The following is a 72089-nucleotide window of genomic DNA, read 5'->3' on the forward strand; positions in this document are numbered from 1 at the left end:
AGCAAACAGGGAGCTGCTAAGACAAACAGCCACACAAAGTCTCAGAACCAACAGTGGGAAGTTTAAGTGCCTCCCCGTGTTTGTACTGGAAGCCATTACCTCGATTTCGTGGTGGGCTTCTGTTGGCTTTTACCTGATCCTCTTCAGAGAGGGGCACAGCTGTGGATACAGGAGCCTGCTACTTACTGACTGGGAGGTTAAGGCCCTTTACCTCCCTAGTCCTCAGTTTCCCCACCTGTAGCAAGGTGCTAGAACCAAATTCTTTTTCACTTGTTAAAATCAGGAGCCCACCCTGATTCCAGGCCAAGCAGCCAGAGCTGAGTGCTTCCAAAGCTAAGAGAAATCTCCAGGAAATGGGGTGGGGAGCGGGATCCACTGGGTGTCCTCTGGCACCAACTCATGGGAAGACTGAACAAGGGGTTCCTGCCTGTCGCTGAGGACACTCAGCCCTCCCATCTTAGTGCCGCCTGTCCCACCCCAATCTGCGCACAGCCCTCCATATCCTTGGATTGCCTTCGAGGCTCCAGGGAAGTTCTTCAACTTTGATGCTTTCTGTTCCTGTGGGCATGTGGCATGTGGCATGTGGCTCCAGGCTCTCAGGCTCCGGCAGTCTGGTCCTTGGCTGCCCTGAGAACTCTGTGCAGAGAGGGGAAGTGGAAGGGGGTGCTTTAGCCCCCAGACTCACGTAGGAGATGCCCACAGCAGGAGTCCCTTTGATCTTTATTCTCCGGCTCCCAAATCTGTGCCCTGGGCACTCACCCCTGAAAATAACCTCTCTAAGCACCCCCTGAGGACTTCCTGATCACAAAAGGAGGGGCAGCCAAGGGAAGGTACATCGTCCCACGCCCTGCCCTCCACCTCAGGACAATGGGCCTGCTGGAAGAACTGCCAAGTCAGAGCTGTCAGAGCTGGACTGGGGACACCGGAAGCTGTGTGTGGCAGCCAGGACAGCGGTCTGGAATGCCCTTTTCTGTGACTCCCTTCAGATCAAGCACCTCCAAGCACCTCACAGGAAAGCCCACCACTCATCACTCTAGCCCCTGCGGCTTCCAGAAGGAAAAAAGAATTGAATGGATCTGAATGGAGTTGGCTGTGATAGGGAGTGTGTGGAGAAGCCTCTGGGAAAGGACTTAGAAAGAATGCTGGATCTGAGAGGATGCTGTCTGCAGAGAAGCAACAGGTCCTGCCTGTGGTCCTTCATCTACTGTGCTGGCTGCCAAAGAAAGGAAGGTGTGAAAGCCGACCTCTGTACTCACAGAACTCAGGCAAATTGAAGAATTAGCCACCGCCAGCCTAAAGGAAACCTTTGCAGCCAGGTGTGGTGACACACGACTTTAATCCCAGCCTACTCTACTAAAAAAGTTCCAGGACAGCCGGGCTGTTACACAGGAAAACCCTGTCTTGAAAATCCAACCAACCCACCTTTAGTCCCAGCACTCGGGAGGCAGAAGCAGGTGGATCTTTGTGAGGTGGAGGCCAGCCTGGCCTACAAAGCCAGTCCGGGACAGCCAAGGCTACACAGAGAAACCCTGTCTCGAAAGACATAAATAAATCATCTCATTGTTTAAAGGAGATTTGAAGTAACACCAGATTCTAGGTTTAGGTCTCTAGGGATGCTCGTGCCTATGCATATGCGTGTGGCTGTGTGTGCACACATGTATGTGCGTGTGCGTGTGTGTGTGTGTGTGTGTGTGTGTGTGTGTGTGTGTGTGTGTGTGTATTGTCAGCCTTCTTTCTCTCATTAGACTGGAACTCTCTAAGCAGCCATTTCCCTCCCATTCAGCCCAGGGATTCTGTCTCTGCCTCCCCATTGCTGCGCTTAGAAGTGTGCACTCTGCTGTGTGGGTCTCAGGAACTAAACTCAGGTCCTTATTGCTGCAATGCCATCACTTTCCCAACTGAGTCATCTCCCCAGGCCCCAGCTGCTTTCTTTAGCTGGTCATAGCAGCTGAGAGCACCCAGAAGCCCAGAAGCTAGGTCTCCCAGTAGCACTTCATGCCCACCGCAAGCCTAAGCCTGCATCTATTCCTTCCATACGGCCCTGCTCAGAATTGCCCTTTACAATACACATATGCACATACAGATACACACATGAGGGCAAACATACATGCATACCCACAAATCAACACATGTACACATAGCAACACGTAAAAGCAGGTTCCTCCATACACAGCTACACCCTTACAAGGGCCTCATGTTTATGCACACATGCATGCACACAAAGCATCATACATATATACACAATGTCCACATACTTGTACATAAACACTCCTGGGCATAAATTATAAGATATATATATATATATATCATACAGGCAAACCCACTGAGGTGCATAGGCACACACAGATAGAACACATGCAGAGAATGCATGCACACAGAAGCCTTGTGTACGCACACATGGGGCTCTATGATAGCCTCTGATTTATAAATATCACTTCACTGGGAGAAAAGTCTCTTCCCGACTTCCTAAGTGTAGTTAGAAATTCTTCTCCACAGAAGGCGATGGTCACACTGATTAAGAGGAAATTAGACTGAAATATTTGGGGAGACATATTGTCCATCATCAGTTAAAATCTTTAAATTAATTCATTTACTGGTTTCAGAAAAGACAGATTGGGAGTCACCAGGGAAAACTCTGTTACACATGAAGATTCCTTAAAAGACCTGTCTTGCTTCCCTCCCCCCTCAGCTCCCTCATCCTCCCGTCAGCCTGCACTACACATGTATCTGTCACATGCACACAAGCTGACTGGCCCGATGTCACCAGACAGACCTTTTTCCACACTAGATAGGGAAGCCTCTGGGTTTGTTGCCTACGGGGCTGATGAAGGCTTGCAGGTGAGCAGCCGCCGAACCCCTGCTCTCGCCCTTCTGAGGAGCAAGAGACACTGTTTTGCATTCTTTCTCCCGGCTTCCTCCCTCCTTCCTCTCCTCTCACCACACAATATGAAAATATCCTGAGACCAAGAATTGCCTGTTTATTATGCTGTCTCACAGATACATATCCCATTATATGGGAATGGATGAAAAGAGAACCTGCACGGGTCTATTTTTAGCAGATGGCTTGAATGCTATAAATTTTAGGGTGCTTCGAGTCCCTCCCCCTCCTCCGCCCCTTCAAGCCTGTCAGCTGTAAAATGGGTCTCTCTTTAACCCCTAATGGGTCTAGAAGATGAAAGGTGAACTCCTGAATTAGTGGTGCTGACAGCCCAGCCAAGCCCGGCAGCGGGGGGTCTCTTTTGTCCCGGCCATTCTGACCTCCCTCGCCCTGTCTGTCGGTGGGAACCGGACCAGAAGAATGCAGGGCGGAGTTAGAAAGCACCAGTGGCCGCCCTGCACTGGGCCACCCGCCGGCCCAGCCCGAGGGAGAGTTGACGTTCTTCAGCTGTGGAGATTGTGACATCACCGCACACCTCCAGCCGCTCGGGCCTTCCACGCTTAGCAAACGAGGACAAAGGGTCCAGGGGCAGAGCCACCCCTAGCAGAGAATGGGGGCGCTTGCTTATGTTTATTTGAGCAGCAAGTGTTTCTCGGTGTTAAAGCTTGCCTTAGGAAAGCTTAGCTGAGCTGGCCAAAAAGGAAAATTCTCTTCATACGCAGTCGGCTGTACTCAGATCTGCTTGGCATTAAGGTGGGGTGGCTCGGAAGGGCTTGTGTCTCACAATATGGCGTACACGCTGTCCAGCGGAGGCCCCTGTAGATCCCACAGATTTTTTTGATTTGTAGTAAAATTTTCTTCTGAGAGAATATGAAACTCCATCTATGAAAGACCCACCCGGCTTTAGAGGGTGCTGCCACAGCTAGGCAATACAGGCGTTCCTTCAAGAGCTGGCTATGCAAGGTGTGAGCAGGCAGAGTCCCTGCGCTGACCCCTGGACCGGCCCCGTACCAGCTCTCAGGAAGTTCAGGGCAGTCAGGCAGCCTAGGTTCTGAAACCGGAGGAACCCAGCACCTGTTTGCACAGACTTCAGGGAAGCAGAGCAGCCAGCCACGAGGCATATCTTTGCTTGGTGTAGCTCCTGCTTTCAGGGATATGTATTTGGACTTCAGCTAGCAATCTGTGTGTTTGTATTTGTATATTTGGGAGAGTAATTTAAAAAAAAATTTTTTTTGGTCTGGGAAGAGCCATGAGAATCTCTGAATTAATTAACTAATTAATTAATGCAGCTCTTTTCGTGATCGTCAGCAACATGTCCTTTTTACCCTGAAAACACAAAAACTATACTATGTTTTATTGTAAACGGTGAGAAGCCAGCCAAGCCTGGTCCAGGGCTCCCGGGAGCAGGGTAATCGGGGCCCAGAGCCGGCCGGGAAGAGAGTGGGAGATTAGTATTCAACTCTGCCCTGGAACCGTCAGACCCCAGCCCCTCACAGAGAGTCGCTGCACTTCAAGGGCCGACCAGCTCTGCGAGGGACGCTTTTGTGTTGCTAATAAACAGCACAATACCAGCCTGCTTTCGGGTACAATTTGGACAGAAATTGAGTTACCAAAAGCAAGGTGTTTTCTTCCAGATGTGTGCCAGGAGCTCCGGGATTCGGGCCGATCTCCAATCCACAGTTTTAATTTGTATATAAAAAGAAAGGAAGATTTTTTAACTTCTTTTAACTAAAAACATTATTCTGATTGATACTGCGTTCTTTTCCAAGAACCCTTCTTCTACAGTGACAATATTTAAGGTTTTGTTGCGTCACTTCTAATTTGTCACAAAAGGAGAAGGGCAATTATCAACTGAATTTTCTGGAGAATGATCTTTAAAACTTCATTCAGTATTTTGGAGAATCCAAAAGGTAAAATACCGGCTGTGTTCTTCTGCGACAGAACTCAGTTTTGGAAGGTTTTACAAACAAAACAGGTTGTTTACATTTCTCCTTTTGAAAAAATACATTAATCTACATTATTTCTAAACGTCAGAGATAATTTCTTACACTGACCTCTAAAAAGGTCGAGAAAATAAACCCCCCTCCTGCGCCCTGCCCACTTGAGGTTGGAACTGCCAAAGCTGCTTAGGGTGTTTGTGCTGGATTTTCGTGGACCCGTTAGAATTTCACTGCTCAGGGATGTTCACTCAGTAGGAGGGGACTGCTTTAAAAGGCAGAGAAAGGAAAATAGGGAGATAAAGGTAGGTAAGCGGCAAGATTCACCATGCTTGATGAGTCTTTTTATTAATCACACATGTTTTCCTCCTTTTCAGATGCAAATTCTGGCATTGGCTGATTTGTTGCTGGCACCTTCCTGCCTCCAAGAGAAAAGCACCCAGCTTTCCCCTGCTCCCTGGGTCGGGTCTGAGCTTTGAGATTTTCACTAATGTTGAAAGCTGGTTTTCCCGTCCTGCAGAGAAAGAGAAGAAACTCACCTACGGGCCCAGATCCCACCCACAGGCCAACGGTTGTGAAGCTAGGAGCTTTTCTGCTGAAGCCTCCTGGGTGGGGTGGGGTTGGGGGAGGCACAGCTTAATCTCGTGCCAGCTTAGGGTATGCCCACCAATAAACTAGCGCTACAGTTGGGTACAGCATTGCATCTCAGGGACTTCAGACACCACTGGACAGACCGTCTCTCCCATGTTCAGATAGATAACAAAGTTTAGGGGTTACAACAGCTTTTGAAATCTGTATTTTATTCTTATCCATGTGGACAGAGCTACTAACACTGCAGTGTTTGCCCTGGAAGGTAGCCCAGGATGAAAACATTGTGGACCGTGGAAAGAGTCGGGGGAATGGCCCTGACCAAGGTAGCCAGACTAGAGAGAGAACACGCTATAGCCCAGATCAACAGGGCTGTGCCTTGACCAGGACTGCTTAATTATGCATAGCTCCCGCCCCCTGCTGTAGTTCCTCTATTCAAGCCTAGAGCTCCCCGAGGAAGCATGTGAGATCCCTGGAATAATGTGGCCACTTTGAATAATTGCCTTCATTCCTGGTGGGGTGGGAGACCCAGACTAGTCTGTGTGGGCTTCTGGTGAAGTCAGAGAATTGGGAATTAGGTAAAGGAGTAAACTGAAGAAACAACATGAAAAGTGTCCGTGGGGTGGGACTGGAAGCCGTCTCTGCCTGGCTTCGTGGGGCAAAAGGAGCATGCTCAGGTAGGCTTTCAAAGGCGACTGGGAGCCTTTCCCCATCTGGGCTTCATGCAACGAAGATGATGTCCATAATAAAAGGATGGCTGTGCTCATGGCAACTCTTTTAATAAACTATCTCTTTTCCTGTAACTACCCAACGTCTCTGGTACAGTTCATTGTGTGGGGGCCACAAGGACCTGGGAACCCCAGTCCCTCCCTGCCTCTCCACATTCAGACCCACCCAGGCCTGTTACAGAGTGATTGCAAATGAACAGGACGTATCTTAACATAGTCCAAGGAAAAGCATGGTTAAATTAGCTTGGCTAAGCAGGTCACACTTGTAGAGGAGAGAGTATTCGTGTGTAGTCTCGAGACTCAGCTATGACCTGGGACCAGTCATGTCTCCGGGAAAGGAAGCCTGCATTACACTACAAAATGCGTCCATCTTCCATCCCCACCTCTTCCCCAAGGCAGCTCAGGACGTGGCTGCACTGTGAACAGCATTTGGCCGGTGTGGCTGGTTAAGAGGAGGATCATAGTGGAGCTCAGGGCTCTGACCCGGACCCTGTGTGACTGGGATTCTTCTAGAAAGAGAACTGGAAAGACCCAGGTGATGATGGAGGTAGAGATGAAACTGACGTGCCTGCAAGCCACAGAGGACCAAGGACGGAAGGGCCATACCCAGGAAGCTGGGGGCAGGGGCTTGGAACAGCCTCCCTCAGAGCCTTCCCTGGGAGCCAGCCCTGGTAACACCTTGACCTTGGTTGGACAGTTAAGTGACATACTAAGAGTGGCTTCAGTAACAAAAAGGTTTTGCCTCAGGCCTGAGAGAACTCATGCATACACATGGAGTAAAGACCGGTCACACAGGAGAGCAGCACGCTGGTGCACGCTATCATGACGTCATGCTTCTTCATACACAGCAGATCAAACACCTCTCTGTGAAGACTGACTGATATTGTGATGAGCAAAGCTTACTCTAAGTTACCTGAAAAGGGCAAGTCAGAATGACCAGTGTGGCTTGGTTCCTTGCGAGTTACTATCAGGAAGAGCCCTATCTGAAGCAAAAAGCCAACATTAGAGGCAAACTTACCCTCATTTGACAGGCAATAGGTCTTTTTTCTTTAGGCTTTAATGATTGTACTAAGCCCTGCCTTGCAGCCTTCTGCCAACAACTCACCCCTCCCTGCTCCAAACCCTCTGTCTGAGTCACTGTTCTATTGCAGTGGCGGCGAAGGGACACCATGACCAAGAAAACATAACAGAAAGCATTGAGTTGGGCCTTGTTTACAGTGTCAGAGGCTTGGTCTAGGACCATCCATGGCAGGAAGCATGGCAGCAGGTGGGCAGGCATGGCGCTGGAGCAATATCTGAGAGTTCATGACGGCTCGCATCTGAGCAGCAACGTGAAGGCAGAGAGGGGAGGGTTGGACCTGTTGTGAGCTTTTGAAACCTCAAAGCCCACCCCCAGTGGCATAATTCTTCCAACAAGGCCACGCCCCCTAATCCTTCCCAAACAGTTCTACTAACTGGGACCCGGTATTTACACATATAAGCCCATGGGGCATTCTCATTTGAACCATTACGTCCTCTTCTTCCTTGATTATTTTGGAAATTCTTGTGCTCTGAGTCTAAAATGTCCCCCATCCTACCTTTACATACCTGTGGCATTCTGGGTCTCCTTTGCAAGTGGTGAGGTGTTGTTCATGCCCCAGTAGGGACTGCACTGTTCAGCTGTCTGGCACATCTGATATGTGAATAAATCTAGCTTACCCACCTGTCCCCATGATGGGGGCAAAGGTAGCTTAGCCATTTCACTTTTACTCTGATTGATGTTTTTCACTGTGCCAGTCATACAGAGGGCCACCCATGACTGCACCACTCGCGTCTCCACAGCGTGGCTATGTGCACACTCAGTGAGATGCTGGTCCCTTGGTCTCGTCCACTTCGCTTCCCCTCTTGGCACATTTCTAGAGACATCTGATGATGAGGATGTTTTATGATTTAGCAAATATTTATCTAACAGATATGCACGTTCAACACTTGGCCAGAGTCTGACAGCCATACCTCAGGTCAGGCTGTGGACAGTCCGCTCTGCATGCACCCATCGCCCTGTAGTCCCCTCTCAATCATGATGTGGCCAAGACAGCTCCTGCCGGCTGCGAACTCTGACACACCTGCTTAGCACCTTTGGCAGGGTCTAAAAACCACTCCCTGTGCCATGTGCTGCCGTTTGAGTAGCCTGGGCAGCAGAGGAAGCTGTCATTCTTTTCAAATGGGTTCTGGAGAACTTTGACAACTAAGCTTTGGACTGGACAAGCGCCCAATGCTTAGAGAGTGATTTCCTCCTTGGATATAATTCAGAAGGTCAGAAGTAGTAATGACGTCATTGGCATTGGCACCGTGGTTGTGTAATCTGTCCTCTTCCTAGTCCCGCTCCCACAGGCACATGATGTCCAGCCCTGCTTACAGTGTGAGTAGGCAGGGTGAACTGAACAGAGGGTGGTCCAGGAGCAGGGCCTACAACCAGATAGCTAATGCTGAAGTCTCTGGCTCAGTGAGTCATACTCTGTGTGTAAATGGTCCTGAGCTCGGTTTGGGAATGGGGAGACGCTCCTCACCATCAGCCCCTTTCTTGCAGCACAAAGCTGTGTGGATGTGGCTCGGAGGCCCAGAAAAGCTTTGATTCTGATGCCTGAAAAGGGTGACATTTCCCCACCAATAATTAGCCCTCGTCACAGGCGCAGCTCATAAAGGTGCAGACACCTTCCTCAATGGCAGTCGGGGTGTGTGTAAATAGCATTGATTGGAGCCCAATTTCCGATGAATGACATGATCAGATGCCCCACAAAGCGCCCAGGTGTAGGGCGCATCATCCTGCATGGCCTTGTTCCCTTGGACCTGTTTGGCTTGTGCAACCCACACCGCTCGGGTGAGAACGGCTTCTGCAGACAGGCTCTCCATTATGGCTCCCTCCCCCGCGGTATAGACGGTCTGAGCTCCTCTCCCCTCAGCAGCCCCTGCCCCAAGAAGGAAAGAGATGATGCCACCAGCCTGCAGGGGTAGACTGGGGATCCCCAGGCTCCTCAGAGGCCTGCATCACCCAGGCAGGGATGAGATGCAAGACCCATTTTAGGGCTGGAGGTCCTCACAGTTGCCTGCCCCACACCCATCTTGTGGCTTTAGTTAACCGAACATACAGCCTGCACCTGCTTGGGATCGTGGATGAGAAGATCTAAGCACATACACATTGGACTATAAACACACAGATCTAGGCATGTGCTGAATAGTGTTTAAATTGGGTGCATTGTATTTTCTGAGCGTTAAATGGCTGTCCATGCTCAAGGGTCAAGGGCCCTTCTACACTCCATAAGCTCTGTCCTGGATTCTTCTTCCTTAGCTGTCTAGGACGGGTGGGGTGGAGGGGAGCAATCCTGCCTCCTGTTGGAGGTTTTCTAGATAAGGCCAGAGGAAGAGGCCATTGTGGGACCACATCTATACTACCCAGAGAGGAGTGGCATGTACTCACTTTACAGACCAGAATACTGAGGCCCCAGATCCATTTTCTGAGTGGCAGGGCCAGGCTGAGCTTAGACACCTGAGCTCTGTCCCTCACTTCTACGTGTGCCCAAACCCTCATCCTCAGATGTCACCAAGATCAACCTGCAGCTCACAGCAATGGAGCAACTCCCTGGAGAGGGCAGGTTTCCTTGGTGCACTGAGGATAGACCAGCATCCACAGAGCTGGGCTGTGCAGTGGGCAGGCCTCAGGAGAGGACCAGTTCTCCAAAAGAGGAAGCCACGTTGGCCTTTTAAAACTCACACAGCAAAATCAACAAGTAAGGCCTTTGAAATGGAGCCTCCCAGGGCGGCCACCAGCGGGGGCCACCAGACCCTGGGGGCAGCAGGGATGGTTGCTAGCAAAAGGCTGCAGTCAAGTCCCGGCTTTCTCTTTTCCTCAGGAGAGGAGGGATGGGAGAAGTACATCCAGGTGGAAAGGGCATTTAAAGTGAGGAGGCGTGGATCTGAGCAGGTGTGTGGCTATCAGCAGGGCCCTTCCGCTGGGGGAAACATGGAGTAGACATTAAGCAGTCTTCAAGGATGAGGGCAGCCAAGACTCCCTGACCAGCAGGGCGGTGGAGCACAAGTGAACTTGTGGCCCTGGTTTCTAAAGACTCCCACAGCCCAGGCTGGCTTTAACTTCTCTATCTAACTGAATTTTGGATCCCCTGCCTCCGTCCACCTTGTGCAGGGATTACAGGTGTGCGGGTGTGGGCTACCACACCCAGGTGATGCAGCTGGAGGGACACTAAACCCAGGGCTTTGTGCACACACGGGCAGGAAGAAACTGCACCAACAGAGCTGCGTCCTCAGCCTTGTCAGGATACTTTAAATTAAAACTCCTGGAAGCTAAAAGATGCCCTTTTAAAAATATTTGGGAAAATACCCAAGTGTGTGTGTGTGTGTTGCAAAAACCATGACACTTTGGAAGCCTCACAGTTGACTAGGCATTATGAGAAAGGGAAAAGGAGAGGGAGCCGGGCAGTGGTGGCACACGCCTTTAATCCCAGCACTTGGGAGGCAGAGGCAGGCGGATCGCTGTGAGTTCGAGGCCAGCCTGGTCTACAAAGTTAGTCCAGGACAGCCAAGGCTACACAGAGAAACCCTGTTTCGAAAAACCAAAAAAACAAACAAACAAAAACAAAAACAAAAACAAAGAAGAGAGAGGAAACAGGAAACACAGGCAGCTCACCGGATACACCCCCTGACAACGCTGGGAAAGTCTCCACGAAGTCAGAGAAGGTTACATGTTAACAGCAAATAAAACATCCCCAGAAATAACAGAGTACCCCCAAATCCTTCACCTGCTTAGAAGCAAATCCAGGCAGCTCTCCCACTCAAACTCAGGGAGACAGGGGGGATCCAGAGTGGGCTGAGGCAAAGGGAACGCTTGTTTAACAAAGAACAACGGAGGAATCAGAGCTGGTTTTGTCTATATGTGGGTGCCCTGTGCTTAGCCAGAGAGAGGGCGGCCCCTGACAGATCGCCACCATGTCCATCAACAACAGACTTGCCTGAGAGCATCATCCATGAGGTGAACTGTGAGGGCTTGTCTCTGTTAGAGTTTCCACTCCTTGCAAAAGAATTGTATTATTCAAAAGCCTGCTGCCAACTAACTGCCCATTCACCTCAGGCAGCCAGCTGTGCCCAATAGGAGTCACAGAGGCTCTGAGGGTGTGAGCCCTGTGTGTACCTGTGCTTGTGGGTTTGTGCTTGTACCTGGGGTGATTTGGGTGTGGTATATCCCCATAGGCTCATGTGTCTGGATAATTGGTTTCCAGCTATAGGCACTGCTCTGAGGAGCTGTGGAAGCTTCCGGTCTGTAGTCCAGCAAACTAAAGCAGGCCACTTGGGTTGGGCCTTGACAAGGATAGTCCCCTCTTCGCATCCTATCCACCAGTGAATAAGCCACACCGAGCTGTTTGGTTGTGGTCCCCTTCCCACCATGAAACCCCCTCCCTCTTCCTTAAGTGGCTTCTGTCAGGTGTTCTGTCATGGTGACAAGGAAGGAGCAGCCTGTGCTTATGTGTATGCAGACATTATGTGTGCAAGTGTTTGTGTGTGTACATGACTGTGTGTACATGTGTATGTGTGGGTGTGTACATGACTGTGTGCACATGTGTATGTGTGGGTGTGTACATGTTTGTGCAAACCTGTGTGTATGTGTGTGTGTGTCCAAACAGTACAAGTAAAACGGGTGGATGATCATTCCTGACCTACGGTAACATTGAATTTGAAGACAGCTCTATGTGGTGGATGCTTTCTGCTCCAACCTCGGGGCCAGAGCTTGTCCAGTGGGATGATGTTCATATAGACCCAGCAACACTACAAATGTCCAGCCACTCAACTGCCTGGGTCACAATCTGAGACAAAAGTTCGGGTCTGGCTACAATATATAAAACTTAATAATAGATAATATTAAAACATAGTCCCCTTGAGAGCAAAGCTGCAGACCTGACAGTGACCTCAGCAGGGCGGGGGACCTGGGCTCCCCATGAGAGCAGAGCTGCAGGCCTCGCATTGGTGGGGTACTTAGAGACATGCCTTCTCTCCTTGTTACCCTCCAGTTTGTCAGCCTTTTAGATGAAGTTACAAGAAACCTCTTCCCTCCTCCCTTCCCTGAGGGGCTCCCCCCCCCACTCCCCTCCCGTTTGTCCAGCATCCTTCTTGTTCCTAATTTATAAGAAAACAGGAGCTCAGAGGGGATCTTGCCTGTATGGATTGGATTTTTTTTTTTAATATTTGTTACAGTGAAATCTTATTAGACTTTCTGAGTCCGAACAAGATCTACTCCCAGAGAAGTGAATGCAGCGTCGGTGAGTGTTAATGCTCATAATCTTCACCAGTAATTGTTATAACAGTTCCTAACGATTACCATTGGGAAAGGCTCCATTCATTTAACTAAACAGTCTAGAGTTTTCATTTAACAAAACTGTCCAAGCATGAGCAGAAATGAAAAACAGAGAATACTAAATACACCCTTAAATATAGACGCGATTCTATGACAAAGTTATTTCTTGGCTCAAATCAAAATTTTAAGCAGTTTACCTCCTTTGTGCCTTCCCAAGAGTTTTATATAACAAACTTTCAGTGTCATGACTAATAGCCTCTCTTGCCAAGGATTGCTCTCGTAAAACTGCTACTCAACCTTTGTGATCGCGGTACACTCCTTATTATGGGATGCATTATGCAGCAGCTCTGGCTCGGTGATGGGACGCGGCAACCTGCTGTGAGACTGCCTATCAGAGCTTCTCTTAAGGCCTTTTCTCAATTGTCAGCAAAGTATTTTTTAAGGTTAAAAGGTGTAAAATTATTCTGAAATGCTTTTCTGACCTGTCGCCTATCACTGCAAAAAGCTATAGTTCATTTTTTTTCAAAAATTGTATTTTTTGAAATGCAGTAATATTATAAGAATAAGCTTTATATGAGGAAAATAGTCTCCTGAACTGCTCGTGGTATTTTTGCACCCTTCTTCCCCAAGGACTGAAATATTAATCATTTCTTGGAATGTTAATTTCAGATTCAATTTTCCTTATCTCAACTGTCCATTTCTGTGGTGGAATTAATATGAATGACCAATGCTCACCTTTGTGCCTCTCTCTCTCTCTCTCTCTCTCTCTCTCTCTCTCTCTCTCACATTGCTTCATATTCCATAATGTCAAAGTCAAATTCACCACCATCAAGAGCTATAACCTCATTATTCAGAGGCATGGGGGGCCAAGCTGTCGTTCTCAACACCGCTACACCTGCTTGCTGATTGTGCCCACACTGGAAGTCAGTGGGAATGCCCCCCAAGGGGTGGACTGGCTCCCCATATCTGCTGGCTTGGCCTGAGCAAGTCATTTAAGGTCTGCCATCCCATAGTGTGTCGGTCCCCTCTGTCAGGAACTGTTCGTGCTCGCTGACTCCACCAGGAGATTTTTTTAAAAATTCAATTGTTGAGTCTGAGATTCAGAGACAACCAGGCTGTGAGGAGGTTGTCCCCAGAAGACAGTGGCCTGCTTGGCCCTCCTGGAAGTGGAGTGACACTGCTCACCAGGACCATGTAAGGCTGGCTCCAGGAGGATTCCTTAGTGTGGCACCGTATAGTGTGTGCCAGCCCCTTCACTAGAGTCACACTACCTGGGCAGGAGTAAGGTGTGGTTTGTTTGTTTGTTTGTGCTTTCTGTATTTGCACAGGCAGCAGGGAGTGTACCCAGTGCTGTGCCGTCTCCTCCCTCCAGCCTTTTGTGGCCCCAGTGCATTGTTACTAGCTTAACACTCACTGGGGTGGCTATGAATGCACACCTGTTTGGTGGTTAACTTTTTTTTTTTTTTTTGGTTTTTAGAGACAGGGTCTCTTTGTGTAGCCTTGGTTGTCCTGGACTCACTTTGTAGACTAGGTTGGTCTCGAACTCACAGCAATCCACCAGCTTCTACCTCCCAAGTGCTGGGGTTAAAGGTGTGACCACCATGCCCAGCTGTAGTTAACATTCTTAAGACCTGGTTTGCCCACCAGGCAGCACTCGGGAGGCAGAGGCAGGCAGATCTCTGTAAGTTCGAGGCCAGCCTGGTCTACAAAGCGAGTCCAGGATAGCCAAGGCCACACAGAGAAACCCTGTCTCTAAAAACAAAAACAAAAACAAAAATGAATGAAAAAATTAAAAAGGATATGGTTTGCCAAAGAGCAACAAGTCACCTCTCGTAGGCCACACTCTGAGTATAGACAGCGCTATAGATAGTGTGCAGAGTTGTGGGGGTGTGGGGGGAGTAGAGGTGGGGGGTGGCTGCACAGGACAGATATCTCTGTGCAAAGGCATGCCACCCTCTGCTTCCATCTCCCCTCTGCCCTCTGAACTCTGGTGACCTCCACAGCGGAAAACGGAAAAGGCTGCTTTGGATGCTCATCTTCTGCTGCTCCATGTTCTCTCAAAAAACAAAGCAAAACAAACAAACAAAAAAATTACTAGATAGTAATTTTAAAAAAATCAAAATCAACTGGAAGAAGAAGTGGACCATGCTAACACTGTCTCCCCTGCTGAAAAGGACATGAGTCCGGGAAGGCCGAGAGAGGAGCCTGAGGGACCCTGGACAGTAAGAGGCTGGGGCAGCTGCCACAGCAGCTTCTTCCTCATTCTAGACCTGGTCGCTCTGGGACAGCGGCCTCTGCTCTGCTGTGGTTTTTGCTGACTTGGAGTCACTCTATTTCATATCAGTCCCAGCAACACTGGTCACTCTTCTGAAGAACACACACACACACACACACACACTGCACATGCACACACATACTCACATGCGGTCACACGCACAAGTACACACACAGAGTAACCATGCAGAGTGTGGTGCTCCTTGCCTGGAATCCTAGTAATCTGAGGCACTGGCAAACCTCATAGTCAAGACCAGCCAGAACCTGTGGGGGCAAAAAAACACCACATTTTGCCAATGTGAGGAATGTTTTAGATGCTAACTGCTCTTTTCTCACACAAGCTATGTTTTCCTACGTGCATTGCTACCTTCACTGAAGGCATATGTGAGCATGGATGTGTGCATGTGTGTGTCTGTGTGATTACATGCATTGCACTGCACATGTATGTATGCTGGTACATATGTCTGTGTATATGTATGTGTGTATGGGTGCATATGACTGTGTCCATTCTTGTGTGCCTGAGTGTGCATATGCATGTGTATATCTGAGTGCATGCATGCGTGTATGTGTATATGCCTGTATACACTGACATGTGCATATGAATGCATGTCTGTATGCCTGCATAAATGTATGTATCTGTATGCCTGTGTATATAGACATGTGCCTGTGTCCATTCATGTGTGCATGCATGTACCTGTGCATACACATGCGCGCACATGTGTGTACATCTGTGTGATTTTGTTTGTCTCATACTGAAAATGCACACTCATTTCCAAGCCCTGCCAGCTTGGTCTCCTAACACTTTCGGTTGTTGCCTGTGGTTCTGGCCTACCACAGAGGGATTCACCAGGAATACACACAGATTCATGAGTGAATACATGCCGGCCCGTGGCTGAGAGCTCGGAACGGGAAAGGTGCTGAGGTGACTGAGTCTCCCTGAATCACAGATGTGCCGGCTCAGCTCAGGAAGAAGAAGGGGACAGTGGAGACACCTTCAGATCGAGACCTGAATATGTCTGTAGCTGAGTAACACATTTACAAGCTTAGGTCTAAATTCCTCCTTTGTAAACAATGGCCGATTTTGTCTCTGGCTGCTGGGATGGCTCAAGTGGAGAAGATCTTACCTCAGAACCCTGACCACCTGGGTCCACACACATGCCTCCACCTCACCCCACACACAACAACAATAAGTAAGATACCTTAAAAATAAGACTCTGCCTCCTGAGGGAAGTGTGAGATCAGTATGCCCAACCATTCAGCTTAGCTGTTGGGCAGAAGCGGCTCAGCCGAGCTAGCTAAAGCAAACGTCAGTAACATGAGCATTTGAAACAGTCCCATCAACTAGGCTACTGTAGCAGGAAGAAACATTCAAATAAAAAAGTCAATCAACAAACACCCTGATTTGCTTTGACTTCTATTCCAGGACAATGCCTAAAATTTAGCAGCCAGGCAAGCGCCAGCTAGCACAGGATCTCCACGGCTAATGAGTCAGACTTCAAATGGTCGGTCTAAATCAGCTGTACTTTCCATCAATTTCCTCTTTGAAACAGGGTTTTGCTATGTAGCCCAGACTGGCCTTGAACTTATGGCAATCCTCCTACCTCAGACTCCCAAGTGCTGGGATTATAGGTCTGGCCACCATGCCTGGCTCCTTTTATATGCTTTTGGAAAAATTTGGGTTCCTGAGATAATCACTTGAAATAGCACTTCTACAGTGATGACCAGAGGTGCCCTCGGTGGACTAGCCAAGTCCTTCTTGCTGTGCCTGCAGAGTGGACAAAGCCCCACTTCGTTCTCTATGAGAGAAGCAACCTTAGTCCAGTTGTATGAGGTCCTTCTCAGACCCAGTGTGTCAGGACAGGGTCACAGGAAGGCCACAGGAGCATATCGTAGGCAGGACATGTTCTGCCCCTATAGGCAGATCACACCACGAGCAGCCTGCACAGGGACATGATGTGTTGATGACAGATGTCCTGCCCCTGGGTCCTTGATTCTGAACCACCCCCTACCCTCATCATAAGCCGAGCCACCTTGCCTCATGGGCACCTAACAACTTCCTGGATGCCTTACCCTCCAAAATAACTGCATGTTCCATGACAGATGAAGGGAGGCAGGGTAGTTCTGGAGTAATGAGGCCTAGAGCAGGCCACATCACAGGCCCGCCATCTGAGCATGCTCAGTAGTCTACCTCTTCCTGTCATTCAGGGTAAAGGCAGCTGGAGCCAGACTGTGCTGATCCTATTCCTAAACAGAGCTGCTGACATACTCTAGCCACGCCCCTCCTGTGGCCACACTGAGCTCTCTGCTGAAGCAAACACCGCCTCCATGAGAAAACACACTGACTTGGACCACAGCAAGAAGTTTCTGGAACTGCTCATGTAAACTCTTGCATTATTCTTCTGTGAATACCCTCCAGTTATTTGCTATGCACAAGCCCAGCGCATGGCATCTGCCACACATTGTCCTTGTCCTTACTAGCCCTGTGCCCTTCACTTGGCCCAGAGTCACGCTAGGCACATGCCCAGAGGCACCTGAAGCAGGCACCAGCAGCAATGCTAGCCGAGCTCCTGAAGGGAGCCTTGTTTTCTGTCCCATGGGGCTGCCCTTGCTTGAACTGGACTCTGTGACAGCAACGTCACCCACAATGTCACTGTTGCCCGTTTCCATCGAAGCACTCATGCGGAGACACTCTGGGCATGGTTGCACCGGGAAGCTTAAAGGTGCTGCGAGGGAAAGACTTCCTCCCAGAGAGATCCGTGTTCACCGTCGGGAGAAGATGACTCGGCCTTTGATGTAAGACAGATAGATGTCTGCCTTCTGTTGACGTGGGCCTAGAGGAGTGGAGGGTTGGTGCCTCCAAGACAGGCAAAGGCTCACACTGTGAGGCCTCTGAAAGCCCAGCACTGTCTGTGCCCTGTGGCCAGTGTAGATCTATGACTCAGGAAAACCTGAGAGTGAGTGGAGGTCCCACCCACTTTTTTTTTTTTTAAATAAGGAAGGATTTCCCACTGTTAGCCAAACCATCACGTCTTCTCTTTTATGCCTGCCAAGTGTGAGATTCATTACAGAAAGGTGTTTTTCCCCTGGCACATGTGACGCTCCTCACATTATCTGAGAGTTACCAGTTCTGAGAATAGTTTGTTTTTGTTTTTGTTTTTGTTTTTGTTTTTGTTTTGAGACAGGGTTTCTCTGTGTAGTCTTGGTTTCCCTGGACTTGCTTTGTAGACCAGACTGGCTTCGAACTCACAGCGATCCTCCTGCCTCTGCCTCCCAAGTGCTGGGATTAAAGGCGTGCGCCATGACGCCCAGCTGAGAATAGTTTTACTAAGCACTTTAAAGATGAAGGCTACAGTAGTTGAGCATGGTGGTTAATGGCTTTAATTCCAGCACTCTAGAGACAGAGGCAGGAGGATCTCTGTAAATTCTAGGCCAGCCTGGTCTACAGAGCAAGTTCCAAGATAGCCAAAGCTACATACAGAAACCCTGTCTTGGAAAAAAAAAAAGATGGCGGCTGGAACTTCATGATGGGCTATGAAAGCACACTATCCAAGACCCTTAGCTTGGCAAAAAGAAATGTAATTTTATAATAAGAATTAATTTAATAAAACAGAAAAAAATGCAGCTATTCATTAATTCTTAGCCAAAAACACCAATTAAATAAATATATATGCATATATCTTACACATGAATTTTTTTCTAACAAAGCATCTATATAAATCACCTGGCTGTATGATTTCTTTCTGCTTTGTGACCAAACAATTAGTTCTCCAAGGGACTTGAAGGGCTTCTTCCGCCTTTCCAGGGTTCCTCCTGCTTTTGAGTTTCAGGCATCCCTTTGGAAGTATTCTCGGGCCAGCTTCCTGTTGATTCTCTCCTGCTCAGGTCACTCCATTCAGATCAGCACTAGCCAGTGGCTTCTAGAAGCATCTCACATCAAAAGGGCATGCTGCCTCCACACTGTGGCTGCTTCCTTGTGGCCACGTGCTGTGCATTGTCCTTGCGTCTGAAGAGCAATGAAGGCATCCTTGTCCAGTGGGGAAGGTCAGGGTTCTATCCACACAAGCAATCTGTCTAGTGTTAGCGATTATTTCTGTGTGGGACAGCACTGGCTCCCCTACACAATCCCGAAGTTGCAAAGACTTGGATAAGTGATGCTCCCAAGATTGGGAGGGTCTCCTCATTCAGTGTCACCACTGAGTTACTCAGAGAATAAAGCCATGAGAGGGGCTCTTATCGAACCCTGGGCACAGCTGGTGTTCATCTGCCACAATGACCAAGCACTTGGTGAGTGAGTCAGGCACTCTGGTGAGTGACTGTCCTAGAGACTCAGACTCTCTGTCCTTCCCCAGTCACCAAGTCTTCTATACCTAACAATTCCTTAGCACGTGTGTGTGTGTGTGTGTGTGTGTGTGTGTGTGTGTGTGTGTGTGTGTGTCAAAACTCCAGGTAGAATCTAACTAGTCCCCGCATCTGGTAAAGCTACTCAAAACACTCACCACCTTTATTTCTAACACCCTTCTTGGGAATTTGTCCTCAACTGGTTAGAAATTAAGTCAGTAGATCCATTCCAGAAACATCCCCTTCATCTGTGAGTCTTCATAACTGCCAGTGGAGCCTGGCCTGCTGTATTTCACTCTGAGGTTGCCTGGTCTTGAGGGTTGTTCTGTTTACATCAGGCCATGCTGTCACAGGCCCTGCACAGGAGCACTCAGGGACGTAAAGCTCAGAGGCCCCCTTTGCTTTGCTATACACCCCATCAGGATGGCTACTGTGGTTGTCAGCACCACAGGATTAAGGGACGAACACACCTTTGAAGATGTATCTGAGATAAGACATGCCCTGAATATAGACAGACATCACCATCCCATAGGCCAGAATATAGACATCACCATCCCATAGGCCAGAATATAGACATCACCATCCCATAGGCCAGGGTCCCCAGTTAAAGAAAAAGAAAGAGCAAGAGAAAGAAGATGAAGGCCGACATTCCCCTGTCTCAGAGGAAGGTGGAAAGTTCCTGGACCACATGTTCAAACACTTAGCTAGCTGCCTGCTCATTTGGCCTTCAGAGCCAAACCTACCGAGTGCTACCTGGTCACCCTTCAGTCTTCCTAATGGGACTACTGCTCCCTCCACCTTCTGGTCGATCTGCTGCAGATGCTGGGGGAGGAGCCTGTCTGAGGAGCCACCAACCAAGGTAGCCTAGTCACTTCCCTCCACACTGGGCTAGAGGTTTCAACAGTAGGCGTCAGGACTGCATTCTTAGCCGACATGGCTGGAAGGCTGAGCTCCGAACGATCGCCACGGTTCAAAGCATTCTCAAGTTCACTCCTTGCTAGCTGGAGCGGAGATGCCACTGTCTTCTCTAATCTGAAAAGTGGCTGGATTGCTGGCTCCTTGACTCGTACTTGCAAATTAGCCAGTTCTTTTCTGAGCTTAGCTCTTCCTTGTGCTGCTTTGCCAGACGCAGACAATACCCACTGCCGAGGCTGAATCAGGCGTCTCAGAAGGAAATGTGGATGCTGTAATTCTCCATGTCTGTCCATATGGGCTATTTGCGGAACAATGTCTTAAGATGGACTCTGCTTAGAATGATCTTATCATGGGTTAGTGATCTCAAACCCCATCACTGCAGTCCTGTAAACAGGGAATCATGGACACCAAGGGGGAATAGGTCATACAAAGACACAGATGGACAGGGGAAACATCATGTAGAGGTGAGGCAGACACAGGAGTGACGGGGCTACAAACCAAGGAGTTCTGAGAGCAACCAGGGGCCACAAAGGGAACCTCCAAGCCCTTCACAGGCGGTGGCCTTGCTGCCCACACATGAGCTTTAGTCCTCTGGCCCTCACAACTGCTAGAGGGCAAATGTTGACATTATCAATATTTAATACTGACTTATAATTTTAACAAAATCAGTGGTTACCCCTTGATCAATTATATACCCAAGTAACCACACAGAGAGACTAGGATCTATTTTATTAGCACAGTGCTGCACAATAATTGCTCCATCCTAAACCTCCAAGCTAGTATCGCTTCTTCCCATTCAGATTTCCCACATTATACTTGCTTTTTACTCATCTCCTAGGTCCGGTTCACTTCTCCTGGTGTTTCCTGGTCCTCTCCACATGCACCCCTCCTATCTTTCCTTCTCTTTCTCCTCCCATCACTGGACCAGGATGTCCCACCCTATTCTCTGTTATTGCTCAACATTGGCTAGTTGGCTTTTATGGGCAATACAGAGAACAAATGATAGCATGTTTACATAAAATTGAGACAGAAAATACTTAGAATAAACATCACAATGCAATGTCCAGATTGAAACCAGATAGTGGGGTAGAGAAATAAGCCTTTGCATGAACAAAGGTAAACTGCACAGTCCACAAGAACGTTATGCCAGCAGGAAAACTATTGTTATTTCAAGTGACAGTTATGATAGTTTTGTTGTGGCTGCCCCTGTACAAATATATTGCTTAGGACTTATTCCTCTGAAGTCACAGGGCAGTCAAAACCTAATTCACCAGCTATGCCAGCTAGGGGAATGTCAACTTGACACAAGCTGTAGTCATGTCAAAGAAGAGGCAGAGGCAGGTGGATCTCTGAGGCCAGACTGGTCTACAAAGAGAGTCTAGGACAGACAAGGCTACACAGAGATACCCTGTCTCGGGAAAGAAGAAAAAAAGAAGAAGAAGAGAAGAAGTGAACCTCAAGTGAGAAAATGCCTCCATAAGAACAGGCTGTAAACTGGGTGGGTGGTGCACGCCTTTAATCCCAGCACTCAGGAGGCAGAGGCAGGTAGATTGCTGTGAGTTCAAGGTTCAGTCTATAGAGTGAGTCCAGGATAGGCAGGGCCACACAGAGAAACCCTGTCTCTGAAGAAAGAAAGGAAGGAAGGAAGGAAGGAAGGAAGGAAGGAAGGAAGGAAGGGAGAGAAAGAAAAGACCGGCTGTAGGCAAATCTGTAGGACTTCATTAGTGATCGGTATGAGAGGGCCCAGCCCATTGTGCGTGGTGCCACCCTGCCTTAGTGGTCCTGGGTGCTATAAGAAAGCAAGCAGACTGAACAAGCTGTGAGGCACAAGCCAGTAAGCAGCGCCCTCCATGGCCTCTGCATCAGCTCCTGCGCCAGGTTCCTGCCCTGCTTGAGTTCCTGCCCTGACTTCCTCTGATGATGACCAGTGATGTGGAGGTGTGAGCCAGAGGAACCCTCTCCTCCCCAGGCTGCTTTGCTCAGGGTGTTTCATCACAGCAATGACAGTTCTACCACCCCCACTGTAGAGGAAGATCTGTTTCTTCTATTGGGCCTCTTCAGGCCAGGCCCAATAACCCTTTCCTTTCTTCCCACCGACTGACTGCTGAGGTGACTTAGAATAATTTAGGGTCCTTTTTGAACTGTAACACTCCACTTGTGGTATAGATTTCTAGGCTAGTCAGGATAAGAGTATGTTTTTGCTACAGTAACAAACAACAGCCAGACATCAGAGTTCTAAAAAGAACAAAGAAACAAACAAAAAGCCACCAAATGATTGCCCTTCATTCTGGTGAAGGGAGAGCTGGCTGCTGCCGCTCCCATCTGGGGCCTGGCTAGTGAGTGGCTGGTGTGTCAGCATCACCGCGGTGGGTGAGAACCACACCTGTATTTCACCTGGACACGCGAAGCTTCCGGTCGCCTGAATGCACCTGGGTTCAGGGGCGGACATGAACCATCCTCCATTAATTGGAACTAATTGGTCATTATCACAAATTGCTATGCAAATTCATCAATTTTTTTCATCAATTTTTTAAAAAAGATCTCTTACATTTGTTTGTCTGTGCCTGTGCCCGTGTGTGTATTCGAGTGAGTGTGCGTGCATGTGCCACAGCACATTTGTGGAAGTCAGAGAACAACTTGCACAAGTCAGTTTTCCCTTCCACCATGTGGGTCCCCAAGCCATCAAGCTCCTGGCATTCAGTACTTTTACCTGCTGGGCCATATAGGGGCCCCAAAGCCCCAATATCATTTGTTGTGTTGTTTTAAAAGGTGTCTTGAAAATGACATTTTTAAATCCATAGAAGTATCATTGCCTTTTGCTCTATGATCTTGATTCTCCATTATCAAATATAAATAGTTGCACATTTTGTTAATTTTCCAGTTGGGTGTGGTGGCACGTGCCTTTAATCCCAGCACTCAGGAGGCAGAGGCAGGAGAATCTCTGCGAGTTTGAGCCACCTTGGTCTACACAGTGCGTTCCAGGCCAGGCAAGAGCTATATCGTGAGATCCTGTCCCCCTCCCCCCAAAAAAAACAAAAAACAAAGAAACAAAAAACATGTGTATGTTGTGTGTTCGCATGTGGAAGCCAGAGGTTATTGTCTGGTTTCTTCTTTAATCGCTCCATCTTATTTTAGACAAAGTCTCTCACTGAATCCAGATCTTTCCGATTCAGGGAGGCTGGCTGACCCAGCACTCCTGTCTCTGACTCTGCAGTCCTGAGATTACAAACTTGTGACACAGAGTCTAGCTTTTTTACAGAGGTGCAGGACCCAGACTCAGGTCCTAATGCTTGTGTCGAAGGATGTTTCATTGATGGAGTACCGACCCACCTTGGTTTTTTGTTCTTGTCTGCATTGGTTTGTTTGTTTGTTTGTTTGTTTGAGACAGGGCTCACTATGTAGCCCCCGATGGCCTTGAATTTCTGGCACTCCTTTTGCCTCAGCTTCCCAAGGGCTGAGATTATACATTTATACCACTGTGCTCAGTTTTCTTTTCTTTTTTTTTTTTTAGAAGTGATCAAGTGTCATCTTGGTATTTTCATTATTTTATTTCTATGTGACTAACTAATAATGTTACTTATTAATAAGAAATCTGTTTTGAATTAATGAATACCATTTTATGTTTAATGTGAAAAAATCACATGTGCTAATTTTATTTAATACCTCTCTCTGACCTCAAAATATCATATCTTTTAAAAAACATATTTGCTGGGCATGGTAGCCCACGCCTTTAATCCCAGCACTCAGGAGGCAGAGGCAGGTAGATCACTGGGAGTTGAGGCCAGCCTGGTCTACAAAGTGAGTCCAAGACAGCCAAGGCTACACAAAGAGACCTTGTCTGGAAAAAACTGAAAAGCAAAACAAAACAAAACAACCCCCCAAACAAAAACAAAAACAAAAAACCAGATTGAACTCTATCACTGAACTGAACTGTATAAAAGAACAAAGTAGTTGAAGTACACAGCATTTTGCTAATCTGTTGCTTGTAGTTGTCATTGTTTGTTTGGTTTGAGATAGGATCTTATTGTAGCCCAGATTGACCTCCAACTAGCCATGTGACCAAGAACGACCTTTAATTCAAAATCCTCCTTCCTTTATCTCTCAAACCCTGAGATTACAGGCACAAATCATCAAGCTAGTCCAGGCACTTAAAAAAAAAATGTTAAATACAAAACACAAATTTCCAACGTAGATGCAAGAAACAGTCCACCTTCCATAGTGTATAAAAAAATCCACTGTGCCAACTTTAGAATGTGCCCGCCTTCTTCCCTTAGAAATGAATTTGATCTTTGGCATAGAATTCCTCTTATTGATGTTAAGATTCTGAAGCCCATAAAATCGGGATAAAACCCTTTCTAAGTAAAATTTTACAGAACCTGATGGCAAATGAGACCGAAGTCCTGAGGTCTTTCTTAGTTACTAGTTATGGAGGACGTTGCTTGGGGTGTGGGAACTGAAAAGTAAACGCTGAGAGGATTCTCTCTTGCATGACTGCAGGTTGGGGGTGGGGTAGGGGGTCAGAGATGCCAGAGATGTCTCCACTTTATTTTGGAAGATTTCCTGCCTGACCGGACTTTTAAAATCCACAATTCTAAGGCACTCCCGGGCATCGGGCACCATAAAAATGATCTTTCCTCCTTTTCCCTCAAAGGCTACCTCGCAGGACCAGTCGTCAAAGGAGAGAAAAAAAAGGCGCAGCTTTTCCCTGGAAACCTCAGAGCCACTCGCGGGAGCCGGGAGCCGCAAAGTAGCAGCACCCTCTTCAGAGAGGAGCCTCTGTCCCCGAAGCATCCAAGAGGGCTTTGGCTCCTTTCCTCCCTTACCCTCCGCTCTTCCGACGACACACTTCGCTTTCAGCTTTGTAACAATCCGGCACACGGTTGTTTTTTTCCTTCTAAAAGGAATCCACTCCCTGCACTACTCAGAATTTTCTCTCTGTGTCTGCTTCACCGCGCATCACTGGTCAGCACCACACGAGATTAAGAGCCATCACCGCAAGCTGAGGATAAATTAATTACACTCCGCATAATTCCTTCTGGCAAAGCCAAATCTGAATTCTGCAAAAGTTTCTAATTTCCAAGTTTCTCTAGCGTCAATACTCCAATTAGCAAATGCCACTAGAAACAATTGTTTTCCCACTCTGGGTGGGTTTCTTTTTGTTTTCTCCATTTTTTTTCCTTCTTCTTTTCTTAAATACTCTGAAGCTCATTTAAGAGTGTGGGCTCCGTGTTCCAAAAGCATAATAAAGATTTAAAAATTACTCTGATGACCTGGTCTTTTAGGGACAGGATAGTGGAAAGGGGGCCTTAGGTTGTGAGGTGGAAATGCAGGGATTTCAAAGTCTGGAGAACAGGGTTCAGTGTCTGCGCCCAAGATTTACAGAACCAGAAAAGAAAGGATGTGAGGACAGGAAAGGAACGGTGAAAAGGAGGGAAGGGAAGGAAAGAGATGTGACACAGGAAATGGCTAACTAACTGCACGGGGAAAGTCAGATGAGTACCACAACTCAATTATTTTACCCAATCAAAGTGATGTTTCCTCTTCGATGCCAATAGCCTCTTTGTCAAGTTTCCAGAAATGGTTAAACAAACCTTACAGATCTTGCAAAAGCCAATTCCCTTTTTTCCTGATAAGTGGGCATCTGCAGTGTCTAAAACTGCTGATCTCAGTGGTGTTGGCTTAATCACAGTGCTACACATTTTATACTTTCATATTTGGGGAAGCATCTGTGCTTATGCCTTATCTTTGTGCGTGTGTGATATTGTTTTGATTTGTTTGTTTTTACTGACAGTGTTTCTCTGGCTACCTCTTCAGAAGTAGCAAGTTTATTTTTACTCCAATCTGTTGACAGTTCTACTTTGTAAAGCAAAACAAAAATAACTAGAAAAATGAGAAGTGAAGATATATAAAAGCAAGTCCCCATCAGAGGAAAAATGGCATGTGAGATCTGTAAGAAAGTTTCTGAGCTTTGAGCCACTGTGAACGTCTAGGGTACCTCAAGTTTGCATGTTCTTTTCTTTCTTTCTTTCAAGTTTTTCTTTTTTGTTTTTTTTCGAGACAGGGTCTCTCTGTGTGGCTGTTCTGGACTCACTTTGTAGACCAGGCTGGCCTCGAACTCACAGCGATTCCACTGCCTCTGCCTCCCTAGTGCTGGGATTACAGGCGTGCGCCACCATACCTGGCTTGTCTACATTTTCAAGGGATGTGTGGCCATGTTTGCCCCAGGAACAAGCATCCTGCTGCAGGGCACCACCACAGCTCACCATGACAGTCTGCCATGCCTCTGTGACATCATGCTTTTATGAAGCTGGCCTTTCAGCCAGTGCCTTAATAAAAGCCAAGTATCCCAAGGGGACATTCCAGGGTCCACAGATGTCCAGCGCTTGCATACAACCTAAACACACACTTCTATATGCCTTAATTCATCTCTACATTCTTTGTAATCACTATTGTATTATGGGTACTATGTGAATAATATTCTGTATTGTTCAAGAAATAATGGCAAAAAAAAAAAAAAGTTGTGGTACAAAAACACGCAATGTCTTTTTGAGCCCTGCAAGTGTAGCCTGTGTGAGAACTTGGGCTTGGACAGCTTAGAAAATGGCTACCCTACTTTTACCCCAGAACCCAAAAGTTTCAAACCCTGATAGATTCATGCATGCCATTCTAAAGAAATTGTGGTAATTTGGAAATAAAATCAAAGTGCGTGATTTTCTCTTGGTTTCACAAATACTTCTAATTTGAACACGTGTAGTAAGCAGACTGTTTGTGAAAAGGCTGCTGGGACACTGAAGTCACCCGGAGAGGCTGGGCTCACATCTTACCCACATACCGTGTGGTTCCATGAGCTAAAACCACACTGGTACATGTAGACAGCAGGGCAGCATCCACCACCAGGCTGGTCCCTGTCTTTTGTGGTCAGTGGCTTGAGTCTTACCATCCTCAGTCCTCAGTTCTCTTTTCTACCTCGGAATCTGTTTCCAAACAAGAAAACGTTAACTCCTCTACATCCTTGTCTACACCTTTCTGGGCCTGCTAACATCCCAAACATTCAGATGTTATTTGGTTTGAACAGGGGATTCTACAGAACAAAGCATGAGCACCCTGGTGCCTCCATTCGGAGAAGAACTTGTCCTGGGCGCACTGATTTGAACAGGGACTTTTGTGTGTGTGTGTGTGTGTGTGTGTGTGTGTGTGTGTGTGTGTGTGTGTGTGTAAGAGAGCCAGCCGGCAGGCACCCCGGGGTGCAAGGGGGTTCAGTCTAAGAGATGGAGTGACTAGAGCTGTGAAGCTCTCTGGATTGCTCTCTTCTCAACTCTCGTTAATCCTGGGCGCTTTAACTAATGTTTTCTTTCTTTGACATTTGGACCCACTAGACTTTTAAAAAGTCACAAATTGTCCCTAATAACCGCACAAATTATGTAGGCTGTTGACTGAGCGTTTCTTAGCACTTTGTCTTCTGCTTGCTACAAAGCAATCATTTTCATTAGCCATTCCTCATATCCAAACAAGGTGGCAGTTTAGCATAATAATAAAGCAATTTCCTGCTCTGCTGACGGGGAAGTGACACTTTATGGCTAAAGTCACCAAGCAGAGAAGTGCCGAGGCCTGGGGAGAAGGCAAACTCAAGGACGGTGGCCTGGGGACGCTCTGAGTCCATCCCACACGTCCCATGCTGCAGCATCCTGGGCAGCCCCGGCTCAAGGCTCGCTGGCTCTGCAAGCCCAGCACAGCTTTAGGCAGAGTGACCTCTCCCAGTGACCAGGAGGCTCTGCTGGAGAAGAGACCACTGCAGAGTGAAATCAAGAGACAAACACCTTATTGCGGTCAGGGAGAAAAGGAGCGAGGGAAGAGAAAGTAAAAAGGGAGGGGTTGGTGCCAGTTTAGAAGGAAGCGGAAATCTGTGGAAGCCAGTGTTTCCTCGGGTTACGCTAGCAAGAGAACCAGTCAGCGCTCATCAGGACAGGGCGGCCAGCGCCCTTTAGATGGCTGCCTCAAGGCAGGGTTGAACAGTCGGTACCGGCAGCCAGTGCAGACTGACCCAGCAAGCTCTCAGCCTGGACTAGCGCTGCTGTCATACCATTCCTCTTCCATCTTTTGCCAATTGCTGGGCCACCCTGTCCTCACTGAAGACAGACCGGAATGGCACAGTCATCTGCCTGGGGACACATTATGAGGTGGGAAGGAAGCTGCAGGTCTCTGGTGAGGTAGGAAGCCCTCCTGAGCAGTTGGCACTCTCTGTAGTCCCCAACCCCCACTCCTTCCGGGCCTCCTCTTCCTCCTGCTCCTCCCTCCTCCTCCTGCTCCTCCTTCCTCCTCCTCCTCCTCCTCCTCCTCCTCCTCCTCCTCCTCCTCCTCCTCCAGCATTATCCTTGCACCTCAAGCTCTGGTGGATCCAACAGTGTCCACACCAGCATCATCAGTGACCACAGTGGCCCACAGCTTCTGCTGAGGGCTGTGAAGAGGACTGTTGGGGGGGGGGAGATCAAAATCCCAGCCATAATCCCCAAGTGATATGTGCAAGCCCTTGGGACTTGGCTGTGTCACCCCCTTCCCCAGGTGCCATGTCTTTTTTTTTTTTTTTAATGTCTTCAGGTACTAATGCTATAAGACATGAAGACAGAAAAGAAATCAGGCCAAGGTTTACTCCAGGTTCCCAGCAGACCTGAAAGGAAACTGGATGAGAACGGTGGTCAGATGGAACACCCAACTCCATGGTCCCTCTGTCTGGTCCCTTCCCTGGTTTCCACAGGTGACAGCTTGGCTGTGCTGGCTGGAGAGAGATCAGTGGTCTCAGGCAGGTTCACGCAGACGGTGTCCAGTTAATCTCCAGCTGCTGCTGCCATTCCTGGGGTCTCAGGTAGAGGCCTCCCCTCCTTCCTATTTCTCAGCTCTGTGCTTTCCACATCTCTCCTCTGGACATTACCTTGCTTCTGCCCCTCAGATGAAGGTTGGCATCTCCTACTTCTCTGATGTCCTGGTATCGAAGGCTGACTCACCTGCCATAGAGGAATTTTAATTTAAAACATGGTTGCTCTGACAAGAGATCACATCCAAAGACCTTTTAGGTCTGTGTGATCCAGCTGGAATACAGACACGCCTTTAGCCTTTAATTCTAAGGAAACAGAAGCAAGCAGATCTCAGAGTTCAAGGCCAGCCTGGTACAGAGAAAGTATCAGGTAAAGAAAAGCTTAGGTCCAGGTACGGTGGTGCACACCTTTCACCCCGGCCCTCAGGAGATAGAAGCACATAGATCTCTGCATTCTAGTCAGCTCTGTTTCAACAGTTCAGTTCAGTCAGTAAGCTGAGAGGCAGTGCAGTGGATTTGAGTTCATGCAGTTCAGTTCATGTTATTCAGAGGCTGTTTTACCAGGAGCGCCTTACAGAGACAGGCTGAAGAGAGAATAAGCTAGACACAGGTGAAGACAGAACGAGCCAGAGAATCAGAAGAATCCAGAAGATTAGAACAGATTGCCACAGTTAGTATGAGGCCAAGCAGAGCAATTCAGTCAGAGGCCGAGAGAGAAGCCAGATTGAATCAGTCATCTTGGAGAGGAGTCTGAGCCAGAACAGCTGAGCTGAACCAGCCAGCCAGAGTTCAGAAAGAGCTAGAAAGGGTGAGCTTGTTCAGCAGTAAGCCTCAGAGGCCGAAAACATTGTAGGCCTAGAATAAGTTGTATAGAGGCTAGAAGCTTCCAGGACTAGGCTTAGGTTAGCAGACGGAGGCAGCAAGCCTCCAAGATGATAATAATATCAGGCAAATACAAGTTACTTTTACACCCAACCTCTGCATCTGACAGATCTTGCTTCCTCTTGCCCACGAAGGCTGCAATCCCTGTGGTAAGGGCAGGCATGTGGCTGACCAAAGTGAAAGACGCTATGCACAACATCAACACGGAAAATAGCTTCTTTTTCAAAATATTCAATATTCTTTTAACTTTTTCCTAGTTTTTAAATCTCTCTGACCTTGTTCTACTTTTAAAAATATCTTAACTTTTTATTTATGTTTTTGTGTCTGTGTATGTCATACGTGTGCAGGTGCCCAAAGGGGTCAGAGGGCATTGGATCCCCCTGAACTAGAGCTATAGACAGCTGTGAGGCACCCAGTGGGAGGGCTACAAACCAAGGTCAGGTCCTCTAGAAGACCAGCAAGTGCTCTCAGACGCTGGGCCATCTCTCCAGCCCTGCTTGCTCAACTCTTGAACACTATCTCCAAACTCACCTTTTTAACTATTTTTTTTTCACATTTTGCAATTCATTTCATGACAGTTAACCTCAAAGACAGAAAATATTTTCTGAGTTCTTTTATAAGCATGCTCCTTGCCATAATTTAATTTTAGATTTTATGTCACAACACTGCTGCAATCCGTATAGAATACGCACACATTGTCAAAGCTCTTTGTGCCCACTTGCACATATTCAGAGTGATGCATGACTCTAATAGTTGAGCCGCCGCCCTGAATGCAGGCCACACATCCCATCAGAACTTCTTAGTGGACCACACACCAACCAAGCATCCTTTTAGCTCCCACCCTCAGGCCCCACACACTTCCTCTCTACCAATCTTTAATCTTCAGAGCTAGCTTCTCTTCCGAATCATGTCATTCTGAAAAAGCTGCACTGATGGACACGGGAAAGAGAGAAGTTAAACTGTGTAGCGTACAGGGTTCTCCAGGAGCCACCACAGGTGTGATATTGCTGTCTTGCTTAGTTTTACAGAAGAATCAGCCCACAGGCTTATGTTGGGCCAGTGGGGCATGTTCACAGGCTGCCCAGTGACAGCTCCATCCGGAAGGCAGGCTACAAGCTGGAGATGGATTGCCCTCTGCCCTGGGCACAGCCTCAGAGATGGGGCCACCTGATTCACTGAAAGCCAGATGGCTTCCATGCTGATGGTCCCCTCAGGACATGTGTACATCAACCCTGGAGCTTACTGAGACCACAGCGTCCTGCCCTCGTCACACTGAGAACCAGGCTCTGCCTAGTTACCACCTCTCAGGCAGCAGAGCCTAAATGAGTTGGCGTGTGGTACCCAGGGGAGTAAGGCTACAATGCTCATGGATCCCAGACCCAAGTCTCAGACACGCCACATACAGGAGTATGAGAGCACTCAACACGCCACATACAGGGGCATGGGAGCACTCAACATGCCATACACAGGGGGCATGGGAGCACTCAACATGCCACACACAGGGGGCATGGGAGCACTCAACATGCCACACACAGGGGCATGGGAGCACTCAACATGTCACACACTGGGGCAAGGGAGCACTCATGCAACAAACAGGGGGCATGGAAGCACTCAGCATGCCCACTCAATACACCACACACAGAGAGCAAGGGAACACTCACGTATGCCATTCAGATCTTTCAGTGACCAAGACATGCAAATAACTCAATTAGAAAAACTAGAAAATGTCTGGGTGGTGACAGTACACGCCTTTAATCCCAACACTTGGGAGGCAGAGGCAGGTGAATCCCTGAGTTTGAGGCCAGCCTTGTCTACAGAGTGAGGAGTGAGTTCCAGGACAGCCAAAGTCTACACAAGAAACCCTGTCTCAATAAAAAAAAAAAAAGAAAGAAAAAAAAGAAAAAGTAGAAATGTATGAAGCTCATGAGAACCAGAAATGAACTCACCAAACAGCCGCTTGACTGTTCCACAGTGTCCACTGAGTGTGGAGACCCAGGCCTGCAATGCCACAGCACTCAGGAGGCTAAGGCAGGAGGTTTGCCATGAGTTTGGCTCAGCCTGGGATCTAGTGTCATGTCCTAGCTCAGTGAGGACATGTGGGGAGGAGCTTAGAGGAGAAAGGGGAAGGGGCGTCATAGTCAGTGGAAGAAAGCGGAGGTCTCCCTAGAACCTTGAAGTGACTATTGAAAATAAGGATGTTGTCTCAATGGTCTGAGTCAGCAGTTTGCCTAATATGTGATGTTGTCATATTTTCCCTTTTATAGTATTCTAATATTTGTACCAATAAAGACACAGGAGGCAAAACCTGATAGCTCAGCGTGGTGACTATTTTCTGAACTATATACAAAATACCTATTTGCAAGCCTGATTCTACAACTAAAGTGCTGGCTCTTTAGAAAGCTTTCTATCTGTGTCCTAGCTCCTCCAACCTCACGAGGGCTCCGTAGCTCTCTTTCCTAGAACTCTGTTTAGCCTGCGTCCTCACAACTGCTTCTCTGTGGTTCGTGCAAGCCCAGAGAATCCTATCTCTTACTCAGAGCTCCTTCCATGAGGGCTCTTCTGAGCCAAAGAGAAAGAACTCTCAAAGGTCCAATTGCCATATAAGAAGTCTCCAGCTGGGCTGGAGAGATGGCTCAGAGGTTAAGGGCACTGACTGCTTTTCCAGAGGTCCTGAGTTCAATTCCCAGCAACCACATGGTGGCTACTCACAACCATCTATAATCTGATCTGATGTCTTCTTATGGCCTGCAGATGTACACACAGGCAGAACATTTATACATAATAGTAAATCTTAAAAAAAAAAAAGAAGAAGAAGTTTCTAGCCAGTCAGTAGGGGCTGAACCATTTCACCTTTACTGTGAGGCAGCTCAAGGCCATCCAACGGACTTTGCCTTCAGTTATAGAGGAAAGACCACAAGACCTCTCCCAAACAATTCTGTCTTAAAATAGGCAGGAAATTTCCATTCTTTAGCATTCTTATCTACGGAGGCTTTCAGAGGCACACCCAAGCTGCATCTATCTCTTCAGGACACACCTAACTACACCTGACATCATTTAAACTATCTTTTTTTGTTTGTTTTGTTTTGGGTTTTGTTTTTGGTTTTGGTTTTTGGAGACAGGGTTTCTCTGAGTAGCCTTGGCTGTCCTAGACTTGCTTTGTAGACCAGGCTGGCCTTGAACTCACAGAGAACCGCCTGCCTCTACTGGGATTAAAAGCGTGCGCCACCACGCCTGGTTTCCATGTAAGCTTTTCTATCTTGCTAACAGGTTTTCTATGTACAGTAATCAAATATCCTGCAACATGATATCTCTTAAATTAGATTCTGGTGCTGTTCCTGTCATTTCCTACATACTAATTGCAGGGCCCACAGGAGTTAGTAAAGCAGGAAGAATCCAAGGGACTTGGCGATTTCTGTCCAAGAGAAAAGGTCAATATAGCAGTTGGCTACTGACCCCCTGGGATGCAGTGCTGGAGAGATGGCTCCAGAACTAAGAGCAGAAGATCCAGGCTTTGTTCCCGGCGCCCACATCAGAACATCAAGCAGCTCATCACAATCGCCTGCCACTCCAGCTCCAGGGAATCTGATGCCCTCTTCTGGCCTCTGTTTGCACATGCGAGCAAGTATGTGCATGAGTGCGTGCTTGCATGTGTGGGTGTTAGCAACAGCCCCAGGCTGGTCATTAACTCCTGCGGGGTTGAGGGTCAGTTCTCACCACCTTCTCTGAAGGCTAGTTGTTTCCTAATGTTCTGGATCGCAGTCTTCCTCCTAGGGAATAAGGCCAGAGTAGCCACCCACACCCTACACTGTCACGAATGCCGATCTTTCAAGAGCCCGTGCAAACGCTGGGGCTCCATAGTAGAAGTCACCAGCTTGCCTTCTCCAGCCAGGAAAAAACTGTGGTGTTGGGGCACTTACTCTAAGCCTCTTGCAGTGTGTCTGCCAGAAACTTGAGGCTGTAAATGTGATTTGTTGAGTGGTCCTAAGGCAGGCGTTTTTATTTGCTTTTTCTTCTTTCTTTCTTTCTTTCTTTCTTTCTTTCTTTCTTTCTTCCTCTATTAGAAATGGAATTTTAAAACAGCCATGAACTTAGGGAAACTCAAAGGATAACAGTCCTAACAATTTACATAATGTGAGGGCTGAGGAGGTGGACAGAGGAAAGCCGTCCTTTTAGATTGTGTGACACAGTTTAAAATAGTGAACCTTGCCTGGCACAAAGCCGCTGCACCGCTGGCACATTTAGAAAGCACTTAAGATGGCTCAGCCAATCAGAGGTCTTGATTGGCGGAGCATCCCTAACCTGTAATCTCTCCTCCCAGGCCAGCCCAACTAAGGAACTGCTTCATCAGTGGTTGTCAGCGGTGGTTACTGCTCGCCCACCCATCCCCGTCCCTCTCCCACCCCGATCCCCTACCCACGTCAGGATCACTAGCGCTAATTGAACTGCTCCTCTGGATGTTGTCAGGGGTGTCAAATGCTCATTTCAGAAACATTACCATTTGTGACTTTGGTCTATGCTCCCAAAATGCCAACCCTAGACAAAGGGCTTCATTCCCACTGAGGACGATGGGTCATGTGGAGGCTGCTGGCTGGTGAGGCCGTTATCTGAACATGAGGCATGTACCAGACATATCCTGATCCATCACCATTCTGTGGAGACATCTCACTGGGACGCAGGGTTGGTGTGACACTAGCCAGGCTTCAGGAAAGTTACTTACGGTTGGAAATGCATGGCCAGTGGCCGGTCTGTTTATCCTTCACCCATCCAGCCAGCACTTTCTAAACACCTATGTGAAAATGGTGCAGAATCAACCCCTGGCTTCCAGTCTTCACGCCAAGCTACCAAGCTCACTCTCTTGTGTGGCAGGCACACTTGTGGACATGTGTAATGTGTAACATCCGCACCGGGAGCCACTGATGTCATGCAGTAAGAACCCATGTGAGCCATATGCAGTCTCCTCAGGAATCAGGAGTCAGACCTCAGCTCTGCTCTGCGGCATCCTCAGGGTGGGGGACCTTGAAGGCCAAAGTGCCAAGCTTGTCTCTAACAGCTGTGGTGGAGACTGGGCGGTGTCCCACTTGCAGTGTCCTGAGAACACTGCAGGGACCTTTCTAGGTCCCAACAAATGGGAGCTCAGAGTTGTCGTCCTAACTGATGTCTGTGTGAAGCCAGCACTGCCACTCAGCCCTGGGCTCCACTGTTTACAAGCACAGGTTGTCATGTATGTCAGTGCCAGGAAGATAGGCATGACTTCAGTGTGCGCTGCTTTGGCAGGGTGTGGGCTCCAGGAAGGATGGAGGACAGCCTCCTCTGTATCCTGCCCAAAGGAGGGTTTATGTAAACAACTCTTTTTTTTTTTTTTTGGCTTGTGAGAAAAGAGAAAAGACAGGGAGGCTATGCCAACCATATTTTCTTTCTTTTTTTTAAGTGTTCTTTTTAAAAAAAACATTTTATTTAACTTTAATTTATGTGCATTGGTGTGAGAGTGTGAGATCTTGGAGTTACAGACAGTTGTGAGCTGCTATGTGGGTGCTGGGAATTGAACCCAGGTCCTTTAGAAGAGCAGGCAATGTTCTTAAGCACTGAGCCATCTCTCCAGCCCCATCAGCCATATTTTCTATAGGAACATTGAGACCCTGTCTCAAATAAAAAACACAAAACAAACATGTATGCTTCTGTATACACTCACACAGCACACACTGAAAACACATGCACATACCGCATACATACAGGCATGTGTACATCTGCACACAACTCACACTGAAAATATGCACACGCATATACACACAGGCAGGTGCACACCCACACAGCACACACTGATACTATATGCACATGTGTGTGCACACATAGGCAGGTGCCATGTCTCTTTATTGTGCAAGGATGACCTTGTGTGATCTTTTCATCCTTTCATGAATGAAAGGCCCTGTGCCACGCTGGCTCAGAACCCGCCATAGACACTTTTAACATAGTGTTAAAGGTTTGTCATCCGACAGCCTCATAATGTTTGAGCTCGCTGTGCCACACACCATAATGGAAGAGCGCACAGCACTTAACCAGAGATCAGAAGCCTTCCCCTTTGCACTGACGTGTGATTTCAGGTGCCACGTTGCTGTATGCTAATGTCCAGATATTGCAAAAATACAGCCTAACCCAAAATTACACACCTCTGCACGTAAAGTCCCAGCAAGCAGCTCTGCATCCACATCAATACCCCACAGCGAGCACTTTCCACAGAAGCCTGCAGCACCTGTTAGTGCTCCACAGAGAAGCAACTGTGATGTCAGCGGGGAGAGGGAAACACCTTGTCAGGGTCTGCAAAGCTGGGACCAATATGGAGGTGGCATATGGACATTTACCAAGCTGCATACCTGTGGCGGACAGGGAGTCACTGGACACCGGTGAGGACGGAGGTCAAGCAGGTCTCACTTCCACCCCCACCACAGACATCTCAATGGACCAGAGCTCTTCAGACTACATCTGACAACTGAAATCAACTCAGAAAGCTGCAAGCAGAATGGGGTGGGGATGGGGCAGATTTTAAAAATTAAATATGACAGTTTTATATGTGTCTATGTGGGGAAGATGAATGTGTGAGTGTGTGTGTGTGTGTATGAGTGTGTGTCTGAGTGTGTGTGCACACGCATGAGTGGAGCTCAGAGGACAGCTTACAGAAATCTGGCCTCTCCTTCCACCACATGTTTCTCAAGCATGGGACTTAGTCATCAGGCAGGCAGGTACCTTTACACTGAGCCATTTCAACAGTTCTGGGGGAAAGGCTTTTAATATTAGCATTTTCAGCTTGAACCTGACCAGTTCAGCTGGGCTCATGTCTCAAGTCTTTGCTTTCCTTGGCTAGTGTAGTAGTGCTCTTTTTTTTTTTTTTCTTTTTGGTCTTTCGAGACAGGGTTTCTCTGTGTAGCCTTGGCTGTCTTAGACTCACTTTGTAGAACTAGGCTGGCCTTGAACTCACAGCGATCCGCCTGCCTCTGCCTACCGAGTGCTGGGATTAAAGGTGTGCACCGGCCAGTGGTGCTCTTTTGAGAGACTGTGGGAGCCTCTGGGAGGCAAGGACTTACTGGTTGAGATAGGTCACAAGGGTCAGTCCTTTGAAAGATATGACATGGTCATTGCTTCCAAAATCTTCTCTGCTTCGGCAGTCTGCAGACAGTGAATGTTTGCAGCTGGAGTGGCAGGTGTCTAACCCCTGGGGCAGGACTGATGGAGCTTTCATCAGCAAGGCTCCTTCATAGCCAAAATCTGCCCATGAGCCATCAGACCCAAAAATAGCCAGCTGCCTAGTGCCATACACTGCAGGGTTCCTGGTCCCTGATGACCATCCAGCCTGACCGTGTCACCCTGAGCTGGATTCTCCAATAGGTAAAACAAACAAACAAACAAACAACAAAACAGACCTGAGAGCCGGTCGTGGTGGTGCACACCTGTAAGAGGCAGGCAAATCTCTGTGAGTTCAAGGCCAGCCTAGTCTAGAACAGGTTTCTCAGAGATAACAACCAAACATGAAAAATAAGATATAATAAAATGAAACAAAAACTTTCATATCAGAAACCGGGCACGGTGGCACACACCTTTAATCCCAGCACTCAGGAGGCAGAGGCAGGCAGACCATTGTGAGTTCCAGTCCAGCCTGGTCTACAAAGAATATTCCAGGATAGCCAGAGAAACCCTATCTTGAAACTGCCCCTCCCCAATAGAAAACCCTTTCATATCAAAGTTGGACCCAGTATTCCAACAACAAGAAGAGTCCCAAGAGCAGACAATAGAGTTAGAGATGCTCTTGTTCTCATAGTCAGGAGTCCCATAAAAATGCTGAACTAATAGCTATCTAGTATATACGGAGAGGACCTGCCTGGCATAGCCCTATGTAGGCCCTGTGCTTGCTGACGTAGTCTCTGTGAGAGCCTATGAATGGTTGACTCAGAGGGCCACGTTCTCCTGGTGCCACCAATGCCTCTGACTCTTACAATCTGCCTCCTCTTCTGCAGAGGAGCTGAGTCTCTCTGCCCTGAGCTCTGAGGGGAGAGATTTGATGGAGACCTCCAATTTAGACTCTCCCTCCCAACATAATGTCTGGTTGTGGGTCTCTGGTCACCTTCATTGATTCCAGGAAGTGTTACAATAAATTGTATCTGTTCTGCCTAGAAAGCCAATAACTGACACAAAGAAACTGAAACATAAGTCAAAACTGCAAGCACTATGCTGAGCAGAATCTAAACCGCAACTAATCTAAAAATAAACTATAATAAACTACTCTAATCCTCATAACCTACATATATCCCAAGCATTTGCCAATCTGATCTTCGGCGGCTTCTCTCCCCCAACTCTGCATCAACTGTCCACCATCCACTGCCCCCACCCCCGTCAACGGTCAACTCCCGGCTCTGCCCCCTCTCCAGGAAGTCCTGCCTTCCACTTCCTGTCCTTCTGCCCAGCTGATTGGCTAAACAGCGCTTTATTGACAGTTGTTACATCCACTCAAGACATTCCTCCACAAGGAAGTTTCCACTGCACAGGGTTTCCACACCACCCCCAAATGACCCCCAATTCCAACCATCTCTCCCAATACTCTCTCCCTCCATTTCCCTACTCCCTCAGCCCACGCTCACGTCTACCCCTATGCCTGGTCCCACCCTGTCCCCACCTACCTCCAGTGGACTTGTGTACCGGCTGGTTTTGTGTGTCATCTTGACACAAGCTAGAATCATGAGAGAAAGAAGTAACAGCTGAGAAAACACCTCCATGAGATCCAGCTGTAAGACATTTTCTCAGTTAGTGATCAATGCGAGCAGAGCCCAGCCATGGTGGATGGTGCCATGCCTGGGCTAGTGTCCTGGGTTCTATAAGAAAGCAGGCTGAGCAAGCCGTGGAGAGCAAGCCAGTAAGCAGCACCCCTCCATGGCCTCTGCATCAGCTCATGCCTCCAGGTTCCTGCCCTGCTTGAGTTCCTGTCCTGACTTCCTCTAATGGGAAACTATGATCTGGAAGTGTAAACCAAACAAACCCTTTCCTCCCCAACTTTGTGTGTGTGTGTGTGTGTGTGTGTGTGTGTGAGATAGTGTTTCATCACAGCAGGGAGATTCATGAGTCCTTCCTAGACCCCCTCCTCCTTTTATTTTTATTTTAAAATTTTTATTTATTTATTCACTTTACATCCCTATCCCAGGTCTTATTTTGGTCTTTTCAGGAGTAAAAATAATAATTCTTCTATTCTTATTTTAACAAGACATTATCAAAAACATGTACTGGATTTGGTCTGTGGCATGTCTGTGAGTTTCAAGAAGGGAAAATGGCTCTTTTCTTTCTTCTATCTATAAAGAGGGCAGACGGCTGCAGTTTTCTGGCATTAGACAGCATGCATACATAGACAAGTCACAGGTTTGGCTTGCTGGCATTTGTGTGGGGACTGTGCACTTACAGAAATGTGTAACGTTGGCATGCACTGCTCATGAAGTCTTACATGCCTGCGTCTGTGCACATTTGTAAAGCCCAGCTCACAGGAACACTTGCAGCTTCGCTTTCCACTTTTTGGTGATCCGCTGCGTCTGTACGGTTTCCGCTCACACTAGAACAAGTGGAGACAGAGTGGAAAGGTCAGAAAGGGATGGCGGAGCCTTGGCAGAGGCAGCAAGGCAGAGAATAAAGAGCCGGTGGAGCTCCCATAGGGAACAGGAGGGGTCCTTGAGGTTGGTTCTCAAGGCAGAGGAGAGAGGCTCCCGCGCACATAGGGAGCTGGCCTGCCTCTGTTGGCCGCCTCTTTGCACCTGTTTACTGTATATCGGGTGAGTTCACACTCAGTTGAGGAATCTCCCGTGTTGTAAATGCTGTGCGCGTTTCTTTCACAGCCCCGGCCCGGTGACACAGCAGACTCTCTAAGGGCACCCACAGCAATGGGTTCCAGCCCCTGCCCAGATCCCTCTGTGGGGAGCCTGGCCAGCACAGGCCTTTCTTGCTCCAGCTCCCTTATCTCCTCCACGCACATGCGCCGGGTCCTCCATGCTCCACACTAATCTTGTCTTAAGCTGGTCTGTGCCAGGGCCCTGGCTGCCGTCTGCATGGAATTCTTGGCCTCTCCGTTGTGATAAGTGAGCGGCCAGGCTGAGCCCCACATCTCTATCAGTTACTAAAGAGGCTTTTCTCGCCCCTAATAAGCTTGGCAGAACAGAGAGTGCTTCCTGTTGGATGGACCTCTCAGTTCCACACAGCATTCTGTCTTCCTCTGAGTCCTCTGATTTCTGGTCAAAGGTCAATGTGTGGTGATAATCATAATATTCTTACAATGTTAGTAACAGAAGGTAGCATTTGTATAGAGACCCTTTCTGTAACCTCCACTTTCACTGGAGAGACAGTTTTTGTTATTGTTCTGTGTTTGTTGTTGTTGTTTGTTTTCAAGACAGGGTTTCTCTGTGTGATAGGCCTGGCTGTCCTGGACTCACTTTGTAGATTTGCCGGCCTCTGCCTCCCGAGAGCTGGGATGACAGGGGAGTACCACCACCGTCTGGCCGCAAATCTTCATATAATAAACATTTATTTTAATTCAGCTCATCATATTTCCGCTTCAGTCTTATTCTTGTTTTGTTTTTGTAAAAGATTTGTTTTGTTTTTCATTCTATATGTGCATATGTATAGGTACATAGGGTATATGCATGAATGCAAGTGTCTCTGGAGGCCGGAAAAGGCCACCTGCTGTGGGGGTGGGGGATGGGGGGAGGTGGGGGGTGGGGGATGGGGGGACATGGGGGGGGGATGGGGGAGGTGGGGGGTGATGAGGACAAGCTGAACTGGGGTTAAGAGCAATGAGTGATCTTAGCCCCTGAGGCATCTGTTCAGCCTTGAGTTCTTTTTTTTTTTTTTAATTACAGGTATTTTATTCAACTTTCAAGCATTTGTAGATTATTTCAGTGTTGTTTATTATTCTACTATTTATTATGTACAGAGAATATGCTTTGAATAGCTCACAATTTAAAAAAAAAACAAACCACTTTAAGCTTTGCTCTAGGCTGTAGAATATGTTCTATCCTGTCCTACGTTCACTTGAAGAGAAGATACATCCTGCTGCTTGGGATGGGGTTATATGTATCAAATCTGCCTGAGTCCCTCAGTCATCTCTGTCCTCGCTGTCTGTGGTGGCTGGTTTTTAGAGTTTTCTGAGAGAAGGGAACCTCAGTTGAGAAGAGGCCTCCCTAAGATCGAGGGCTGCAGGCAAGCCTGTAGGGCATTCTCTCAATTAGTGATTGACCTGGAAGGGCCCAGCCCATGGTGGGTTGGGCCATTTCTGGGCTGGTAGTTCTGTAAGAAAGCAGACCTGGCAAGCCATGAGGAACAAGCCAGTAAGCAGCACCCCTCTGTGGCCTCTGCCTCAGCTCCTGTTTGACTTCCTGTCCTGCTTGAGTTCCTGTCCTGCTTAAGTTCCTGTCCTGACCTCCTTTGATGATGGACTATGATGTGGAGATGTTAGCTGAATAAACCGTTCCCTCCCCAAGTTGCTTTTGGCCTTGGAGTTTCGTGGCAGCAATAGTAACTATAACTAAGACACTGTTATGGGATAGGGCAGAAGATCCACATATGGCTGTGGATTTGATTATTGGGCATTTACAGGTGTGTATTTTGCTTTGTAAATTCTGGTGTTCTTCTTTGATATCCATGTATATTTGATCATGCCCTCTAGGTGACCAACTCTGCTTTCCCATCCCTGGTTATCACTTATTCTGCAGCCAGTCTACTTCATTTGGTAGCACACAAGCAGTCAGACTTTTTTCCCAATCATGTTTGAATCTTTTATATATTGTGTATGTGTGTGGGGGCGGATTACACACACACCATGGTCCATGTGTGGAGATCAGAGGACAGCCTATTGTTGGATATTTATTAGTGCTAGAGGGCTTTTCTATGACGCAGCTAGTTCCCCAATAATTGAGACGGAGACCTATTGATTTACTTGAACAGCTTTAAGCACTGTAATTGGGTAAGTGAAATTTAAACTAACTTTCTAAGCTAGTCTATCAACCTCCCAGCTGCATTCCCCAAGTGACTCGCCAAAACTCGTCCTGTCTGGGCTGGATCTGCTCCGTCAAGCCATCTCCTCCCATGAACCAAAGCCCAGCCTACTTCTCTCTTGACCAGTTACAGGCTGCCCAGCCTCTTTTATTTAACCAGTCAGAGAATATTGGGGGAGGGCAAAGTCTGCACAACATTATTCGGTGTACTTGAGAATGCACTCATCTGCACTGCAACCAGATCTTGGGACTCAGAACTTAGCATTTGTATACAAAGTACCAAGAACAGTCTGTGGGACTTGGCTCTTTCCCTCCTCCATGTGGGCCGTAGGGACTGAACTCAGGCTTGGCAGCAGGTGCCTTGATAGGTTAAGCCATCTCTCTGGCCCCATATTTGCATGCAATCTGTTCTGACCCTTTTGCTTTTGGCTTGTTTTTTTTTTTAACCTTAAAGTGGGTTTCTTGTTGACAGCATATAGTTGAGTCTCTGTGGCTACCCCAATCTGACAGGCTTTGCTAATTAGTTGGTGAGTTTGGACTGTCTATATTTCATGAAGCATTGATATGTTTGTATATTATACTAATAGCACGGTTTGATTTTTGCTTATCTCTGCTCTCTTGATATCTCTAATCTGATTTTGTTTTCATTTGAAATTTTCTGTAATGCACACTAATCTATTGGCTTTGCCACTATGCTTGTTTGTTCATTTGTTTGTTTGTTGTTGTTGTTGGTGGTGGTGGTGGTTTGCTTGTTTGCTTGTGGGTTTTTTTTTTTTCTTTTAGTAGCTGATGCCCCAGCACTCCTGGGTCTCCACCCTGCTGACCTTCAGACTTAAGTTACTTCACTGACTCTCACACTAGGGCTGACTCAGTCCCTGTTCTCCTGTCTGCCCCTGCACCCTGAAAATTCTAGGATTTTTGTTGGTCATTATAATTATGAGTGCTGATTTCTTCAAATGTAATTTCTCAGTATGAACACTGGCTGCTCTTTTAGAGGATCCAGGTTCAAGTTCTAACACTTAATCGGTGCCTCACAACCAGAGGATCTAATTCTATCTTCTAACCTCCCTGGGTGCTGTACACGAGCATTACATAGACTGTATATGCATGTATATACAGGTAAAACACCCACACACATAAAAAATGATTTTAAAAAATCTATCTCCCTATTGTGTATACATAATATGTATATATCATATGTGTGTCAGTTTACCCTATGTGTATCCTATGGTTCTATTCCTAGGTCATACTGGGTAGAAACATATTTTGGTCCCTTGCTAGAATCTAATTGTCTACTGTAGAAACCTTGTCTTTCATGGTAGTGAAGTACGGACATGCATCACATGCTAAAACACACACATACTAACACACACACTAACATACATACTAACACACACACCTTCAACAGGCCCATAAGCAAATGCATTCCTTCAGTCAGAAACTCAGAGTAAATGAGAATGATTGTCTCCAGAGGACTGACCAAACAGCCCATGCGACAGGCCACTGTCAAACAGACCTCCAGGACCTACAGTTCACACAGGGAGAGTCTGGTAGCACGGCAGCTAGTCATCAGAAGAAAGAAAATGTAGCTCACACAGCTCCCCCAGCGGCTCAGAGGCCCCTCAGCCTCTCGTGTCAGGCCTCTGTTCCCTCTGACTGCTGTGTCACAATGGCCCACTGCCCATAGGAGTTCAAAGCAGGTGACACTTGAAGGCCATGTATCCCTAAGATGTGACCCCAGGAACAGAGAGGTCTCCGTGCAAGTCCCACAGTGAGGGCAGGAAAGATGTTACTGGGGACTAGAAAACAGACTGATGGTGGTGCTGGTTCCAAAAATAGTGTGTGACAGCCTGCCTCAAAATGAGTATTTTTGAATCTCTAATGGAAAAAAAAATCAAATTTTTGTTATTTATTTTTATGTATTTTTGTGTGTTAACATAGTGATAGTGGCAATTAGCATCTTTGTGTATTTATTGAAAACCAGCACCAAGTCTGTATATTTACAGAAAAACGTTGTAGACATAGATAATAGCACAATTCCATGTTTGTGAACTGACAGTTCTCTCTAAACACAGAGTGGAAATCCAGCAATTATCACTACAGCTGTTTGTTAAAGTTGACAATAGATAAATAATGACCAGAAATCAATCTTTTCATTAAAATTCAAGAAACAAAAGATATCTAAAGGAATCTCATGGTTTCTTTAAGAAGTCCAGGCCGCTCTGAAGGAAGCGGCTGTACATACAGTTGCCACTTCTGTGGTTCAAAATGGTCTCCTTCCACAGATGTGGGTCAAAATAAAAACGACTTGTTCCGATCAGGTGGAGAGGCTGCCGGTTCCTCTCCTGCCACAGATCACTGCCCACCTTTCTCCACTTACTCCCCATGATTAGGGAGTATGCACACACACACACACACACACACACATGCTCACACACATGTCCACATGCATTTACACACATGCACACAGTGTACTCACACAGCCTCACACACAGAGAGGTGCATTATAGTCTCAGGAGTCCTGGTACTTGGATCAAAGTGCACACAGGGGTTATCCTCTTCCCCCCCCCCCCCCCCCCCCGGGACCAACAAGTTTGCTCTTTGTCCAGGGTAACACTACCCATTCAAGAACAAAAGCCAAAGGCAAATCACAGCCTTGTGTGGCAGATCTTGACTCCCTGGACACACTGGGCTCTGTCGTCTGCACCTGAATAACTGTGTACTGAGTACTGCACCACAGTAACTGTGCTGTGGGCTTTTACAGCCGACCCAAGAACAGCAACCACAATCAAAGGCAGATCATAGTCCAGGAGGGCAAAGCAGACCTGATGCCCCCCCCCCCATTCTGCTAGAAGAAAAGCAGCCATGGCAGATGGATGGCACAGACCGGGACACGCTGTGCCCAGGAAGAGCTTGCTCAGGGAGACCCAAGTTTCCTGATTTCCTTTACAGGGAACACCGGTGGCTGAGGCCCACGGCAGGTGCAAGCCATTCATTCCTCCCCCCGCCTCTCTCTCTCTCTCTCTCTCTCTCTCTCTCTCTCTCTCTCTCTCTCTCTCTCTCTCTCACACACACACACACACACACACACACACACACACACACACACACACGTATCTCTGCAAGCTTGAGATAAAGTCCATCCCTGATCACAGACTTGGAACAAGGCAGTCACTCAGGCTGGAAGGGCAGGTCATCCTTGCAGCACATCCCTTAAAGGATGCATAGGACTTTGTATTTTGAGCCTTGAGACTGGAGACTCTTTCTTTCTCCTGTCTCCCTAAATGGTCCATATAGTGGGTACACTACATCATACAAGGGAAAAGCTATTTAGGAACTATGGCACTGATGACCAGTAGGACCGGAAGCATGCAAGTGGTCCCCGAATGGGCTGACTCACACCTCCTGCCTTCATGCGATGGTCCCTGAAGAGGACCTTCATGCTACGAGACACACTACAAACTTCAGTTGAGCTGCACCCTAGGAAAGCCCAATATTGAAGAGAAGCCCAGGCTGTGCTGTGAGAGTGAAGGTGCAGAGAGAGAAAGGGACCACTGGGGGAGGGGCAGTACGTCTGTTAGAACTTAGCAGCAGAGGTAGGGGGATAAGCACGCAGCCTGACCTCGGCATGTGACCACATTAGGCTGTGGGTGGGAGGAGCTGCTGCCCCTCTTGGTGCAGCTGGCAGACCACAACCATTGGTCAGAGCATGTATTCTGGGTGCTGGGTCTATGTGTAGGGTACGGATGCACCGGCTCAGAGAGACACACCAATTTCTGCTGATACCCCATTTGCTTGCCTTGTCCCCACTTCTGTTCTGCTGGTGATTCCTAGGCTTCAGGACTTCCACTGCACCCCAGTTCCTAGGCTTCAGGACTCCCACTGCACCCCAGTTCCTAGGCTTCAGGACTCCCACTGCACCCCAGTTCCTAGGCTGCAGCACTCCCACTGCACCCCAGTTCCTAGGCTTCAGGACTCCCACTGCAACCCAGTTCCTAGGCTTCAGGACTCCCACTGCACCCCAGTTCCTAGGCTTCAGGACTCCCACTGCACCCCAGTTCCTAGGCTGCAGGACTTCCACTACACCCCACTTCCTAGGCTGCAGGACTCCCACTGCACCCCACTTCCTAGGCTGCAGGACTTCCACTGCACTCCAGTTCCTAGGCTGCAGGACTTTCACTGCACTCCAGTTCCTAGGCTGTAGGACTTTCACTGCACCCAGTGTGTGTGTGTGTGTGTGTGTGTGTGTACAAATTATATGTACATTTAATATAAATATGTATTATAAGCAAGTGCAAATGTGTCCAATTGTATATATTATATACATATATGTATATTTATACATGTACCTGCTATGTGCATATATTTATCCATTGTGTAAATAAATAGATATGTAATTATATATGTAAATATGTGTGCATCTTTATCCATTATATGTTCCATATAAAGGCTAGATAAAGGACAGGAGTTTAACTCACTATCTAGCTAGTAAGATTCCTAAGAATAAACAGAAATTCAGAACAAAGCTATTCTTCTGAGGAACAACCCTTGCAAACCAGCTGTGACGCTTTAAGACCTACAGGGGACACACATAGGACACACACCAACCCTACCTGAGCAGGCTCCCAGTGGGCACTGACCATAACTTTTTTGGCCCTTCATCTCTGCTTTGCTGCACGTTCCCAGCTCATCTGCACCCTGACTTTATCTTGGAAACCCCTCTACTAGCCTTCCTGGCCATGTTTTGATGGAGACAGTGTGGGTGCTGCTCTGCCCAAGTTCCCACTTTCCAGGTGAGCCTCTGCGGCACCGTGGGCAGGAGCAGCCAGTTCTGTCCCACTGCCTGGTGTGCTGAGTCCTTTGCTTGAGGGGTGTCTTGGGTCTGAACAATTGTCAGTACCCACTATCTTGAGGTGAAATTCAGTCCTCAAAAGACATGCTTGCATCCTGGCCCAAGATCTGTGAGCGCACCTGTCTCCGCAGATGTCCCTGCATACGGTGAAGGCACACTGGATGGAGAGAACCTGGATGGAATAGTAACCTGGGAAACGGGGCATCTGGATCGCACACCAAGGAGGTTCACTTATATCCAGGGTAAGCTAAGGAGGAAGAACGCAAGCCCAGCACCACCCTCATCTCCACTCCTGCCTCTGCTTTCCAGGCCTGCATGGGCAGCCGCTATGAAGCTTCAAATCAGTGATGGCTTCGTGGTGCAAAGGTGGGTGCAACTGGTGAGGCTTGGATGGAGCTTTGAAGGAAAATACTATCTTGTTTTTATTTTTCTTAAGACTTATTTATTTATCATGTATACAATGTCCTGACCGTATGTAATGCCTGCACATCAGAAGAGGGCACGGATTCTCATTACAGATGGTTGTGAGCCACCATGTGTTTGCTGGGAATTGAACTCAGGACCTTTGGAAGAGCAGGCAATGCTCTTAACCTCTGAGCCATCCCCCAGCCCCTATCTTATTTGTTTATGAAAGTACTTATTAATGGAGGCGACCTCAACTGACTGGGTAACCTCGTACAAATGTTCACCTACATCTGCCAGTTGTCGGTTTGGAATCCAGCCTGCTACCACAGATGCAGGCGCATGGGAAGGCAAGCTGGGGCGACGCCGGTGATTCAGAGAGTCTGTGGTGATACTCCGTGGCTTATCTGCGGTGGCATCAGGCAAGTCACAGAACACTTAGGGCCCAGAGACTCTAAGAGAGTAAAGCAGGACAGAGACGAAACTTTATCCTTTTATTTTTGAAGCATAAACCTCCGTGACTCAGGGAACAGCTTCTTCATGTTTCCATCCGTGTTGCTGGAACTTCAGGCCACTGGCCGTTTTGTTCTGCTCTGGAGCCCAGCCAGGTGCTCAGCATTTTAACACCACCCTAGAATAAGGGCTCCAAGAAGTTCACCTTCCTGATTCAGACAGAACTGCATTTCCCTGTAAAATTTTATTTTGCAATTATTGAACTTTAAAAAAAAAAAATCAGCTTCATGCCACAAGATGCAAAGTCCAAATTTTTTTTTTTCTTGCTCGTCAGCCTCCTTTCTCAGAGATGGGGGAGAGAAAACAGAATAGACAAGTTGTTCTGTTGAGTCAATACAGCGTATTATCACAGCAAGATCATAATTCAGGGCACAATACCTGTGTTCTCAGAGCGCAGCGAGGAGGTCCAGACACAGAGAGGCGCAGCGGGCAGCTAATAGCAACAGAGTCGCCCAGGCTTGTCTTCAGGCAGCAGAGCAGGGGCTGAAGTCAACACACAAGACTGAGGTGGGTGCGGAGTTCTAGGTTATAAGTGCCCATTGAGGCACTGAAGAAAGCCCAGGCTTGCCTGGGGACAGGAAGCAGTTAGCTAACAGGGGTAGCCATTTAGGAGGCAACAGACAGGGCATTTTTCTCTAAGCATGTGTATGTCTCTCTCTGCCTCTGTCTCTGTCTTTCTGTCTCTCTGTCTCTCTCTGTCTCTCTGTCTCTCTGTCTCTCTCTCTCCCTCCCTCCCCCCGCACCTCCTCTCTCTCTCCCCCCTTCCTTCCCTCCCTCTCCTCTCCCTACCTTTCTCTTCCTCCTCTGCCCCCACCTGTCCATCTCTTTCCTTTTCCACTTTCTCCTCCCTCCCTCTTCTCTCTCCTCATCCTTCCTCTCCTTCCTTTGCTCTGGGCTCCCCTCTCTCCATACCTCTCCTGTGCTTGGCGCTGGCCAGGGTGCCGTCTCTTCCCCAGAAACAGTCTTATAATGTAACAGAAGAGACCTCAGCTCCATATGATTCACTGCGTGCACAGAAGATGCAGCGTCCACATGTCATTTTAATGTAATCTTCAGGGGTCTTCTGGCCCCCAGAGAACCCGTCTTTAGAACTTAGCCTACACAGTCACTCCCTGCAAGAGTCAAGTGCAGACCCAGGCCAGCCTAAAGGCACCTGCTGCCAAACCTCATGATGTAAGTTTTATATCTGGGACCCACATGGTGGAAGGAGACAAGCCATTCTCAAAAGTTGTCCTCTGACTTCCACATACTTGCTGTGGCATATACATCTGCTCAAACACCTACTTAAATAAATAAATGTAATCACTGTACCTTACTACTACTTTTAGTATCATCACTACCATCATCATCATCACCATCATCACCACCACCACCACCATCATCACCATTATCACCACCATCACCACCATCATCACCATCACCACCACCATCATCATCACTATCACCACCATCACTGTTATCATCATCATCACCATCATCATCACCACCATCATCACTATCACCATCATCACCACCACCACCACCATCATCACCATTATCACCACCATCACCACCATCATCACCATCACCACCACCATCATCACCATTATCACCACCATCACCGTTATCATCATCATCATCACCACCATCATCACTATCACCATCATCACCACCACCACCATCATCATCACCATTATCACCACCATCATCACCATCATCACCATCACCACCACCATCATCACCATTATCACCACCATACCATCACCGTTATCATCATCATCATCACCATCATGATCACCACCATCATCACTATCACCATCATCACTACCACCACCATCATCATCATCATCATTTTAGGTTTTTTGAGACAGGGTCTCTTCATGTAGCCCCGGCTGTCCTGGAACTCTGTAGACTAGGCTGGCCTCAAACTCACAGAGATCTTCCTGCCTCTGCCTCTGGAGTGCTGGGATTAAAGGTGTGTGCCACCATACCCTGTGTAATAATTATTTTTAAAGCAGACACAAAATGCAGAACAATGTGCAGGTTGCCTGCCAGCCAAGATTTCACACACACCCATATTATGCTCAACCATGTGCCAGCAGATAGATCTCCCTTGCGGTGAGCCTTCCAGCCAGCTGCCATACAGGGTCCTGCCACAGACAAAATAGCCACAGTCAAATGCCCCAGTCATTACTGTCTCCAAATATGGGGCCACTGCCATGTCTTTAGTAGGAACCAGCCTTTGTAGGTACATAGGAGGACTGGTGATGATGGGAAAACCATGGCTTCCAGCTGCTATCCACGCCTTGTGAGGGCCAGACACAGCCTTGGAGACTGAGCTATCTGCCAAAGAGCAGAATACAGCACGCACTGCCTTGGCAGGGACCCAGAAGGACCCAGGGGTCTGCACAGGACCCCAGTTCAGTGTGAGAACATGAACTAGGCTATGAGCAGAAATTGGGACAGGGTTCTACAAAGCCACTCGTGCGTGTGGAAGCTGGTGCTCTACCCATGACACTGTGGACAGGAAGCAGGCAAGGCCAGCGGGTGGGGCAGACTGGGGGAGAAGTAGATGATTTTAAATCACAAATTACTGGACTCTGTCTCACTTTCACACTTACTCCAGCCATCTCTGGTTTGGCCCCATGATCTGCCTGTGAAGCTGTAGGTCCTGACACCTGGGCCCAGCTGGCCTCCCAACACTCTCCATCCGCCACCCACCAGAGCCTCACTCTCACACCCTTCACAAGTCCTTGGCTAGAAGCTCCCCAGGCTTGGCTCGGTGGCTAGGCTCCCCAAGGGGTCTCCCAGCCTTTGGGGGACTGTGGGACACTGAAGCAGGACCGGGCAGTGCTGCAGTAAAGGAAGGATTCTGTTGGCACATGCTGGGGCAGAGTCCAGTCTTGGGGGACACAGAGTGGTCTACATGGCCCACGGGAAGGACTTAATTTTTTTCAGGACAGGGTTCCTCTGTGGAGCCTTGGACTCACAGCGACCTACCTGTGCTGGGATTAAAGGCATGTGCCACCACGCTCGCCAGGCTGGGAAGGACTTAATCTTAATGAAAGCTGCTCAAAGCAGGGCCAGAGAAGCCAAGGCGATGGCAGAATGCGGTCAAAGGCCTTTAGCTCATTCACCTCCTGAGTGCCATTGGCGTGGGGCAACTGTGGGGTCACCAGCCTTCTGGAAAGTGTTCTAGCCCAGGTTGTCTTCTCCTCACAGCAGGAAGAGACACAAAGGTCCTCACTGGTGTTCTCAGTTTCAGCTTCTGCCCCAGCCCAGACTCCCCAGATCTCTCCTCAGAGTTCACATCTCTCCTCAGGACCACATAGAAAGTCTTCTTCCCCTCCCCTCCTCCTCCTCCTCTTCCTCCTCCTCCTCCTCCTTTGCACCCTGCCCCGCCCCCTGAATTTGCAGGCTTCTGGCCCTGGGAGGTTCTTTGCCCAATTAAGATGAACACTTATGTTGACCAGATCTAAATTATATCCGTTCAGAGAAACTGAGGCTGTGCCCTGGGTCAAGAGAGAATCAGGAAGCCCATGAAACCCCTGAAAGTCAGAATGTGAAGCTAGCGCACTGGGGTGTCTTGGGGCTGCCCTCCGAGATGCTGAGATGGCAAAGAAGTGTTTCCATGGCCTTCTTGGCCACAGACACAGGGAGCCCGGTGCTTCCCAGGGGCTAATCTCTGCTCTTGAAGTTGTGTTCGTGCCCATTTGTAGGGCACATGCTACTGGAAACCTCTTCTGTCTGGAGCAGAAGATCCCAGCCCATCTCTGGCAGTTTTAGGGGCTTTAATTTAATTAACTTTAAAAGGCCCAAAGCATATTGGTAAAAGGTACTCCCTGGTTGCAGCCACAGGACTATTAAGAACCTGCCCAATTATGGGGGAGGGGCGACCCCTCGCACCTGGTAATTAAAATTGCTAATCACCAGCAATTATCCAGCTGAGTCTGGGCAGGGGAGAGACCATTTGACCCTTTACCCACCGAGGGAACAATGTTTGCAGTCCATTGCCAGGCGCTCTGCAAAGCTGTCCCCAGCCCCTGCCTATTAAGTGCCTCTAATAGGAAATCAACAAAAGAGCCTCGACATCTGCAGGACGACCCGGGCCCCAGGTCTGAGAGCACAGGTGCCGGCCATGAGGCTGCCAGAGAGGGAGAGCAGGGAAATGTGTGTGTGTGTGTGTAATTAAAGGAGCTGTACTCTGCAAAGCTGGCAGCCTGGGCCCAGCCCGCCAGGGCCGCTGGTAATTAGGTCCCACCATTGGGGAGAGCCAAACCGGGAGGTGCCCTTTGTCATCAAGCCTGGGATGGGGGCTTTTTTTTTTTTTATCTTTTTCTTTTTAATGAATCTTCTCCCTGCTCCAGCATAAATGAGAGATGTCTGCTTTAAAAGGAAGTCGGCTGAGAGGGTCTTAAGTGTGCAGCCTTTTGTTTGCACTGAGGTAGGGTGAGTTCTACTCTGATTCCTGGAAGAGGAGGGAGGTGGCAGGGAGGTTCACAGAAGGGACAAGCATGACCTGTTCCTGGGGCAAGTTGTGTGACAGTCCAGGTTCCCACAGGGCTGCTTTTTGGGAGCCCCCAGCCCTGTCAGTCCTGTCACAGAGCCTCATAACTATATAACCCCAGCACAAGAGGCAGTAGAGACCGAAGGATCAGCTTTAGCTACCTAGGAAGTTGGAGGCCAAAGTAGACTGTGAGACTAAGTTTCAATGGACAAATGAATGAACAAATGAAAGAACAAACGAATGCATAAATAACTCCCTTGGTCCATCCCTCAGATTCATAGGCCTTCCTGTTTTTTAAAGAATGACATGGTCGGGCTGGAGAGATGGCTCAGAGGTTAAGAGCACTGACTGCTCTTCCAGAGGTCCTGAGTTCAATTCCCTGCAACCACATGGTGGCTCACAACCACCTGTAGTGTGATCTGATGCCCTCTTCTGGCCTGCAGGTGTACATGCAGGCAGAGCACTGTATACATAATAATAAATAAACAAATATTTTTTTAAAAAGGACATGCTCAAAATTCAGGTGCACATCCTGGGAACCTAACTACTTTGCATCTAGAAATAACGACAAGGAATTGAGAGAAGCCAGAAGGACACCTGAAGAAGAGCCAAGGCAGATGGGTCAGGAAAACCCCACTCTGACCTAGTGGGGCGAAGAGCGGGACCATCCTGCCTGTGCAGTCCTCGCTGCTTCGCAGGAAGGAAAAAGGCCTCCGTTTGGTTTTTCACAGTCTGCATCCTAGAAATGTAGCTAGATTAATTGGTAAGAGCGTATCTTCAGCATGCACAAAGCCCTGGGGTCTGGCCCCAGTACTGTGTAAACCGGCGTAGAAGTACACGGCTATGGTTTCTAGCACTCAGGAGGTAGAGGCAGGAGAATCGAAAGTTCAAGGCCACCTTCAGCCACGCAGCAAGTTGGAGGCCAGTCTGGGAGACGTGAAAACCTGTCTCAGAAATAAGTATATAAAAGTTGGTTTTGGTAGTACATGGCTTTAGTCTCAGTATCCAGGAGGCAGAGGCAGGAGGATCAAATTGAGTCCATCTGAGGAAGATAAATATGGTTCCTCTCATGCATGTTTTCTAGATTTTACATAGATACATAAGGCTGTGTGTGCATGTATGACAGGAAGGCAGAAGTAAAACTGCCTAAGGGGCTAACATGGAGGGGGAGTGGAAAGAGCTTGTGGGGGGCTGCCGGTCAGAACGTGTTCAGCATAAAATATACACTAGTATGAAAATTTAGAAAGAAATTTGGGGCTCGAGAGATAGCTCCACAGTTAAGAGGGCTTGCTGCTCTTTGAGAAGACTTGGAGGAGGAAGAGGAGGAGGAAGAGGAAGAGCCACTTGGCAAAACAGTAAAAGTTCTCAGTTTCTTTCCCAGCCTGTGAGTCCTGGTAGGACAGGATCTGTGGGCACAGGCTGTGCCCCAGGCACATATGGGCTGCCATGTTGAAAGCCCACTCCCACCAGTCCAGCCTTGGTTGTGTCTTGCTTGCTAAGGGGGCTGCATTCAATCAGCTTGCTTGCCTTTCAGGCTCATACCTGACTTTGCAAGGTTGTAAAGTAAGCTCGCTTTGACTACTTTGAGTCTGCAGTGTTCTCATTATTAAATGAGAGTGTTTTTATTATAAAGTACGGACCCTCATTTCATTGGGGGGAAATGACACTGGCAATCTCTTTAGAGTCCTTCTGGGCTTGGGACGTGGCTGAGCGGGATAGCACTTGCCTGCTTAGGACCCAAGCTTCTACCCCAGCAACGCATAAAGAGAGAAAAGCACTTCTGCTACTCACCGAGGCGTGACTGCCGGAGGGTGGGGGTGGGGGGGTGGGGTGGGGGGTGGGCGCCAAGTGTGAGTTGCCAGCTAAACTAGCCTGGCTTTCACAGATGAGCTTCAGACACAGGCAGTAGAGCTCCTCCCAAGATGACAGCATCTGTTTTCCCCATCAGGAGCAATTGTGACTGTACGAAAGTGATAAAATTTAAGCTTTCCAGAGCTACATACAAAACATTGATCTATTACACAAAGCCTGACAGAGTAATTCCTCTGGGCTTTCCTGATGTTCATGAATGTGACTAGCAGGACATGCTAATATTTGGAAGCCCTGAGTAGGCCAGCATGCTGGCAAAGGGGCTACTTTACACCGAAGAGAGCAATATCTAACAGTAATAGTAAAAAAAAAAAAAAAAAAAAAAAAGCTCTTAGATACCGTGTTGGATTCTGCAGTAACTAGCCTTTCAGAAGTTAGCCCTGTGACACTTTGGTGTGGCATCTGTGGAACGCGTCTCTAAATGAAGCAAGAATCATGTCTCCAGCTCCCATCTTTAACCAGAGGTTGACACAGACTCAGTTCAGCCTCTGTGAAGCAGTGTGGCTCAGAAGCAGGGAAATGCTCAAGGCTGGTGGAGAGGAGAAACTCAACAGCCTCGTAAGGCTCCTTCACAAGGCAGCGTGAGACACACTCGGTTTCAGAGCTCCAGGGAGCTGACTGAAAGTTGTGTGAGAGACGCTAGGTATACGATCTTCCCGGTCACCACCTTCCTGCAAGGGATCCCAGCAAACACCACTTGTTCACTAAGCTAGGCATGGGCAGAGCGGTTTTGCTCTGTCACTGTTGCCTTATCCAGGGTGAATAGACATTTATTCACATTTTCTCTAGGAAAAGTTACACAACATAGAGCCACTGTGAAGAACACCCAGGAGCTGTACAATGGGCCTCAACACCCACAATGAGATGGTTGACCCAGGCTGGCTTTCCTACCACAATACAGCTAAGACCCTTGGCCAGGACCCTTCCTCTACAGTCCAGCAACACCTTCATTGGTGCAAATCCAAGCGTGGAAGGGAGCTAACACAGTGTTCTTCTTTCCAGGATGTTCAACCAATGACGGCTGTAAATAGTCTATCAGTTAGCCAGATAGCTCCTAGCAGAAGAGTCTTCGGCATTTACCATACACACTCGTGTGTGTGTGTGTGTGTGTGTGTGTGTGTGTGTGTGTGTGTGTGTGTGTATGTGTGTGCGCGCGTGTTTACACATGCATGCACTTGCATCAGGAAAACAGAGAACAAATGTCTGGTCTTCCCAAGTCCTTACAATTGCTATCTATCTATCTATCTATCTATCTATCTATCTATCTATCTATCATCTACCTATTATATATCATCTATTATCAATCATCTATATCTATCTGCTATCTCTCAATCTTCTATCTACCTATTATCTATCAATCAATCGTCTATTATCTGTCTATCTTCTATCATCTATCCCCTATCATCTATCTATCTCTATTATCCATTTATCATCTATCTATCGTCTATTATCTATCTATCTATCTATCTATCTATCTATCTATCTATCTATCTATGTACCTACCTACCAAATGTCATGTATGTATCTATACTTACATAACTATCATCTATTAGGTCCCTACCACCTAAGCATATACCATCTGTCACCTATCTATCATGGTTTTTTAAAGATGTATTTATTTATACAGTATTCAGCCTGTATGTGAGCAGAGGGCATCAGATGGCTATGAGCCACCATGTGGTTGCTGGGAATTGAACTTCAGGACCTTTGGAAGAACAGGTCGTGTTCTTAACCTCTGAACCATCTCTCCAGCCACCTGTCTATCGTATGTCTAGAGACTTCTTATTACCTATGTGCCTCCCTCTGTAAAGGCAGCCCCAGAGCCACTGGAAACACAGCCCTCGGACTGAAAGAAGGGAAGTTTCTACAGTGTCGGTCAGCTTCCTTGTGCTGTACCATGCTTTTCTTTCTAGGCAGATGGGCATTCGTTTTTGTTTTGCACATTTTACTAAGAACTTCTCTAGTTTACCATTTGGGAAGAATGTGACCTCTGTTGCCCTGTAAGTGTCCTTCAAAACATTCCTTTCTTGGGGGCTGGAGAGATGGCTCCATAGTTAAGAGCATGGACTGCTCTTACAGAGGACCGCGGTTCAGTTCCCCACGTCCTGTCTGTAATTCCAGTTCCAGAGGACCCAGTGCCCACTTCTGGCTTCAGTGGGTACCTCATGGTGCGCACATGCATGCATGCAAGGCAAAACACTTATATACATAAAATATAAATAATTTTTAAAAAAGCATTCCCTTTTCTTCAGCCATGAGCTAGAATAAGGCAAGCACAGATCTTTGTGTCGAATGACCATTTCCTGCCCTGGAGCTGCCCCAGCACCCATGTCCTGCCCTGGAGCTGCCCCAGCACCCACATTTCCCCCATCTTTCCTCTTGGCCCTCCCAGGCAGTTCAGGATGACCAGAGACCCATCTCAGAATAACAACAGACAAGCACAACACAAGACACCTGTGCACATCCTGGGTTCTGACAAATAGCGGGGCACGAGGCACACAGTCACAGCTTCAAGGACGGCCTCCCGATTCTGACGGCTCACCTGCTCTTAGAGGTTGCCTTCCAGAATGGGGTGGTGTCCACAGAGTGAAGAGGCTACAGGTGGGTCCTGCCTAAAGGGCTGAGCCCCGGAGAGAGTACACAGATCTGTCACTGTTGTGAGGAAGTGACTCCAGATAGGGTCTGGGAGGGATCACCTCATTTGTTGATTGTGCACTAGACCTGACATAGCTGCACCAGACCAGAGACAGCTGCTGCCAAGGCTAGCCCGTGCACCCTCCTCTTCCCATGACCCTGTGAGGAAGATAGAGGACCCATGCAATATCCCCCACTTGCCCCCCTACTCTCTGCAGCAATGGCTAAAGAGAAGATTCCCTGAATTCTACAACTTTTGAAAAGGGGATGCTCACAGCCTTTGTCAGTTGCCCACAGCAGGAAGCTCCCCTCATTTCCAGCTTGGGCTGTTGACCAACACGCTTGGGAAGGCTCCTCAGGCTAGTTGTGAACCAGCAGGATAACTTCCGGCTCACTGGCTGGCCCTGGCCATGCCATGCTCTGAGATCTGCAAGTCTTGCTGCGAGCTGATCACCTAATTTTTGGAGTTCTTAATGCTAAAACCCATAACAAAACTCGCCGCTTTGCCTGGTTTAGGCTGGCTTATTCAGGACGGCTGTTGTCTTAGTGGATGCCAAACATTCTTATCTTGCAAAACTAAGGCTGCCCCCATTGAACACTGTCCTACCGCCAAGCCTGGTAGCCACATCAGGCTTCAACTTTTAAAATATCAGCCCTTCCCAAGTCTCTGATGGGGTTGAAGACTGGATAGTTTAGTCTTACAGCTAAGCATAGTTGTTTAGGGGTTAAGATGTTTTTAGACCAAGATAGATGTTTTAAGTTAATAGAGATGAGATATGATAGATGTTGATTTTCATTCAGAATTTTAGACCCGACAAGATAGGAAAGATGTTTACTTCAAGTTTGCCAAATACAAATAGCCAAATCAAGCTGGGCATGGTGGCGCACGCCTTTAATCTCAGCACTTGAGAGGCAGAGGCAGGCGGATCACTGTGAGTTCAAGGCCAGCCTGGTCTACAAAGTGAGTCCTGGACAGCCAGGGCTACATAGAGAAACCCTGACTCGAAAAAACCAAAATACAAAACAAAACAAATAGCCAAATCACTATGAATGTAACATTTATATAATTCCTGATTGTCTGGTGGTTCTTCCTACTGTATGTAGTTTATTTTATGTATGTGTAATAATATAAATGTATATGTTAAAAAGAGAAACATAATAAAAAATATCAGTTACACATTTGACAAGAGAACACACACAAAAGACAAACTCATGGCTCAAGGAATCAGTGTGATAACGAAGAGCAAGTTCCTGTGTGCCCCACTGTAAGGGGCAAACACACCCACACACCGGTCAGGGGCACGGAGGACCATGGGGCGAGGCGAGCAACAGCTTCAAAGACCTTTGTTGGTAGCTTGCCTGTCTCCCTTCAGTTTGAAAGATCCAAACACTGATGGCTGAAAGTGCAGGTGCACACCACCTGGCCTGCTTCAAAACCCATCCTCCCGTGACCATTGCTGCTCATCTCCTGCTCAAAAGGAGGAGAGTATTGGTGAAATCGAGTTTTCCACTCTGTGCTCTCACCGTCTCCCAGGCAGTGTCAAATACCCAGGATTGCTGGCTTCTTTTGCACAGCATAGGTCAGAGCCAGCGGCTCACGTGAGCGGCAGTCTTGGGTTCAGTCACCTGCAGCTCTGGAGGCACACAACGGCTCTGTGTTCTTGCCAAGCACCAAACGGCCGCATTTACTCTGAGCTTCTCACACTGAGTAGTTGATGTTCTTCCCCAAGAAATCCACAAAGCACGAGCTGGGGAGACAGCACAGCTCAGAGTGCTTGCCTTGTGAGAGTGAGAGTCTGACCTCAACACCCAGAGCCCATGTGAAAATCCAGGTGTGTTTCACCTGCTTACAATCCCAGTGCAGAGGAGACAGAGATGGGGAGAGAGCATGGAGAGGCTACTTGGGGCTTTCTGGACAGCCAACCTAGCTGACTTACTGAATTCTAGACCAATGAGATACGCTGAGTCATAAAAGTAGAAAAGGGTTGTTCCTAAGGACCAACATCTCCATAAGTGTACACATGTCTACACCACACACCTACACACGCGCACACACACACACACACACACACACACACACATGAGGGTCAAACCAGGCAGCAAGATGACTTCTTTGGGAGAATGAGATGGTCGCCTTCTGAGTTCTAGGCAGGCAGCCCAGCCCTCAGCTTTGACTATACATCTCTAATAGAGACTTGGTAGGCAGCACCAAATCTTTAGAGTATAGTCTCAAACCTTGAAATCCACCACCCCACCCCCCACCCCACCCCAGTCCCTTCTCATAGCTGGGTTCTATAAAGCATTTGGGATGTCTACACCACAGCTCTACCCAGACAGTGGAAAGCTGGTCAAGGCAAGCATTCAGGCTGTGCCTGGAGTTGTCACATTGGATGATACCTAGTCACACTCACCAGATCCCAGAGAGGAGGCCAGGAACAGCATCCTTTCTTCCCCATAGCGACCGTAGTGGTAAGCAACACAGAAGCCCCAAGTCCCTGGTGACAGTGCAGGTCTGCAGGGTTACACGGTGTGTTCCATGGCTACAGAAACAGACCCCTTCTGGGGACGCTGGGGCATGGCGCCCTCCTCTGGCTGTGCAGCCTACCATCTGTCATCAAGGGCTACAGAGAAGCCACCCTCCACCCTAAGCTGGGGAGCTGGAGGCAATTACCTGTGATTGATAGCACTAAATATGAAACCACATGTACCTCATCCGGGAAGCGTGGAATCAGAGACACATTGCTAGCTGAGGAGATGGATGGAACTCAAGATAACCCTAGCAAATTAAACGTATGTTAGCATGGAGCATTGTCAGTAAGCAGGCTATAAATTACAGACATATTGTGAGTCCATAAACTCGTCTAATGAATTGAATGGCAGTGGTAATCCAGCGCGGAACATACTGCTTAACCTTCCTCAGAAGTTAGCCCTGCGGCCTCTAGCAGGCAGCCAGCTGATGCAATGTTAAGTCGTCATTAATACTTCCTCGGACGGAGAGCTTGGGCCACGAGACAAAAATAAACAACAGTCTCGGTCCTTTCTGCATTTTGAGAAAGAAAAGAGCCTGTGTGCAACTCCGTTATATCGTAGTTAATTTTTGAGGGCCCCCCTCCCCCCAGGACACAGGCATCATTATCTTTCTCTTTTCTCTATGTTGACGCTGTTGACCCTGCCAAGTGCACGGAAGCCCTGAGCTCCCGCGGGCTGCACACTTCTGGGGGTCACAGGAGGCTACAACCAAAGGCTGTGTGTGTACCCTAAGCCAGGAAGGGAGCTGTAATCCCACACACGGCACGGCCTGTGGCATCACACTGCAGCAGTGACGTGAATCTGTAAACAAACATAAGATGGAAGGCAGAGGCTGTCTGGTCCCTTAGATAGAGGAAGAACACGGCTGGCAGCTGAAGCAGGTCCCCCAGCTCACTACAAACACTCCAGTTTACTTGTATGGAGGAATAACTGACAACTCCGAGTTGGTCAATATCAAACTTTAAATTCAAATGGGGATGTTAAAGGCAATATACCATTATGCGAGCAGTGTTGACACAGTAAAGAGCATTTCTTTGATTCTTACTCAAGCGGAGGCAAAGCAAGCTAGGGCCAATGAATGAATGAATATATATATAATTATATATATATACATATATATAATTGTCATGTAACACAGGTATAGCTGCTGGTACCATATCAGCAAACTGGAATTTTGTGAGTGAACTGCCCTGTACTGTACGTTTCCTGTTCTCAGGGGTCTGCTAAACCTGGGTCTTAACCCGAAACGTGATGTGCTTGTTCGCTGCTCCTGCCGCCATTGCTGCCTGTGGTAGATCTCTCTGACTGGCAGCTGCAAGCTCTACAAGGCAGATCTGAGAGAGTTTTCTCTGGTTGCAGAAAAAGGCGTTTAGGAAAATCACTGTTAAAATAAACCATGGTGTTTTCTTTGTGCCAAACGGGAAAACAAACAGCAACGGCCGAGCCTTAGAGTCAACTTCCATCCTTCAGGGACTTTGAAGGAAAATCCCCTAAACCCACCCCATTCGGTCACTCGCACACTGTGACCAGTAGAAAATCTGAGTGATTTACTTTTTAAAATCTCATCTAAGAACTCTGAATAAAAGATAGAGTGCTCAGCCCCAACTGGGACTGTCTTAGGGCACAGAGAGGAAGAAGACATGGAAGGAATGTAAGGTGGGTACACAGAGACTGCACACCCTGAGGTCCTCAGAAAAATACAGGAGTCCTGGTCCGGACCTCCCTGCTGTGGCCACTGGATCACTTCTTCTGCCTCTGTCCACCTGATGAACCCTGGGCCACACCAAAGCAGCCAGGACAGGAAGACTCTGTGGCACTCCAACCCCATCTCTTAGGTGTTTACCACACATGCCGCCATCTAGTCACTGTGTCCCACAGGACTCCTAACTGTTAAGTGCTCACGTCCACGCCAAGCTGGCCTTGAGCTGTCATCAGCCGTTACGGTGGCACCTCACAGCCAACTCCCTTACATGCTGCAGCTCGCACCCATATCGCCCGCACACCAGGCACCTGCCCTGTACGTGGATAGCCTCACGGGAGCTGAGGGAGGCCCAGCAACATGACTCGAAAGCTCTTTCTCCCTCTTTACACAGGTGCACAGACCACCAGGAGCACCAGATTTCATGGCTCAAAACAATGACGCACTTCTGCCTCTCGTGACCCTGGACTCAGCTAATGGTCCCATTGGGTGGTGGTTGAGACATTTTTCTTGCCTGTCCGGGCTGAGCTAGGTTGGCCAGCAGAGTGATCACACTCAATCAATCCCCACCCCTGCTACCCTCCCCCATCTGTCTGTCTAAAGGACAAAAGTATTTGCTCCTTGCAGTGGTCTAGCGCATGCTTACTTGTTTGTAGGCTTGGTCTCAGAGGCCCTCTGAGCTGTGGGTTGCAGTGTAGGCTGATGCTCAGGCAGACAAAGGAGGAACCTTCCCGAGAGGCCAAATGGATCTGGCCTCCACCTGTTGTGAGTGCTGAAGGGACAGAGACAGCAGCCGTAACCCAGCATGCTGAGTGCTTTTCTGCCCTCATAGTCTCCCAGTTCGTCCCAGTGAGGGGTCTGCTGTGATTCTGGGATGAGCCTTCAAGACAAGCGGGAGAGGGAGAATCTGGAAGGGTTCCAGGTGCTGACCACAAGTTTAAGCAAGTGTCCAGGGACCCGCATCCCTGCGAAGATCACTGGCCACTGGCCTTTCAGAGAGCAATAGGGCATGCCAGTGGGGGAGGTGGGTGATGGGAGGCAGCTTAGAAAGTGGGCCTTCCTCAGCTCACACAGTGTCTGTCACATCCACAGGGCACTGGAACCCTTAGGGATTCAACGTGATGGGGTGGCTCGCACATGGGAGAGGGCTGAGAAGCACTCTGGACAGGCGGAGTCCTGCTGTGAGGCTGCTGGTGATCTGGCTGCAGTCTCACTCCAGGAGTACAGAGACCCTCACAGTGTCAAGCAGCTACCCCACACCTAGGGTAGCACTAGGGGTACTGTAAATGTGTTTCAGGTAGTGCCCAGGGCCGCTAGGCCTCTCTCAGAATGACCTTCCAGGTAACGTGCTGCTCACATCTGCCAGAGGTGAGATTGCCTTGTCTGTTACTATGAGTGGTTTAAACAGCTCCTAAATATACCTATGCCAGTATGTCTGCTACATGGATGCCCCTGCCACTGTGCCTGTGTGGAGACACCACATGCCTGCATATGTGGCCTCTGGAGGGATCCCTCCATCCCTCTGGGTGTAGAAACAGTCCGCAAGTCACTCCTTCAACACATGAAACACAGAAGGCCAGCGACACTCAGCAAGGCTGGCCTACAGTTTAAACTATCATCTTCTGTATGCCCGTGGCCACGCTGGCTATTTTGAAATTAACGTTGCCACTGCAGTTTATTCGGGTTAATTTATCTTGTTAACTTTAAGGTATGGTCAGGTTGAGTAGAGAGCCAGCTGTGACCTTCACTCCGGGTAAAGGGAAATTATGGCATTTGTGAAGGACAGAGGTGCCTTCATTTGGGATGTGCTGGCCTATTAACTACTTTGCTATGATAAAACACTATGACCAAGGCAACGGAAGGAAGGAAGGAAGGAAGGAAGGAAAGAAGGAAGGAAGGAAGAGAGGAAGGAAATAGGAAGGGCTATTTAGATTATGGTTCCACAGGGATAAGAGTCCATCACCATTGTGGTAGGTAAGTGTGGCTTCAGCCACACGTGATTGGCTGTTAACAGCTGAGCGCTCACATCTTGAGCCAAAAGTAAGAGCTCTCTCTCCACCACCCCCCTCTCTCTCACACACACACACTTGGGGCTGGGGGGGGGGGAGAGAAAGAGAGAGGGAGGGAAGGAGAGACTTTTAAAACCTTGAAGCCTGCCCCCAGTGACACCTCCAGCAAGGCCACACCTACTCTAACAAGGCCACACCTACTCTAACAAGGCCACACCTATTCTAGCAAGACCCCTCCTAAACCTTGCCAGGCAGCACCAGGAACTAGAGGCCAAGTGTTCACATGCCTGAGACATCTCATTCAAACCATTCTGTGTGGAGACCGAGGCTTTGGGTGGCATACTGAGTTACAAGTTAACAGATTAGTAAAGGGACGGTGGTCCATACCTCTCCAGGAAACCCAGGCTTCTGGCAACAGATGTACAAGCAGCGCCTTAGCTGAAGCAAAGAGTCACCCACAGCCCCCTCATGCTCCAGCTTCTCAGAGCTGTCACATTCCTGAGCTCTGATGCTGTCACATTCCTGAGCTCTGATGCTGTCACATTCCTGAGCTCTGATGCTGTCCCACCAACACAGCAAGTGCCCAGGAGTCTGACTTTTAGCGCAAGCACCACAAGGATGGCACTCTTGGAGACAAGGAAGCAGACCCGACCTAGGTATCCATGACGCTGCGGAGCAAGGAAGCAGACCCTACCTAAGTATCCGTGAAGCTGCGCAGCATCTCTTAGATGCTCCCCACCTCAGCCTCCAGACCACCGGCTCTAGGAGAGGACACCAAGCCTGACGCTTCATCAAAATACTCGTTTTCCCTGAAGAATTATAGTTATTTCAGAAATTCCTATTGGGAAGGCCTCTAAAATGTACATCTCTCTGCTGCTTCTACTGATGCCCTGTCACACAGGAGCAGGAGGACCCTGCCTGTCCACCAGAGCCCAAGGTGCAAAGGCGTAGATTCTGTTTTTATTTTTATTTTTTAATTTATTTATTATTATGTATACAGAGCTCTGCCTGCATGTACACCCGCAGGCCAGAACAGGGCATCAGATTACATTATAGATGGTTGTGAGCCACCATGTGGTTGCTGGGAATTGAACTCAGACCTCTGGAAGAGCAGGCAATGAGTGTTCTTAACCGCTGAGCCATCTCCCCAGCCCCGTAGATTCTGTTTTTAAAGAGTAAGATCTTCAAATGATTCACACCTGTGGGCAAGAAGAAAAAGCGCGGCAGGGCTAGGCTCCCCAAGAATACATATAGGCCTCTTTGTGAGCTCCATCTGCCATGAATGTCCACCCTGAGGCCTTCCTGCTTGGGGCGTCAGGTCCCTCTAAACCGTTCTGCATTCCTTCATCCGCTGAAGAAGCAACAAGCTTCTCTGGGTTTCTGGGAGAGGGAGCATGCAACAGCTCGGCCAGGTAGGATCAGGCCTGACAGCTCTGCCAGTATCCAGGATCATGGTCCTTGGGATCAGGGCTGGCTACTTGGGGAGTCACCAAAGCGCCATCTTATAGGTCTGAGATCTGTGCCGGGGAGGCAGGAAGAATGGCCATGGGGACAGTAAAGCTCCATCTGGCGCTCTCAGGACAGATGGAGAGCAGCGCCATCGTGCCTCGGCTCAATGCATGGCCAGAACTGATGACCAGGGCCCCAACCTCTGTGGCCCTGACCCACGTCCCTGATACCAAGGTCTCCCAGTGACTACAGGAGGAAGACATCTAGCTCCTCCTTTGAGTTTGGCCTTTGTAAAAATAAAAACAAAAACAACAAAACAAAACCCATCTCGAGTTCAACATCAACCCCCACTTTCAGTGGTGACCCCTCTGGGAGTTACATGCCAAATGTTTACACTACAATTTATAACCACCAAAATTACAGTTATTTTTGAGTATCAACGAAAATAAGTTTTATGGTTGGCGGTCACCACAACGTGAGGCACTGTATTAAAGGGTTGCAGGGTCAGAAGGGCTGAGGACCACTGGTCTAGAGATACTGGACACGCAGAATGGCACATCACTGTCGTGTGGCATTTGCATAGCAGAGAAAAACATCTGAAAAGGGAACAGACAAAAGTGTGATAGAATTTAATTCCTTTCAAAGCAAAAGAAGATTTGAAAACTTTGAAATTTAAAAAAAAAAAATTATTCTTTTAAGGGACTCGCAGCCAGTCTCTGGGCCAAGTGTTGAGAGTGGTATGGCAGAGTAGGGGGGAATGGAAGGACCCAGAGGAGTCAGGAGCCCCACAAGGAGACCATCAAGGCCAGAGGATCTGGACCCAGGGGGCCTGCACAAACTGTTGCACCAACCAAAGACAATGCATGCAGCAAACCTAGACCCCTCTGTTCAGATGTAGCCAATGGACAGCTCATTCTCCATGGTTATGGGGAGAGCGGGGACTACCTCTGATATGAATTCTGGTGTCAGCCTCTGCCCCCCCCCCCCGCACTGCGATTTGATAACTTCCCCTTGGTGGGGAGGCCCTGGTGGCACACAGAGGAGGGGGAAGCAAGCTATTCAGATGAGACCTGATAGGATGTGGTCATATGGTGGGGGAGGAGGTCCCCTTCTGTCACAGGTCTAGGGGAGGGGAATAGGGCAGAAGAGGGAGGGAGAGTGGGAACGGGAAGATACAAGTGAGAGGATAACAATTGGGATGTAATCTGAATAAATTATAGTAAATTAAAAAAAAATCTTTTAAGCCAGTTTGAGTTTCAGTGAATTCATAACCTTATGTCATTTCTCTCCCTAGGGACGGGAGTGAATGCCACAGAATCACACCAGCCATTTGCAGAGGGCCCACACCTTGCTTCTAATAGAAGCGAGCAATGCATGCACTTCAGGGCACATGCCCTGTAAGGGATAGGCCTGTACCCAGCCCAGCTCTAACATGAAGAATGGTGACACTCTGAAGATCCAAATTAATTTTTTTTTTCAGGACAGGGTCTCTCTGTGTAGCCTTGGCTGTCCTGGACTTGCTTTGTAGACTAGGCTGGCCTCTAACTCACAGCAATCCGCCTGCCTCTGCCTCCCGAGTGCTGGCCAATTTAAATTTTTAACTGCATGCTATTCCCGTAAATAGAGTCAAGTGAGGCTACACAAACTAAGCTGCCTGGGCCTTTCACATTAGCTGATAAGAACACAGGCCTCATGGCCTTGGGTTCCCTGTAGCCTCAGCATCCCAAGTCTTGCCCAGCTATGCTAAGGAGCTAAGAGCAGGAATGCACCCCAGGATCTGTGCTCAGGAGCTAAGAGCAGGCATGCACCCCAGCATCAGTGCTCAGGAGCTAAGAATAGGAATGCACCCCAGAATCAGTGCTCAGGAGGTAAGAGCAGGAATGTACCCCAGGATCAGTGCTCAGGAGCTAAGAACAGGAATGCACCCCAGCATCAGTGCTCAGGAGCTAAGAACAGGAATGTACCCCAGGATCAATGCTCAGGAACTAAGAGCAGGAATGTACCCTAGGATCCGTGCTCAGGAGCTAAGAGCAGGAATGCACCCCAGGATCAGTACTCAGGAGCTAAGAGCAGGAATGTACCTCAGGATCAGTGCTCAGGAGCTAAGAGCAGGCATGCACCCCAGGATCAGTGCTCAGGAGCTAAGAGCAGGAATGCACCCTAGGATTAGTGCTCAGGAGCTAAGAGCAGGAATGCACCCCAGGATCAGTACTCAGGAGGTAAGAGCAGGAATGCACCCTAGGATCAGTGCTCAGGAGCTAAGAGCAGGAATGCACCCCAGGATCAGTGCTCAGGGGCTAAGAGCAGGCATGCACCCCAGGATCAGTACTCAGGAGCTAAGAGCAGGCATGCACCCTAGGATCAGTGCCCAGGAGCTTAGAGCAGGGCATGACAAGGGCTGACACTTGGCCTTGGTCTGTGTCCTGCTAAGCTTTGGGCTCCAGTGAGATCTTGAAATGAAATTAAGCCTGATGTTCCTCATCCCAGTGGGAGCCATGCGGCTCTACTGCTCTTGTCTTAATGGCTTCCTTCCTCCAAAGCTCTGACTGAATAGCCATCTCCAAGACATAGAATTAAATCCACTAGTGTAAATCGATGGAAAGGAAATAAAAACCAAGTGGCTAGATTGTTTTTACTAATCACCCTGTGCAAGACAGGTTTGCATGGACCCTCTTGCCCACCTAGAGACTCTGAGCTCCCCGTGGCTGGGTCAGGCACACTAATGGATGAAGCAGCCTTTGAGAGCAGAGGTTAAGGGCGAGGTTTATTACAATGGGATTACAGTTTGGCCTGCTCCCCTCCCAGAGTGACTAGATATCAGAATGTGGGAACAGCCTCACTGGGCGTCCAGTTTCAATTGGACGTGCTAGAATAGTGCTGTCCCCAGGGCCCGTTGCCACATGCCTCTGTGTGTGTGAGGCTTAAATACCCAGAGCCCTTAGGCCCACAGAGGTAATGAGACTGTCAAAAAGGAAACAGTGGAAGTTCAGAGTTGGGTACAACTCTAAACCTGTACATTCACATACGCACAGCACACTGGTACACAGGCTTGCACATATATGTAGACACACATGGGCATCCATGCATGTGTGCCACAGGTACACACCCTGACACACAAGTGCACACTTTGTACCCTATGAGGTGCTGGCCTGTTCTGCGCCCCCAGCTCCAGCCAACCTGTAGGGGCAGGGGCCTCGGCGTCTTGGGTAACTCTTACCCTGATTCCTTCAGACCCACCGATTCTCCACAACTCTCCGCCCCATCGGAAAGCCATTTCCTACGTTATTTTCATTCAACCCTAAGTTATTTCATTATTTTCACTTCATTCTTTGCCATCAAGGCTGACCCATTATTAATTGCTACCCTTCTTCATACATAGCATATGATTTCCCCCCTGTTTTGTGTGTCTGTGTGTCTGGGTGTATGGATGTTCAAATGTGCCCGGGCACAAAGATGCAGGAGCACAGGTGCAGAGAGTCCTAAACGTGACATCAGCTGCCTCCTTTGGTTGCTCACCATTCATTTATTGAGGCAAAGCATCTCACTGAGCCTAGAGTTCACTGACTGCAGCAGTCTAGCCGGCTACCTTGCCCCTCGAAATCCCCTGCCTCTGCTTATCAAGTGTCCCACCTGGCCAGGTTTTACATGCAGTCCCCACACTGCCAAGACAGTGCTTTATCCACTGAGCCAACCCCCCCCAGAAAGCCTGTGGTTTGTAAGTGGTCCCACACAACTTTTCAAACAGAAGTCTAATAGTGAAACTTCAGCACCTACACCAATGAAAAAAGCCCCTCTGTGCCCCTGGATCCCAAGGAGCTGTGTACTGTGTCGACATCTATGGGTGGTTCTGTGAACTGCAGAATTCCTGCTGCCCTCACAGTCTGGTCAGCAGAAGCCGCCATGGGGCAGTTGTGAAGGCCTTCCTGGTCCCTCTAGTCAGTGCTCTAGTTCCAAGGCTGCATGCAGACTCTTGTTCTTCACCTCTGGATACAGTGGGAACTGATGGGTGGTGCTGGGCGTGGTTTCAGGAGGAAGAGAGCTTAGGATCACTGTGCCATCCTATGAGGTTAGCCCCTGTTCAGCATGAGACATGCCAGCAGGCAGAATGTCTCCATGGGATATTTGAGTAACTGGAAACAATCTTTGACACACAGGGGAAAGATTCTCTTTCCTGTAACCTTGGAGTTGGATGAAATTACAAGAGGAGCAGAAAAAAGCTCAGGAGGGCATATGAAAGGAATGAAATGTTAGGGTACAAAGTGCGCGTTTGTGTGTAAGTGTGCGCCTGTGGCATGCACGGATGCACATCTGTGTAGACATATATGTGGAAGTGTGTGTGTGTGTGCACTTGTGTGCCTGTGCACATGTGAATGCACATGTGTGTATATGCACAGGTATATACAAGTGTGTGCAAGCATATGTATATATGTTTGGTGAACATGTGTGCCTGCATATGTATGAATGCATGATTGTGTCTGTATCTCTCCGTGTGACAAATGACTGGCTCTCTGTGTTTTGAGATAAGATGTTTTGAAGACTGTTTGCTCTTCTGTGGTTGGGATCTTTGGGCCTTGAGAATTTCAATGACCTTGGCATCTCCCTTAACGATGACTTCAGGAAGGAAGACACATCGTGTGTGAAGTGACAGTCTAAGTGTAACCTAAAACTTTAGCCCCAGGTGACATGCCTCAGCCAAATCCCCCTTCTGTTGGCGAGGCTTGGCCTGCAGGGGCGCACAGCTCAGCTCCTCTCAGCCCCACACATCTCCAGCACCTTTGTTCTGAGTTTTAAAGAACCCTGACTAATTCACTTTAGCGGAGAGCTAATCCTACACTGTAAGGCTAAGTATAAAACAAGTGACGTTCTCAAAGGGGTGACAAAAATGAGCAGGGAGGGGTCATTAAGTGCTCATTAGCTGTGCGTTGTCACGTTAACTATGGGGTGTAACACCAATTTTCTCTTCTTTGTCATTTGCCAACACTATCCCCCTTCACAGAGCAGTCTGGCAGTGAGAGGCCCTCAGCAGCTGCTCACCCTGCTCTGCCCTGTGGGGTCCCCTGAGCCTTGCCTCCATGGCCATGAGCCCCAGTCAGGGGAGCCACCCTAGACCAGTCACTGCCAGATCTGCTTGCCCAGGAAACAGTACCATGTCGAGAGAAAGAAAACCCTCTGTGGCTTCTGAGCTACACTGTGGATATATATATATGGGCTGGAGAGATGGCCTAGCAGCTAAGAACTGCTTGCTGTGCTTGCAGAGGACCCAGGTTTCACTCCCAGCATTTGTTGTGCAGCTCACAGCCTTATAAGTACCTGTTACTCCAGTTACAAGAGATCCGACCTCTCTTCTGGGCTCTCCTTGAGATCTTAATGTGCCTAAACTCATCCAGGCTCACACACATACACTTAATTTTAAAAAGATAAATCCTATAATGTCCCACAGTGAGTGTGCATGTGTGTTCTTGTGTGTGCAAGTGCACTTATGTGTATGCACACACGTATGCATGTTGCGAATGGGCCAGAGATCAACATTGGGTGTAGGGCCCTGGGCAACTTTCACTTTTGTTGTTTTGAGACAGGATCTTTATCTAGGACCTACGGTTCACCAGTTACAACAAGCTGGCTGCCCAGCAATTTTTAATCTCACCAGTGTTGAGCTTTTTTTGTTTTTGTTTTTTAGGTTATTCGAGACAAGGTTTTCTGTGTAACTGTCCTGGCTGTCCTGGACCAGGCTGGCCTCGAACTCACAGCAATTTGCCTGCCTCTGTCTCCTAAGTGGTGTTGAGCTTTTTAAATGTAGGCTCTGGTGGACCAAATTCAGAAATTCAGGCCCCTTTCTTAGCCAAGCCATCTCCACAGCCTCCCAGTCTTAATTCTTAGTTACTATTAGTCCCAATAACTGGAGACCTGGCCCATGAGTGGATGCTGTACCCCCACAGAGGGCATCTGAAGGGCTAGTGTGCTTCTGCCTGTGCCTCACAGCTGCAGGGCCATGTGAGGGGTGCTGCAGCCCTGTCAGCCAGAGCTTTGTGAGGGAGCACTGTACCTTCAGTCTCTTGAGCGCTGTTTGCCCTTCGAGTTAATGATGCTCTTAAAAAAAAAAAAGGCAAAACAAAGCACAAAACTGGGGTCTGGGGGGGGGGGATAGCTCAGTCAGGGGCCTTGCAGAAAAGGCATGAGGACTTGAGTTCGGCAGTAAAAGGCATGGCTCACGGCACTCCCTTATAATCTCAGCCTAAGGAAGGCAGGATGAGAGGCTCTGAGGTTCTCTGGCCTGTCTGTCCAAAGAAGTGAGGCTCGGGTTTAGAGAGAGGCCCTGTCTCACAACAAGAAGGTCTAGAACACCTGAGGCTATCTGGTGTCAGGTACTCTCCCCCCCCCCCCGCCACCCCCTCCCCTGCATGTATAAATCCATACAGGAAACCTGCATCTCAGCTCTGCGAATGGAGTAACTTTCCCTTTCAGCAGAAGCTTCCTTGCACAGCTGCTCCACTGGCCGAGAGCTGCGTTCTGTGTTTTGGTCAAGAACAGGGTGTGGGGAGGTGACAGGAAGCTACCCAGCCTCAGGATTCACAGCTTGCATAAGGGCACTCTAATGGCCACACAGCAATGGCATCACCTACGTCATATTACCCCTGAAATGTGTCCAGGTAGTGACTACATTTGATTTTGTCAACATTCTCCCTTACAGCGCTATTGGAAGCCGGCATGGTCAGCACCACATAGCGTGAACCTGACCATCACAAGCACACCGCTTGCTGCTGGGCACTGTCCAGAGCAGCTCCCACACTGGTGGCCCTGGATGTCTGCCACACAGCACACATTGGGTGGTGTTGAACTGGGGGAGAAACTGACCACTCATCTAAAGTCCAGTGGTATCAGTGAGGAACTCGGAGCCTGCTGGAAGCGTTCCCAATGAGAGGCAGAGGAAAACGAGTGAATGAACGAAAACAGAAAGGGTTTCCTTGCGTGGCCAACCTTTGTCGCTTCCCCAGAAAAGGCAAGCTCCCTTGGCTCTTCTCTGTCACCCAGCCCTCAGTACAGGGGTCCTTGGAACAGAAAGCTATCGTGGTCTACTGAGGTCACACCCTTACCACAGAGTCTGTGGGGGTACTCCATAGCAGATCTGCGTGGGCTCCCCTGTGACCCTTCCTGGAGGGCACAGGCTATTAGTTACAACCCCATAGTGACCCTTATGAGATGGAGCTGGTCTCTTCTGCCTGCTGCAGCTTCTTGGCGATGGCTTCTTCTGCTTCTGTAAAGCTCCAGAACTCTCACCCTGACACCGTGCATCATCCGGGAGCTCTATTTAAAGCTTTCTAAAGACAAAAGTGAGGAAGACAATTATACAGATTGCAGGGACCAAGGGAAGGAGCTCCAGAGAAAGAGAAGCTCAGAGCCAGTAACAATGCAACACAAACAGCTCAGCAAATAACAGAGCAATTCCCAGCTAATAGGACGGAACACCTGAACCCATTCACATGCCTGAGCAGACACCAACAACGCACACCCATAGAGGAAGATTATAAGTTGTAATATGTCTTCCCAGAAACAGTGGCTTAACCACTGTTTGTGTACTTCTCCAATTACATTCCTTTAATTCTTCCATTTAGAAAACAGTTTACATTATAATAGCCGGCGTCACTTCTGTTTTTAAAACAATTGGTTGTATGTATATTGCCAAATTATGGGGTCTGTGGGATATTTTCATAAGCGAAAACAACACAAAGAGGCTTTGAGAAGGATCTTCTGTTGGGAGTCTGTGACCCGAGGACCTATAATGTAAAGGGCATCTGTGTGCCCCACCCCCACGCCTGGTGCCCCCCAACCCCAACCCCCCACCCCCACATGCCCAGCCACCTAGCACTCACAAAGGGGTGGAGGCAGAGAGACCCTGCTGGGCTCTGGGCCTGGCTTGCCTCTAATCCTCTTCTGTCAAGACCATGAGAATAT

At 48.3% G+C, this 72089-nt stretch overlaps 2 long non-coding RNA genes across 4 annotated transcripts; both read right to left on the reverse strand.

Annotated features, from left to right (window-relative positions):
• Window positions 1–28635: 28635 nt before the first annotated feature.
• Window positions 28636–38062, reverse strand: LOC311584461. 2 transcript variants are annotated; one of them, XR_014774888.1, is made up of 3 exons: window positions 36763–38062; window positions 36055–36189; window positions 28636–28994 (listed from the first exon to the last, which is right to left on the reverse strand). It is a non-coding gene; the product is annotated as an uncharacterized lncRNA (long non-coding RNA). The 2 variants fall into 2 exon arrangements; XR_014774889.1 differs by lacking the exon at window positions 28636–28994 and adding an exon at window positions 34117–34472.
• A 9388-nt stretch (window positions 38063–47450) lies between these two features.
• LOC311584845 lies at window positions 47451–48460 on the reverse strand. 2 transcript variants are annotated; one of them, XR_014775015.1, is made up of 3 exons: window positions 48377–48460; window positions 47843–47947; window positions 47451–47742 (listed from the first exon to the last, which is right to left on the reverse strand). It is a non-coding gene; the product is annotated as an uncharacterized lncRNA (long non-coding RNA). The 2 variants fall into 2 exon arrangements; XR_014775016.1 differs by having other exon boundaries at window positions 47843–48032.
• Window positions 48461–72089: the final 23629 nt, after the last annotated feature.

Source organism: Acomys minous (assembly GCF_964271855.1).
Source record: "Acomys minous genome assembly, chromosome: 15".
Lineage (NCBI taxonomy): Eukaryota > Metazoa > Chordata > Mammalia > Rodentia > Muridae > Acomys > Acomys minous.